At 43.6% G+C, this 71492-nt stretch overlaps 2 protein-coding genes and 1 long non-coding RNA gene across 3 annotated transcripts; all 3 read left to right on the forward strand.

Annotated features, from left to right (window-relative positions):
* The first annotated feature begins 19853 nt into the window (after positions 1 to 19853).
* Positions 19854 to 22132, forward strand: LOC114669925 (uncharacterized). The gene is made up of 3 exons (XR_003719241.2): positions 19854 to 20698; positions 21088 to 21289; positions 21994 to 22132. It is a non-coding gene; the product is annotated as an uncharacterized LOC114669925 (long non-coding RNA).
* A 1382-nt stretch (positions 22133 to 23514) lies between these two features.
* On the forward strand, positions 23515 to 30958 carry LOC144331004 (fatty acyl-CoA reductase 2-like). The gene is made up of 3 exons (XM_077945540.1): positions 23515 to 23712; positions 29287 to 29456; positions 30705 to 30958. Exons 1-3 carry the CDS (start codon positions 23613 to 23615, stop codon positions 30771 to 30773), a joined length of 339 nt encoding a protein of 112 aa, XP_077801666.1. The 5' UTR covers positions 23515 to 23612; the 3' UTR covers positions 30774 to 30958.
* Positions 30959 to 33295: 2337 nt separating this feature from the next.
* Positions 33296 to 44167, forward strand: LOC144331003 (putative inactive fatty acyl-CoA reductase 2-like protein). Its single transcript, XM_077945539.1, has 4 exons — positions 33296 to 35032; positions 35783 to 35850; positions 41645 to 41819; positions 43952 to 44167. The coding sequence occupies exons 2-4, from the start codon at positions 35793 to 35795 to the stop codon at positions 44127 to 44129; spliced, it is 411 nt and encodes a 136-aa protein (XP_077801665.1). The 5' UTR covers positions 33296 to 35032; positions 35783 to 35792; the 3' UTR covers positions 44130 to 44167.
* The last annotated feature ends 27325 nt before the right edge of the window (positions 44168 to 71492 follow it).

Raw genomic sequence — 71492 nt, forward strand, 5'->3', positions numbered from 1 at the left:
AGATGGCACTAGGACCCTACCTCTACGGTAGAAAAACTGAGGTACCCTGAACGGCAGCAAATGAGGTTGGCATCTGTTCCACCTGCTCCTGACACACCCTTGCAGAGGTGGCTGGTTGCTCTTTGAGCCAGCTTGGCCTTGCCTGGCATGCACAAGCCTCAGTGCAACTACCGTGCTATAAATGGAACTATATATAGGAAACGAGCATCAGGCTCAGAAGCAAGGTATGCGTTGCCTTTGGGGTTTCAGTCCATGTCTCAGGGCTCCTATGGAACTGCAGCCTTGTTGGTTGCCAAGAGGCAGAGCACAGGCCGTCTTGAGGAGGACTTTATGTTCAAGTGCAGAAAGCGGGCAGGATTACCACCAGGGGACTCGGCCTTCTGTGGCCCTGGCCAGACATAGACTTGGGAACAAGCTGATTTGGAGCAGCATGTAAGTAGCTGGAGCCTGTGCATGCCAGGCAAGGCCAAGCTGGCTCAAAGAGCAACCAGCCACCTCTGCAAGGGTGCACCTGCAGCAGGTGCACCATCCAGCAACCTCAGCTACTCAAGGATGCAGGAATGGCCAGGTTCCCACAACCTGAGTGGCTGCCACCTAACGACTGATGGAGCAGAGGCCTGAGGAAAAGCAGATGATATTTTGACCCTACCTCTAGGGTAGAAAATCTAACGTACCCTGACTAGTAGCGAGTGAAATTGGTCACTCTTCCACTGGTTCCTGGCACACCCTTGCAGAGGTGGCTGGTTGCTCTTTGAGCCAGCTTGGCCTTGCCTGGCATGCACAAGCCTCAGTGCAACAACCGTGCTACAAATGGAACCATATAGAGGAAACGAGCAGCAGGCTCAGGAGCAGGCTGAGTGCCGCCTTTGGGGTTCCAGTCCATGTCTCAGGGCTCCTATGGAACTGCAGGCTTGTTGGTTGCCAAGAGGCAGAGCACAGGCCATCTTGAGGAGGACTTCATGTTCAAGTGCAGAAAGCAGGCAGGATTACCACCCATGGGACTCGGCCTTCTGTGATCCTGGCCAGACTCGTACTTTGGGACAAGCTAATTCGTAGTAGCATGTAAGTAGCTGGGGCCTGTGCATGCCAGGCAAGGCCAAGCTGGCTCAAAGAGCAATCAGCCACCTCTGCAAGGGTGCATCTGGAGCAGGTGCACCATCCAGCAACCTCAGCTACTCAAAGAAGCAGTGATGGCCAGTTTCCCACAGGCTGAGTGGCTTCTCCTAATGACTGATGGAGAAGAGGCCAGAGGAAACGCAGATGGCACGGTGAACTGTTTAATCCATCTTAAGTTAATTTTTGTATAAAGGAGATGGCACCAGTCCATGCTTCAGGGCTCGTATGGCACTGTAGGCCACAGAAGGCCACGTCCACTGGGTGGTAATTCTGCCTGCTTTCTGCACTTGAACATAAAGTCCTCCTCAAGATGGCCTGTGGTCTGCCTCTCAGCCCTACCTTTAGGGTGGAAGAACTGATGTACCATGTCCATCAGCGAGTGAGGTTGGTGGCTGGTCCACCTGCTCCTGGCACACCCTTGCAGAGGTGGCTGGTTGCTCTTTGAGCCAGCTTGGCCTTGCCTGGCATGCACAAGCCTCAGTGCAACAACCGTGCTTCAAATGGAACCATATAGAGGAAACGAGCAGCAGGCTCAGGAGCAGGGTGTGTGTTGCCTTTGGGGTCCCAGTCCATGTCTCAGGGCTCCTATGGAACTGCAGGCTTGTTGGTTGCCAAGAGGCAGAGCACAGGCCATCTTGAGGAGGACTTTATGTTCAAGTGCAGAAAGCGGGCGGGATTACCACCCAGGGGACTCGGCCTTCTGTGGCCCTTGCCAGACTTAGACTCTGGAAAAGCTGATTTGGAGCAGTGTGTAAGTAGCTGTGGCCTGTGCATGCCAGGCAAGGCCAAGCTGGCTCAAAGAGCAACCAGCCACATCTGCAAGGGTGCACCTGGAGCAGGTGCACCATCCAGCAGCCTCAGCTACTCGAGGACGCAGGAATGGCCTGATTCCCACGACCTGAGTGGACGCCACCTGATGGAGCAGAGGCCTGAGGAAAATCAGATGGCATGTTGAACTGTTTAATCCATCTTAAGTTAATTTTTGTATAAAGGAGATGGCACCAGTCCATGCCTCAGGGCTCATATGGCACTGTAGGCCACAGAAGGCCGAGTCCACTGGGTGGTAATCCTGCCTGCTTTCTGCACTTGAACATAAAGTCCTCCTCAAGACGGCCCGTGGTCTGCCTCTCGGCCCTACCTTTAGGGTAGAACAACTGATGTACCATGTCCATCAGCGAGTGAGGTTGGTGGCTGGTCCACCTGCTCCTGGCACACCCGTGCAGAGGTGGCTGGTTGCTCTTTGAGCCAACTTGGCCTTGCCCGGCATGCGGAAGCCTCAGTGCAACAAACGTGCTGCACATGGAGCCAGGTAAAGGAAATGAGCAGCAGGCTCAGGAGCAGGGTATGTGCTGCCTTTGGGGTTCCAGTCCACGTCTCAGGGCTCCTATGGAAGCGCAGACTTCGTGGTTGCCAAGAGGCAGAGCACAGGCTGTCTTGAGGAGGACTTTATGTTCAAGTGCAGGAAGCAGGCAGTATTACCACCCAGGGGATTCGTCCTTCTGTGACCCTGGCCAGACGTAGAATTTGGGCCAAGGCAGGGCGAGCTGACTGAGCAGCGTGTAGGTAGCTGGAGCCTGTGCATGCCAGGCAAGGCCAAGCTGGCTCAAAGAGCAACCAGCGACCTCTGGAAGAGTGTACCTGGAGCAGGTGGAGCAGCCAGCAACCTCAGCGACTCAAGGAAGCCGGGATGGCCAGGTTCCCACAGCCTGAGTGGCTGCCACCTGACGGCTGATGGAGGTGAGACCTAAGGAAAAGCAGATGGCACTAGGACCCTACCTCTACGGTAGAAAAACTGAGGTACCCTGAACGGCAGCAAATGAGGTTGGCATCTGTTCCACTTGCTCCTGACACACCCTTGCAGAGGTGGCTGGTTGCTCTTTGAGCCAGCTTGGCCTTGCCTGGCATGCACAAGCCTCAGTGCAACTACCGTGCTACAAATGGAACTATATATAGGAAACGAGCATCAGGCTCAGAAGCAAGGTATGCGTTGCCTTTGGGGTTTCAGTCCATGTCTCAGGGCTCCTATGGAACTGCAGCCTTGTTGGTTGCCAAGAGGCAGAGCACAGGCCGTCTTGAGGAGGACTTTATGTTCAAGTGCAGAAAGTGGGCAGGATTACCACCAGGGGACTCGGCCTTCTGTGGCCCTGGCCAGACATAGACTTGGGAACAAGCTGATTTGGAGCAGCATGTAAGTAGCTGGAGCCTGTGCATGCCAGGCAAGGCCAAGCTGGCTCAAAGAGCAACCAGCCACCTCTGCAAGGGTGCACCTGCAGCAGGTGCACCATCCAGCAACCTCAGCTACTCAAGGATGCAGGAATGGCCAGGTTCCCACAACCTGAGTGGCTGCCACCTAACGACTGATGGAGCAGAGGCCTGAGGAAAAGCAGATGATATTTTGACCCTACCTCTAGGGTAGAAAATCTAACGTACCCTGACTAGTAGCGATTGATGTTGCTCACTCTTCCACTGGTTCCTGGCACACCCTTGCAGAGGTGGCTGGTTGCTCTTTGAGCCAGCTTGGCCTTGCCTGGCATGCACAAGCCTCAGTGCAACAACCGTGCTACAAATGGAACCATATAGAGGAAACGAGCAGCAGGCTCAGGAGCAGGCTGAGTGCCGCCTTTGGGGTTCCAGTCCATGTCTCAGGGCTCCTATGGAACTGCAGGCTTGTTGGTTGCCAAGAGGCAGAGCACAGGCCGTCTTGAGGAGGACTTCATGTTCAAGTGCAGAAAGCAGGCAGGATTACCACCCATGGGACTCGGCCTTCTGTGATCCTGACCAGACTCATACTTTGGGACAAGCTAATTCGTAGTAGCATGTAAGTAGCTGGGGCCTGTGCATGCCAGGCAAGGCCAAGCTGGCTCAAAGAGCAATCAGCCACCTCTGCAAGGGTGCATCTGGAGCAGGTGCACCATCCAGCAACCTCAGCTACTCAAAGAAGCAGTGATGGCCAGTTTCCCACAGGCTGAGTGGCTTCTCCTAATGACTGTTGGAGAAGAGGCCAGAGGAAACGCAGATGGCACGTTGAACTGTTCAATCCATCTTAAGTTAATTTTTGTATAAAGGAGATGGCACCAGTCCATGCTTCAGGGCTCGTATGGCACTGTAGGCCACAGAAGGCCACGTCCACTGGGTGGTAATTCTGCCTGCTTTCTGCACTTGAACATAAAGTCCTCCTCAAGATGGCCTGTGGTCTGCCTCTCGGCCCTACCTTTAGGGTGGAAGAACTGATGTACCATGTCCATCAGCGAGTGAGGTTGGTGGCTGGTCCACCTGCTCCTGGCACACCCTTGCAGAGGTGGCTGGTTGCTCTTTGAGCCAGCTTGGCCTTGCCTGGCATGCACAAGCCTCAGTGCAACAACCGTGCTTCAAATGGAACCATATAGAGGAAACGAGCAGCAGGCTCAGGAGCAGGGTGTGTGCTGCCTTTGGGGTCCCAGTCCATGTCTCAGGGCTCCTATGGAACTGCAGGCTTGTTGGTTGCCAAGAGGCAGAGCACAGGCCATCTTGAGGAGGACTTTATGTTCAAGTGCAGAAAGCGGGCGGGATTACCACCTAGGGGACTCGGCCTTCTGTGGCCCTTGCCAGACTTAGACTCTGGAAAAGCTGATTTGGAGCAGTGTGTAAGTAGCTGTGACCTGTGCATGCCAGGCAAGGCCAAGCTGGCTCAAAGAGCAACCAGCCACCTCTGCAAGGGTGCACGTGGAGCAGGTGCACCATCCAGCAGCCTCAGCTACTCGAGGACGCAGGAATGGCCTGATTCCCACGACCTGAGTGGACGCCACCTGATGGAGCAGAGGCCTGAGGAAAATCAGATGGCATGTTGAACTGTTTAATCCATCTTAAGTTAATTTTTGTATAAAGGAGATGGCACCAGTTCATGCCTCAGGGCTCGTGTGGCACTGTAGCCACAGAAGGCCGAGTCCCCTGGGTGGTAATGCTGCCTGCTTTCTGCACTTGAACACAAAGTTCTCCTGAAGACGGCCCGTAGTCTACCTCTTGGCCCTACCTTTAGGGTAGAAGAACTGATGTACCATGTCCATCAGCTAGTGAGGTTGGTGGCTGGTCCACCTGCTCCTGGCACACCCTTGCAGAGGTGGCTGGTTGCTCTTTGAGCCTGCTTGGCCTTGCCTGGCATGCACAAGCCTCAGTGCAACAACCGTGCTACAAATGGAACCATATAGAGGAAACGAGCAGCAGGCTGAGGAGCAGGGTATGTGCTGCCTTAGGGGTTCCAGGCCACGTCTCAGGGCTCCTATCGAAGTGCAGGCTTGTTGATTGCCAAGAGGCAGAGCACAGGCCGTCTTGAGGAGGACTTTATGTTGAAATGCAGAAAGCAGGCAGGATTACCACCCATGGGACTCGGCCTTCTGTGGTCCTGGCCAGACTCAGACTTTGGGAGAAGCTAATTTGGAGTAGCATGTAAGTAGCTGGGGCCTGTGCATGCCAGGCAAGGCCAAGCTGGCTCAAAGAGCAACCAGCCACCTCTGCAAGGGTGCACCTGAAGCAGGTGGGCCAGCCAGCAGCCTCAGCTACTCAAGGAAGCAGTAATGGCCAGGTTCCCACAGGCTAAGTGGCCTCCACCTAATGACTGATGGAACAGAGGGCTGAGGAAACACAGACGGCATGTTGAACTGTTTAATCCATCTTTAATTTTTGTATAAAGGACATGGCACCAGTCCATGCCTCAGGGCTCATATGGCACTGTAGGCCACAGAAGGCCGAGTCCACTGGGTGGTAATCCTGCCTGCTTTCTGCCTTGAACATAAAGTCCTCCTCAAGACGGCCCGTGGTCTGCCTCTCGGCCCTACCTTTAGGGTAGAACAACTGATGTACCATGTCCATCAGCGAGTGAGGTTGGTGGCTGGTCCACCTGTTCCTGGCACACCCGTGCAGAGGTGGCTGGTTGCTCTTTGAGCCAACTTGGCCTTGCCCGGCATGCGGAAGCCTCAGTGCAACAAACGTGCTGCACATGGAGCCACGTAAAGGAAATGAGCAGCAGGCTCAGGAGCAGACTGTGTGCTGCCTTTGGGGCTCCAGTCAGTGCCTCAGGCCTCGAATGGCAATGCGTGCTTGTTGGTTGCCAAGAGGCGGACCACAGGCCATCTTGAGGAGCACTTCATATTCAAGCGTAGGAAGCAGGCAGTATTACCACCCAGGGGACTCGGCCTCTGTGGCCCTGGCCAGACGTAGAATTTGGGCCAAGGCAGGGCGAGCTGACTGAGCAGCGTGTAGGTAGCTGGAGCCTGTGCATGCCAGGCAAGGCCAAGCTGGCTCAAAGAGCAACCAGCGACCTCTGGAAGAGTGTACCTGGAGCAGGTGGAGCAACCAGCAACCTCAGCGACTCAAGGAAGCCGGGATGGCCAGGTTCCCACAGCCTGAGTGGCTGCCACCTGACGGCTGATGGAGGTGAGACCTAAGGAAAAGCAGATGGCACTAGGACCCTACCTCTACGGTAGAAAAACTGAGGTACCCAAAACGGCAGCAAATGAGGTTGGCATCTGTTCCACTTGCTCCTGACACACCCTTGCAGAGGTGGCTGGTTGCTCTTTGAGCCAGCTTGGCCTTGCCTGGCATGCACAAGCCTCAGTGCAACTACCGTGCTACAAATGGAACTATATATAGGAAACAATCTTCAGGCTCAGAAGCAAGGTATGCATTGCCTTTGGGGTTACAGTCCATGTCTCAGGGCTCCTATGGAACTGCAGCCTTGTTGGTTGCCAAGAGGCAGAGCACAGGCCGTCTTGAGGAGGACTTTATGTTCAAGTGCAGAAAGCGGGCAGGATTACCACCAGGGGACTCGGCCTTCTGTGGCCCTGGCCAGACATAGATTTTGGGACTAGCTGATTTGGAGCAGCATGTAAGTAGCTGGAGCCTGTGCATGCCAGGCAAGGCCAAGCTGGCTCAAAGAGCAACCAGCCACCTCTGCAAGGGTGCACCTGCAGCAGGTGCACCATCCAGCAACCTCAGCTACTCAAGGATACAGGAATGGCCAGGTTCCCACAACCTGAGTGGCTGCCACCTAACGACTGATGGAGCAGAGGCCTGAGGAAAAGCAGATGATATTTTGACCCTACCTCTAGGGTAGAAAAACTAACGTACCCTGACTAGTAGCGATTGATGTTGCTCACTCTTCCACTGGTTCCTGGCACACCCTTGCAGAGGTGGCTGGTTGCTCCTTGAGCCAGCTTGGCCTTGCCTGGCATGCACAAGCCTCAGTGCAACAACCGTGCTACAAATGGAACCATATAGAGGAAACGAGCAGCAGGCTCAGGAGCAGGGTGAGTGCCGCCTTTGGGGTTCCAGTCCATGTCTCAGGACTCCTATGGAACTGCAGGCTTGTTGGTTGCCAAGAGGCAGAGCACAGGCCATCTTGAGGAGGACTTCATGTTCAAGTGCAGAAAGCAGGCAGGATTACCACCCATGGGACTCGGCCTTCTGTGATCTTGGCCAGACTCGTACTTTGGGACAAGCTAATTCATACTAGCATGTAAGTAGCTGGGGCCTGTGCATGCCAGGCAAGGCCAAGCTGGCTCAAAGAGCAATCAGCCACCTCTGCAAGGGTGCATCTGGAGCAGGTGCACCATCCAGCAACCTCAGCTACTCAAAGAAGCAGTGATGGCCAGTTTCCCACAGGCTGAGTGGCTTCTCCTAATGACTGATGGAGAAGAGGCCAGAGGAAACGCAGATGGCACGTTGAACTGTTTAATCCATCTTAAGTTAATTTTTGTATAAAGGAGATGGCACCAGTCCATGCTTCAGGGCTCGTATGGCACTGTAGGCCACAGAAGGCCACGTCCACTGGGTGGTAATCCTGCCTGCTTTCTGCACTTGAACATAAAGTCCTCCTCAAGATGGCCTGAGGTCTGCCTCTCGGCCCTACCTTTAGGGTGGAAGAACTGATGTACCATGTCCATCAGCGAGTGAGGTTGGTGGCTGGTCCACCTGCTCCTGGCACACCCTTGCAGAGGTGGCTGGTTGCTCTTTGAGCCAGCTTGGCCTTGCCTGGCATGCACAAGCCTCAGTGCAACAACCGTGCTTCAAATGGAACCATATAGAGGAAACGAGCAGCAGGCTCAGGAGCAGGGTGTGTGCTGCCTTTGGAGTTCCAGTCCATGTCTCAGGGCTCCTATGGAACTGCAGGCTTGTTGGTTGCCAAGAGGCAGAGCACAGGCCATCTTGAGGAGGACTTTATGTTCAAGTGCAGAAAGCGGGCGGGATTACCACCCAGGGGACTCGGCCTTCTGTGGCCCTTGCCAGACTTAGACTCTGGAAAAGCTGATTTGGAGCAGTGTGTAAGTAGCTGTGACCTGTGCATGCCAGGCAAGGCCAAGCTGGCTCAAAGAGCAACCAGCCACCTCTGCAAGGGTGCACGTGGAGCAGGTGCACCATCCAGCAGCCTCAGCTACTCGAGGACGCAGGAATGGCCTGATTCCCACGACCTGAGTGGACGCCACCTGATGGAGCAGAGGCCTGAGGAAAATCAGATGGCATGTTGAACTGTTTAATCCATCTTAAGTTAATTTTTGTATAAAGGAGATGGCACCAGTTCATGCCTCAGGGCTCGTGTGGCACTGTAGCCACAGAAGGCCGAGTCCCCTGGGTGGTAATGCTGCCTGCTTTCTGCACTTGAACACAAAGTTCTCCTGAAGACGGCCCGTAGTCTACCTCTTGGCCCTACCTTTAGGGTAGAAGAACTGATGTACCATGTCCATCAGCTAGTGAGGTTGGTGGCTGGTCCACCTGCTCCTGGCACACCCTTGCAGAGGTGGCTGGTTGCTCTTTGAGCCTGCTTGGCCTTGCCTGGCATGCACAAGCCTCAGTGTAACAACCGTGCTACAAATGGAACCATATAGAGGAAACGAGCAGCAGGCTGAGGAGCAGGGTATGTGCTGCCTTAGGGGTTCCAGGCCACGTCTCAGGGCTCCTATCGAAGTGCAGGCTTGTTGATTGCCAAGAGGCAGAGCACAGGCCGTCTTGAGGAGGACTTTATGTTGAAATGCAGAAAGCAGGCAGGATTACCACCCATGGGACTCGGCCTTCTGTGGTCCTGGCCAGACTCAGACTTTGGGAGAAGCTAATTTGGAGTAGCATGTAAGTAGCTGGGGCCTGTGCATGCCAGGCAAGGCCAAGCCGGCTCAAAGAGCAACCAGCCACCTCTGCAAGGGTGCACCTGAAGCAGGTGGGCCAGCCAGCAGCCTCAGCTACTCAAGGAAGCAGTAATGGCCAGGTTCCCACAGGCTAAGTGGCCTCCACCTAATGACTGATGGAACAGAGGGCTGAGGAAACACAGACGGCATGTTGAACTGTTTAATCCATCTTTAATTTTTGTATAAAGGAGATGGCACCAGTCCATGCCTCAGGGCTCATATGGCACTGTAGGCCACAGAAGGCCGAGTCCACTGGGTGGTAATCCTGCCTGCTTTCTGCCTTGAACATAAAGTCCTCCTCAAGACGGCCCGTGGTCTGCCTCTCGGCCCTACCTTTAGGGTAGAACAACTGATGCACCATGTCCATCAGCGAGTGAGGTTGGTGGCTGGTCCACCTGCTCCTGGCACACCCGTGCAGCGGTGGCTGGTTGCTCTTTGAGCCAACTTGGCCTTGCCCGGCATGCGGAAGCCTCAGTGCAACAAACGTGCTGCACATGGAGCCACGTAAAGGAAATGAGCAGCAGGCTCAGGAGCAGACTGTGTGCTGCCTTTGGGGCTCCAGTCAGTGCCTCAGGCCTCGAATGGCAATGCGTGCTTGTTGGTTGCCAAGAGGCGGACCACAGGCCATCTTGAGGAGCACTTCATATTCAAGCGTAGGAAGCAGGCAGTATTACCACCCAGGGGACTCGGCCTTCTGTGGCCCTGGCCAGACGTAGAATTTGGGCCAAGGCAGGGCGAGCTGACTGAGCAGCGTGTAGGTAGCTGGAGCCTGTGCATGCCAGGCAAGGCCAAGCTGGCTCAAAGAGCAACCAGCGACCTCTGGAAGAGTGTACCTGGAGCAGGTGGAGCAGCCAGCAACCTCAGCGACTCAAGGAAGCCGGGATGGCCAGGTTCCCACAGCCTGAGTGGCTGCCACCTGACGGCTGATGGAGGTGAGACCTAAGGAAAAGCAGATGGCACTAGGACCCTACCTCTACGGTAGAAAAACTGAGGTACCCTGAACGGCAGCAAATGAGGTTGGCATCTGTTCCACCTGCTCCTGACACACCCTTGCAGAGGTGGCTGGTTGCTCTTTGAGCCAGCTTGGCCTTGCCTGGCATGCACAAGCCTCAGTGCAACAACCGTGCTTCAAATGGAACCATATAGAGGAAACGAGCAGCAGGCTCAGGAGCAGGGTGTGTGCTGCCTTTGGAGTTCCAGTCCATGTCTCAGGGCTCCTATGGAACTGCAGGCTTGTTGGTTGTCAAGAGGCAGAGCACAGGCCTTCTTGAGGAGGACTTTATGTTCAAGTGCAGAAAGCGGGCGGGATTACCACCCAGGGGACTCGGCCTTCTGTGGCCCTTGCCAGACTTAGACTCTGGAAAAGCTGATTTGGAGCAGCGTGTAAGTAGCTGTGACCTGTGCATGCCAGGCAAGGCCAAGCTGGCTCAAAGAGCAACCAGCCACCTCTGCAAGGGTGCACCTGCAGCAGGTGCACCATCCAGCAACCTCAGCTACTCAAGGATGCAGGAATGGCCAGGTTCCCACAACCTGATTGGCTGCCACCTAACGACTGATGGAGCAGAGGCCTGAGGAAAAGCAGATGATATTTTGACCCTACCTCTAGGGTAGAAAATCTAACGTACCCTGACTAGTAGCGAGTGATGTTGGTCACTCTTCCACTGGTTCCTGGCACACCCTTGCAGAGGTGGCTGGTTGCTCTTTGAGCCAGCTTGGCCTTGCCTGGCATGCACAAGCCTCAGTGCAACAACCGTGCTACAAATGGAACCATATAGAGGAAACGTGCAGCAGGCTCAGGAGCAGGCTGAGTGCCGCCTTTGGGGTTCCAGTCCATGTCTCAGGGCTCCTATGGAACTGCAGGCTTGTTGGTTGCCAAGAGGCAGAGCACAGGCCGTCTTGAGGAGGACTTCATGTTCAAGTGCAGAAAGCAGGCAGAATTTCCACCCATGGGACTCGGCCTTCTGTGATCCTGGCCAGACTCGTACTTTGGGACAAGCTAATTCGTAGTAGCATGTAAGTAGCTGGGGCCTGTGCATGCCAGGCAAGGCCAAGCTGGCTCAAAGAGCAATCAGCCACCTCTGCAAGGGTGCATCTGGAGCAGGTGCACCATCCAGCAACCTCAGCTACTCAAGGAAGCAGTGATGGCCAGGTTCCCACAGGCTGAGTGGCTTCTCCTAATGACTGTTGGAGAAGAGGCCAGAGGAAACGCAGATGGCACGTTGAACTGTTTAATCCATCTTAAGTTAATTTTTGTATAAAGGAGATGGCACCAATCCATGCTTCAGGGCTCGTATGGCACTGTAGGCCACAGAAGGCCACGTCCACTGGGTGGTAATTCTGCCTGCTTTCTGCACTTGAACATAAAGTCCTCCTCAAGATGACCTGTGGTCTGCCTCTCGGCCCTACCTTTAGGGTGGAAGAACTGATGTTCCATGTTCATCAGCGAGTGAGTTTGGTGGCTGGTCCACCTGCTCTTGGCACACCCTTGCAGAGGTGGCTGGTTGCTCTTTGAGCTTGCTTGGCCTTGCCTGACATGCACAAGCCTCAGTGCAACAACCGTGCTACAAATGGAACCATATAGAGGAAATGAGCAGCAGGCTGTGGAGCAGGGTATGTGCTGCCTTTGGGTTTCCAGTCAATGTCTCGAGACTCCTATGGAAGTGCAGGCTTCTTTGTTGCCAAGAGGCAGACCACAGGCCGTCTTTAGTTGGACTTTATGTTCAAGTGCATAAAGCAGGCAGGATTACCACCCAGCGGCTCGGCCTTCTGTGGCCCTGGCCAGACTTAGACTCTGGGAAAAGCTGATTTGTAGCCGCATGTAAGTAGCTGGGGCCTGTGCATGTCAGGCAAGGCCAAGCTGGCTCTAAGAGCAACCAGTCACCTCTTCAAGGGAGCACCTGGAGCAGGTGCACCATCCAGCAACCTCAGCTACACAAGGAAGCAGGGATGGCCAGGTTCTCACAACCTGAGTGTCTGCCACCTAATGGCTGTTGGAGCAGAGGCCTGAGGAAAAGCAGATTGCATGTTGAACCGTTTATTCCATCTTAAGTTAATTTTTGTGTAAAGGAGATGGCACCAGTCCATGCCTCCGGGCTCGTGTGGCACTGTAGGCCACAGAAGGCCGAGTCCACTGGTTGGTAATCCTGCCTGCTTTCTGCACTTGAACATAAAGTCCTCCTCAAAATGGCCTGTGGTCTGCCTTTCGGCCCTAGTTTTAGGGTGGAAGAACTGATGTACCATGTCCATCAGCGAGTGAGGTTGGTGGCTGTTCCACGTGCTTCTGACAGACCCTTGCAGAGGTGGCTGGTTGCTCTTTGAGCTTGCTTGGCCTTGCCTGACACTCACAAGCCTCAGTGCAACTACCTTGCTACAAATGGAACCATATAGAGGAAACAAGCAGCAGGCTGAGGAGCAGGGTATGCGCTGCCTTTGGGGCTCCAGTCAGTGCCTCAGGCCTTGTATAGTAATGCGTGCTTGTTGGTTGCCAAGAGGTGGACCACAGACCGTCTTGAGGAGGGCTTTATGTTCAAGTGCAGAAAGCAGGTGGGATTACCACCCAGGGACTCAGCCTTCTGTTCTGTGGTCCTGGCCAGACTCAGACTTTGGGACAAGCTAATTCAGAATAGCATGTAAGTAGGTGGGGACTGTGCATGTCAGGCAAGGCCAAGCTGGCTCAAAGAGCAACCAGCCACCTCTGCAAGCGTGCACCTGGAGCAGGTGCACCATCCAGCAGCCTCAGCTACTCAAGGACGCAGGAATGGCCTGGTTCCCACAACCTGAGTGGCTGCCACCTAATGTCTGATGGAACAGAGACCTGAGGAAAAGCAGATTGCATGTTGAACTGTTTAATCCATCTTAAGTTAATTTTTGTATAAAGGAGATGGCACCAGTCCATGCCTCAGGGTTCGTGTGGCACTGTAGGCTACAGAAGGCCGAGTCCACTGGGTGGTAATCCTGCCTGCTTTCTGCACTTGAACATAAAGTCCTCCTCAAGATGGCCTGAGGTCTGCCTCTCGGCCCTACCTTTAGGGTGGAAGAACTGATGTACCATGTCCATCAGCGAGTGAGGTTGGTGGCTGGTCCACCTGCTCCTGGCACACCCTTGCAGAGGTGGCTGGTTGCTCTTTGAGCCAGCTTGGCCTTGCCTGGCATGCACAAGCCTCAGTGCAACAACCGTGCTTCAAATGGAACCATATAGAGGAAACGAGCAGCAGGCTCAGGAGCAGGGTGTGTGCTGCCTTTCGTGCTCCGGTCCATGCCTCAGGGCTCCTATGGCACTGCGGCCTCAGGGCTCCTATGGCACTGAGGTCTTGTTGGTTGCCAAAAGGCAGACCACAGGCCGTCTTCAGGAGGACTTTATGTTCAAGTGCAGAAAGCAGGCAGGATTACCACCCATGGGCCTCGGCCTTTTGTGGCCCTGGACTGACTTAGAATTTGGTACAAGGCAGGACAAGCTCACTCGGAGCAGTGTGTCGGTGGCTGGGGCCTGTGCATTGCAGGCAAAGCCATTTTGGCTCAAGGAGCAACCAGCCACTTCTGCTAGGGTGGGCCTGGGGTCCGGAGGGTGGTGGACCTCTGTGGGGCCTGCAAGCCTGTATTTTCCTTCTGCAGTGCCTGAGCAGAGGTTTCCCGAGAGGCTCTGCCTCTGCAGCATGCTTCTTCCTGGAAACAGTGGGAAGTGGTTTTCCAGGATGGAAGCCTCACCAGTGGTTAAGCACTGTCTTCTTGATGCTGACCTCGTGATAGTGAGTTCTCATGAGATCTGGTTTTATAGCAGGGTGTGGCACCTTCTTCCTCTGAGTCTGCTCCTTCTCCTGCCACGTGAAACATCTCCTTGCCCCTTGGCCTTCTGGTGTGATCAGGAGGCACCTGAGTCCTCCCGGAAGCAGAAGCCACTGTGTTTCCTTTGCAGCCTGCAGAACCGTGAGCCAATTAAACTTTCTTTATGGTCATACAGACAGTACTGTGAACTCAAGCCATGAAATGCCTTCAAGGCCTTTTCCCCATTGTCTTGGCAATCAGTGCTCAGCTTCTTTTCATGCAAATATCTGAAGCCTGCGTGAATTTTTTCCCTGAAATTGGACTTTTCTTTTACCACATTGCCAGGCTGTGACAAACATAGCTGACAGTGTAGAAGCAGGTTCAGAAGTGGATAAAAGACAAAGGTCGGGAGAGTTGGGAGAGCTTAGAAGACAGCAAGGTGAGGAAAAGTTTGGAGCACTGTAGAGAATTGTGAAATGCTTGTGATGAGAAGGCTGGCAGAAGGATGGACAGTGAAGGCCAGACTTAAAAGGTCTCAGATGAAAATGAGGAATTTCCTGTGAACAAGAGCCAAGGTTCCATTTGATTGGCCTAACAGAGAACGTGGCTGCACAGTGACCCTGCCCTGGAGATCTGTGAAACTATGAACTTGGGGGTGATGATTTAGGATGTATCTTGTGGAATTAACATCTAGGCAGCATAGCTCAAGAGGTGTCCTGTCTGCGATGAGCAGCCTGTATTATGTGTGAGCCTAAGGAATGACCTTAAGTTGGAACTTCTATTTAAACGAGAAGCAGAGCTCAAAAGTTTGGAACATTTGCATCCTGGCCAAGTGGTCAAAAAGAAATCCTATTTTCTTTTTGAAAATAGGATAGCTAACAGCTAATAGCTAATAAAATAGAAAATAGCTAATGGGGAAAATTCAAGAAGGCTCAGGGTATTTGCATAAAAAGGAGCTTAGTGCAAGCAGCCAAGACAAAGGGTAAAAGGCCTTGAAGGCATTTCAGAGACCTTTGCAGTGGCCCTTGCTGTCACAGGTCCTGGGGCCTAGCAGAGATGAATGGTTTCCTGGGCCAGCTGCATGGCCCCGCTTCTGTGTGCATCCTCAGGACACTGCTGCCTTAATCCCTGCAGCTCGAGCTCCAGCCATGACTGAAGGATGCACAGATAGAGCTTGGGTCACTGCTTCAGAGGTGGCTCCAAGCCTTGATGGCTTCCACATAGTGTTAAGCCATTAGGTGCACAGAGCAAGAGACCAGAGGCTCGGGAGCCTCCGTCTAGACTCCAGAGGATGTACAGAAAAACCTGGGTGTGCAGGCAGGAGCCTTTCCAAGAGCCAGAGCCTCATGGAAAACCTCTACTAGGGCAGCAAAGAAGGGACATAGAGGGTTGAAGCCCCCACACAGGGAGGCTGCATTCTCCAAACCCCAGATTCATAGACCCACCGACAGCTTGCACCCTGAGTGTGGAAAAGCCACAGGCACTCAACATCAGCCCTGTCCATGAGAGGCAGCCTTGGGTGCTGAACGCTGCAAAGCCACAGGCGCAGATCTGCCCAAGGCCTTGGGAGCCCAGCCCCCATGCCCCTGTGCCCCGGATGTGGGACAAAGATTCAAAAAGGATGATTTTGGAGCTGTTGGATTGAGTGACTGGCCTCCTGGGTAATGGATGTTCATGTATCCTGTGAGTCCCATCTGTGTTTTGTTTTTCTTTCTGGCAATTTCTTTTTTCTGTTGCCTGGAATGTTTACCCGTTGGCTGTACAATCATTGTACCTTGGAAGTAGTTAACTTGCTTTATAATTCAGAAACTCAGGGGCAGAAAGGACTGTAGCCTTGTCTCAGATGAGACTTTGGGGTTTGGACATTTGAGTAAATGCTGGAATTATTTAAGATTTGGGGGACTGTAGGGAAGGCATCATTGTATTTTGCAGTGTGAGAAAGATAGGAGATTTGGGAGACCGGGGACAGAATAATATGATTTGGCTCTGTGTCCCTACCAAAACTCCTGTGCAATTGTAACGGGAAAAGTTAAATGTGGGGACTGGTGGATGGTGATTCAATCATGGTGGACAGTGGAGGTTGGAAGGTGGGGGTAGTGAGGAGCATTGCAGGGATTGTGGTGGGGTTCGGGGGAAAGGCAGGGGTGGGAGGCAGATCCTTCACAAATGGTTAAACACCATCTTTTTAATGCTGTCCTTCTGATAGTTTGCTTCATGATTTAGGGGCTTTGAGATTCAATGAATACTGGCCTGCTGGGTTTTGGATGTGCATTGGGCCTGTGGTCCCATTTGTATTATTTTTCTGGGAAATTTCTTCCCTTTGGATTGAGAAAGCTTACACAATGTCTGTACCATCATTGTACCTTAAAAGAACTCCATTTGAAATTCAGGGACTCATAGGCAGAAGAGACTGTAACCTTGTATTAGATAAGACTTTGAACTTTTTACATTTGAGTTAATGCTGGAATGAGTTAAGGCTTTTGGAAACATTTGAAGAGGCATGACTGTATTTTACTCCGTGAGAGTGACATGAGATTCAGCGGGAGGGGGTCAAGGGCAGAATAATATGGTTTGGCTATATTTCCCTAGAAAAACTCATGTGGAATTGCAATCCCGAATGTTGGAGGTGGAGCCTGGTGGGAGGTGATTTTATCATGGATGGGAGGGGGGTGGGGTTGGAGGGAAAAGGGGTGGGTAGGGTGGTGAGGAGTAAGCTGGCTGTAGTGTGGTGGGAGGGTGGGGGTAGTAGGAAGGAGGAGTAGCCTGCTGCAGAGGCAGAGGCTGGTGGAAAACCTCTACTAGGACAGTGCACCTGTGGCTTTGCAGGGTGTAGCCCCACGGCTGCTCTCATGGGCTGGGCTGATGTTGAGTGCCAGTAGCTTTTCCATACTGAAGGAGCGAGCTGTTGGTGGGGCTATGAACCTGGGGTTTGGAGGATGGTGGCTTCCTGCATAGGGGTTCCAAGCCCATGTTTTTCTTCTGCACTGGCATGGTACAGGTTTTCCAAGAGGCTCTGCCTCTGCCTCAGGCTTCTGCCTGGAAACAGTAGGGGGTGGAGGTGGGTTGGGGGGTGGATCCTTCACCAGTGATTAAGCACCATCTTCTTGATGCTGACCTCGTGATAGTGAGTTGTCATGAACTTCCTCATAGTGTTAAGCCACTGGTTGGATGGAGCATGAGACTAGAGGCTTGGGAGCCTCTGTATAGATTTTGGAGGATGCATGGAAATGTGTGGGTGTCCAGGCAAAAGCCTTCCAAAAAGGCAGCACCTCATAAGAAACCTCTACCAGGGAAGTGCAGAAGGAAAATACGGAGTTGGAGCCCCCACACTGGAGGCCACCATCATGCAGACCCCAGATTCATAGACCCCACAACAGCTTGTACTGTCAGTGGGGAAAAGCTACACGCACTCAACACCAGCCCAGCCCATGAAGGCAGCCCTGGGGCATAAACCCTGCAAAGCCACAGGTGCAGAGCTGCCCAAGGCCTTGGGAGCCCAGCCCTTACATCCGTGTGCCCTGGATGTGGGACAAGGTTTCAAAAAGGGTAATTTTGGAGTTGTAGGATTGAATGACTGGCCTTCCGGGTTTGGAGTTTCATGGGGCCTGTAAGTCCTTTCTGTGTTTTGTTCTTACTGGCAAAATTACTCCTTTTGGCTGGGAATGCTTACCTATTGCCTGTATAAGCATTGTACCTTGGAAGTAGTTAACTTGCTTTATATTTCAGAGGTTCATGAGTCTAAGGGTCTGCAGCCTTGTGTTGGATGAGACTTTAAGCTTTGAACATTTGTATAAATGATGAAATGATGTAAGACTTTGGGGGATTGTAGGGAAGGTATCATTGTCGTTGGCAATGTGAGAAGGACATGAGATTTGGGCCAAGGACAGAATAATAAAATTTAGCTTTGTGTCCCTACCAAAACTCATGTGGAATTGTAATGGGGAATGTTAAAGGTGGGGCCTGGTGGAAGATGATTTAATCATGGTGGAGAGTGGGGGTTGGAAGGTGGGAGATAGGGAGAATGGGGCGATTATGTTGGGGGTGAGGGGTGAAAAATGATGGTGGCAGGTGGATCCTTCACAAATGATTAATCTCCTTATTTCTGTCCTGACAGCAGTCCCCCAGGGAGTGGCCACATCACACATCCAGGGTCGGGGGAGCCTGGCCTGAGACATGCCCAGTGCACTGAAGGTGCACCTGAAGCCCACTCCACCTGATGCCTCCACAGCCCTCACAGGGTCTGACCTCCCAGCATGTTCTTGCCTCTTCCTGCACCCCAGCTGCCCACCTTGCCTGTTCCCTGAGTTCCTCCATCCTGTCCAGCAGGATGGGATGGACAGGGGGACAGCCTGTGTGCACATTTCATGGCAAGTGGGAGTGGCACACCATCTCTGGGAGGCACCATGGTTCCTGCCAAATCTGACCCCAGGACTCTGTCCTTGAGGTGGTTTTACCAAACCCCAAACCCAGAACTGTGGTTGTGGCTCAGGGGTAAGCACCTGCTAGTGCCAGGACACTACTGGGAGGCTGGGACCTGACCAAAGCCCATGGTGTCTCTGACCTGAGGACAGGGTGTCTTGGGACTATAAGGCCAGGCAACCAATGGCCATTGGGTCATAGGGGTTCGGCCCCAATATTTGTCCTTCCCTGGCTCCTTCTGATTCAGGGCCATCAGGGCCCTGGAGCCCAAGACTCAGCATCCAAGGTCTCCTCCAGGAATCCAGGCAGCTCAGCATACTTTATCGCGTGTCATCTGAGAGCAAACATGTAAAATCAGATGCACAGAAAAATGACTCAAAGTGCTTACTGACTAGAAGAAATCTAGGAGCAGCAAGAAGGTAATGCGGAAAGGGAGGGACCTCCATGACTAGTGTCTGCAGAGCCAGGGGTACAGGCGCCCAGTGCTGTGGCCTGGCACCAGCTGACTCTCAGAGGGTGGGTGGCACACTGTCCTTACCCAGAGGACAGCAGGCCTGGTCACCAGCTTTTCTACCTGTCCCTGTAAGCATCACATTGCTGGAGGAGAATTTCATCCCAGAGCTTGGACCATCCTTAGCTGAGGGGCTAGGGCTTGTCTCTTGGTGACGTAAATGAAAAAACAGGTCCAGATCAGAGTTCCTGACATTGAACACTCATCCGTTCTTTGAATCATGGGAGGGGAGGCCTGGTACTAGGTGGACCTAACCTCTTTGAGGAACCACAGAGCCCAAGGCTGGAAACCTCCAGAATCCTCCACCCCCGATCCTCCCTGGGACCCCTGTGTCCTGTCTCACTGAGCTCTCTCCCCGGGGACCCTTGTGGCCTGTCTCACCGAGCTCTCTCCCCGGGGACCTCTGTGGCCTGTCTCACCGAGCACTCTTCCCTCTGTAGATGTCTCGGCTGCTCTGTGAGGGAGTTCCCTTTCAGGTGTGGGGCAGGGCATGGCCACTCCTGCTGGATGTCTAGATGGTGGAAACCAAGGGCCTAGGGAAATACCAGGTACAGCCTTTCCACGCTCATCCAGTGCAGGACAAACAGGCCAGGCGGTGTCAGGAGCCCAGATCTCCAGCTGGAGGAAACATCAACCCTGCAGTGGGAACAGGGGCCCATTGTACATCCTAGGCACAGACACCACAGGTAAGCTGGGCTTGGTACCTACCCCTCCCCGGATACAGAAAGAAGCCAAACGAGGAGTTTTGTGCAGAATGAAGCCTCCTTCCTTCCAGAAGCACTGCTGACTGTTTGGCGGTTGCCATTTGTGGCAGTGGGCCTTTTGTTTATTCTGAGGTTGGGCTGGTTTCTCCTCTTGGCCCTGACCTACAGATTTTAAAGGAGAACAGCGAGAGGTCCCCAGGAAACATCCACAGATGGCATTGGAAATAAGTCACCTTCTGAGAAGCATGTCATGTTCTGGGAGGGCTAAGGCATCGAGTAAGGCCTATGGGGTTGGAGGATCCCTGGGCAGGTGGGGCAATCCACAGCCTTGGGTTCTTCCCATGGGAATCGGGAGGTCCTGAGGCAGAGGCAGTGGTCCCACAGGAGGAGTCACAGAGCCACCAAGGGCTCTTCTGGCCCAGGGAGCAGTCAACACCATGGACTGAACACCTGCTGGGTTCAAAGTCCTGGTCCAGACTGGGGCATGTGGGGCCAGGAGGGAACTCGGAGTGGAAGACAGAGAGACAAGTGTGCTCAGAGGGCAGCCGTTTCTGGAAGTAGTGTGGTCCAGAGATTTTGGCTGGGAAGGGCTTCCAGGGTTTCATATGTGTTGTGGAGCTGCTTCCTCTCCCCAGCCTCACCCTGCAGAAATGCCAGTGAATACGTTGCCGCCATCTTGGAGCTCAGTGCCCTCATAGTGTAACGGCAGCAGCAGATCTGCCTGTGCACGGACTTCCTGTACTACCTCATTCCTGAGGAGCAATGCTTCTGCAGGGCCTCTGACTTGGTGCACAACTTCAGACACCATCATCCTGGAGCAGTACTGCACCCTCACTAGCCAGGGTGTTGATGACTTCCTCAAGGCCAAGGCCACGTTCAAGGCTTCTGACTTCATTGAGGCACTTGTGCTGAGAGAGGCGGGCTTCTCCGGGATCTTAATTCAGGAGGTAGAATGGAGCTTGGGATCAAGCATCTGATGAAAGAACTTGCACTTCATCTGGAAGGCTCTGGGGAGCCATGGAAGATGCTGGATAAAGGTGTGACAGTCAGATTCATCTTAGAGATGACTGTAGAAGGCTGCCTAGGAATGAACAAGAGCCAGGAGACCAGGGAGGGAGCTTGTGGGGCAGGCCTGGAGATAGCAAGGGAGGGATCCTGCTTGGATGAAAGGTCTTCAGGCACTGTCTCAGGTTACACTCAGGTGCCCTCAGAGCTAGTACGTTCAGAGTCTTGCCTCCAGGATGAAAATGGGAAGGAGTTGTCAGACGAGGACATAGAAATGGAGGCTGGCATATTCATGAATGCCGGTGGTGGTCTCGGTGTGGGACTACTGTGGGAACAGGGGTCCTTCCATTCAGGGATGTGGTGGATGGACCTACATCACTCCATTCTGCCCTTCTTTTCCCTCTTCTCATTCTCCCAAAAGCCTCAGTGCATAAGTGCTGTTCATCCTCTGGTGCTGAAGCAGCCAAGAGTCACAAGCCTGTCTGGCTGCCTCTGGGTATGACAGCAGAGCCAGTGGCCTCTACTGGATCCTGTACAACTTCACAAGACACCCAGACACCGGGAGTGCTGCCAGCATGTGGTGCAACAATCCTGAGGGGCCACAGTCCTGAAGACATTGAATGGTGGGTGCAGGGCCTCATGGCCTGTTCCCCAGCCCCTCTCATTGGCTCTGGTCCAGGTGGTGAAGGGGGAAAATGTTTTTGTCAGTTCTGCTATGATTGCCTAGCAAGAAAAGGAGCAGAGCCCAGGAGCAGTAAAATCAGTTAGTAAAGTCAGTTTTCTTTTCTGAACTACATTTCTGCCATCTGTAAGTTGAGGGGAATTCCTTCTACCCTACGAGGCTGCTTGGGGAATGACTGACAGTGTGTGTAGAGCAGGTACCACCAGCAGGCATTTGGTGTCCAGACCGCTCCTCTTCCCTCTTGATTTTCTGACTGCATTTGCATTTTGTTCCCAAGACCTTCACTCCCCTTAATTTTGCTCTTCCCTCTGATTCCCACCTTATCTTCTATCCCATGGATTCACCAGGATCTGAGTGGGTAACAGTCATGTATGCATGTGTGTGTATGTACATATACCCTGTGTTGGTGTTGGAGTGTGGTGTGTGTGTGTGTGTGTCAGAGGGAGAGAGAGAGAGAGAGAGAAAGAATGTGTGTGAGAGAGAAGAGGGAGAGAAAGAATGTGTGTGTGCATGAGAGAGAGAGAGGGGGAGAGAGCAATAGAGAGAGAGAGAGAGGGAATGTGTGTGTGTGTGTGTGTGTGTGTGTGTGTGTGTGTGTGTGTGTGTGTGTTGGGGTCACTGAGGGACTGAAATTCTCCACCCCAGGCTGTGCTCATTGCTGGAAGTGCTGTCAGGGCCCTTGCCGTTGACCCTCCAGGTCTCATTCTTGCAGTGCAGGCAGGGCATTCTGGAGGAATCATGCCCTTGGAAGAAGCCCTGAGAAGTGACTGGTAGGTAAGAGTGGATAAATACCCAAACTCCCTTGCTCTGAGTAGGATGACTCTGAGACACATGTTCTATGCTGTGTCTCAGAGGTACCCGGCAGGGCTGAGTCCTGACTGACCACAGTGGAAACTTTCTTGATGAAGGTCCCTTTAACTGCTGCATTCCATTCCTGTTTCAGTTCTCCACTCCTGTACTAGTGTTTCCTGCAATTAGTACCCTAAGGAAGAACTGGCAGCATAATTGCTGTCCTAGAGTCATCTCCAGATAAAATTTTTATACTTGAATCTTTGCCTCAGGATCTACTTCCAGGAAACTCAAACTAAGACACACATTTTTATTTCAGCTCCTCCAATCTTCATAGACCTGTCACTGTGCTGTTTTTACCAAAAATGATCATGAGGATCAGAGAGGGAAAGTCACTTGCCTAAAGTCACACAGCTGAACAGTGGTGGAGTTCAACTTTGACCATGGGCTGTCTGATCCCAAGGTGTATACTTGTTCCTCTCCCAAGAGACTCCTCTCTTATCAGGCTCAAATGAATGAAAAGAGGATGTTAAAGGTAGGATCTCTGAAGCCTGTGCCAGAGGAACCCCAGCTCATTGCTGGCGCCTGTGTTCTCATTCTTACCTCATTAAGAGTAAAGTTTATTGAGTTTATTAAGTATCTTTAGTGAGAACTGGGACCAAACAGATTTTCTGACTCTAAAAGAGATATTTTTACAGGAACAGATATATACCTATAAGTATACAGACACGCATACACGTATTTCTTTACTGATCATAATTCATGTCAATTAGTCCTTATTAGAATGTGGGATGTATAAATGTAAGATAATTTTCATGTTAAAATTGACAGATACATATTTAAATAGTCCTAAAGGAATTTAGTTATTTTTCTTTTAGAATTTTCCATTTTTAATGTTATTTTTATGAGAAACTATGTAACTTTATTGATAATACATGCAATAACCCTTCGTTTTTCACATTGAAAATACAATGTTTTCTGCAAATAATTAAAGCCTAATTTTGTATTAGCATTTTAAATTTTCAATCTTTTTTATTATTATTATACTTTTAAGTTCTGGGACATATGTGGAGAATGTGCAGGTTTGTTACATAGGTATACACAGGACAGGGTAGTTTGCTGCACCCATCAACCTGTCATCGACATTCGGTGCTACATTAGGATGTGGAGAAATAGGAACGCTTTCACGCTGTTGGTGGGAGTGTGAATGAGTTCAACCGTTGTGCAAGACAGTGTGGCGATTCCTCAAGGATCTAGAACCAGAAATACAATTTGACCCAGCAATCCCATTACTGGGTATATACCCAAAGGATTATAAATCATTCTACTAAAAGACACATGTGCACGTATGTTTATTGCAGCACTGTTCCCAATAGCAAAGACTTGGAACCAACCCAAATCCCCATCAGTGATAGACTGGGTAAAGAAAATGTGGCACATATATACCATGGAATACTCTGCAGCCATACAAAAGCATGAGTTCATGTCCTTTGCAGGACATGGATGAAGCTGGAAGCCATCATTCTCAGCAAACTAACACAGGAACAGAAAACCAAACACCACATGTTCTCACTGGTAAGTGGGAGTTGAACAATGAGAACAAATGGGCACAGGGAGGGGAACATCACACACTGGAACCTGTCAGTGGGTGGGGCGCTAGGGGAGGGATAGCATTAGGGGGTTTAATAATTTTAAAATTCAATTCTAGTGAAATTTTTACTCCAAGAAGCCATGTGTTTTTGAGAGCTAATCCTGATATATTCAAATCTTAATGACTTAAGTTGATGGAGCGAACTTCTTTTAAATTAGTGATTCCCTAATTTCCCTGACTGTTGGAATTTCCAGGGCATGTTGAAAACACAGATTATCCAGACTCTTACCTCTGCAGATGTATTTAGTGGTTCTAAAATGGCACCAAGGGACCTGGATTTTTCCCAGGGTCCCTGTGTAATTCACACTCATGAACAGGCAAGTTTGGGAAATAGTGCCTTAAGGAGATTTTTCACTGAGCAGTCTTCATTTGAAATGAAGATCATTTATCTTCTAATAACCATGCTTCCTCTTTCTCCTGCTCTCTTTATCTCCTGCTGTCTTTCAGTTCCTAGAAGCTTTAATTGAATGACAGATCCTAGTATATCTGTACCTACTAAAAACCACACTTCTGAAGCGACATGGCCACCAGAAGCCACAGCTAGTCTGCCATGTAAAAAAGGAAAGGTTCATGTGCCCTGAGGGTACAGGGGTGAGAGGCAGGGGAATGAAGACCCCCACAGCCAGCAGCAGTGGCCCTCATCACAGCCCTCTGGGAGATATGAAAGGAGGTCAGACGGTGGACAGTAGTCTTGCCTTCGTGCTATAGAACACGTTGTTAACACCAAAAAAGCTGATCTCTTCTAGGGGAATGGTGAAAGCTGATGCTAGCACTTGTGCTTTTTGTTTGTTTGTTTGAGATTGAGTCTTGCTCTTGTTGCCCAGGCTGGAGTGCAATGCATGATCTCAGCTCACTGCAACCTCTGCCTCCTCCTGGGTTCAAGCGATTCTCCTGCATCAGCCTCCTGAGTAGCTGGGATTACAGGTGCCCACCACCATGCCTGACTAATTTTTTATTTTTAGTAGAGATAGGATTTCGCCATGTTGGCGAGGCTGGTCTCCAACTCCTGACCTCGGCCAAAGTGTTGGGATTACAGGCGTGAGCCATTGTGCCCAGCCTGTGATTTAATTTAATTTAATAATTGCACCGCTTCAAAATGACAGCTAAGTAGCTGACATAAAAATGAAAATTCTGTGTACTTTGATGTTAGCAGGCTTAATATACAAACCAGAATATGATGAAATTTTTCTTAATCAAACTGAATAGTTTTCACATAGGCAGGCCATTGGCAGGCCATTCAGCATCTGGCTTATGTTTGGGCCAGGCTGGGTGCTTTATAAAAGTCTGGAGGGAAATACAGAGGCCAATTCTCCATAAGCATTAGACTCAGAAATACCTTGCTTCCCAGTGAAAAGTTTAAATTGACTTTCCCGCCACCTTCATCAAACTGAGGTTGGTCAACACTTATCACCACTGCCACTGGACACTTTGACTTCCAATTTTGCTACCTGCTCTACAAAGATACCCCCTTCCTTCCTTTCCTGCATTCTCCCTACAACCTCATCTTCTTTTGAGTTCATCCACTCTGTCTCATCATTGTCCATCTCTGCTTCCCAAAACCTTATATAGTACAGAAATTGACCAATCAAGATTACAGTGTCGAAGAGCATCCGTTTACTGAATAAGGCAGCTGGCTCCTGGGGGCAGAAAAATGATTAGACACAGAGATAAAAATCATAATCCCTACTCTCCTGGATTCACTGTCCAATGGGGAGACAGACACATAAGCAAATGCAACTTGATAACTACAACAGTCAAGTGAATTATATAATCCCGACTGGAGAAAGAGAGCAAATGTTATCATAAGACAGTGTGTCCAGTACTTACTCTCTAACAGATTTCCTGATGAACGTCTAGGCTTGCCAACTTGTTGCATAAGAAAATTGGAACATGGGGGAGGGGAAGTACGTATGCTTCTTGGTATTTCAATCCATAAATGCATAAATAATGTAACTATTAATGATATCATCATGTTGATTCAATAAGTTTGAAACCAAAATTGAGAGTCATCTTTAGAAGAAACTGTGTATGTGTCTATGTGTGTACACATGTAAATATACACATATTGCTTTCTGAAATTTTCAATGACTTTGTGCTTCTTCTGAAGCAATTCAAGTTTAGCATTTGAGATCCATGGGTCAAAATATCTTCCTGAGTGTACTGAAGAACATTTAGATTAATTTCAGACATGTATTTTGGTTTACATAGTGTTTTTTATCCATACTAACTTATTTACTGTGTTTAAAATAAATTGAGAATAACAGCAGCAACCCTGAGTTGAGTGAAAGTCCTGAGAAGGGCATTGCCCAACCAGTGCATGTGCATGTTTACACTAATCTCCTGTCTGAACCTTGGAAGTGGCTCAATGAGCTAGCAGATGATCTCTTTGGCTGTATTACAAATGATACTTTATTTTTATTTGTTTCATTCATTCATTCATTCATTCATTCACTCATTCATTTTGAGACAGGGTCTCACTCTGTCACCCAGGCTGGAGTATGGTGATGCAATTATAGCTCCCTGCAGCCTTCAACTCCCAGGCTCAAGCAATCCTCCTGCCTCAGCCTCCTGAGTAGCTGGGACTACAGGTGCACACCACCATGCCCAACTAATCTTTAAAACTTTTTTTGTAGAGACTGGGTCTTATTATGTTGCCCAGGCTGGTCTCAAACTCTTGGACTCAAGCGATCCTCCTTCCTTGGCCTCTCAAACTGCTGGGATTACAGGTTTGAGCTACTACATGTGGCCAGAAATGACATTTTAAAACCAACTATTACCTATGCAGACATATGATGCTCTCCGGTTGTTTTATTTAAAAATGGGAACGCCTTAGGTTTATTGGCTCATTTTGTTTTATCAAAGAGCTTAAATGCAGTTGTGAATATTTCTGTTTACCCTCATAATAGCCTGAAAATTTACAATGAATATAATTATTGCCATTTTCACAAGTAGAATTAGAATAAGATAAAACAGTGGAATACAGGTGTAGCTAAGAGTAGCAGAGGTAAGCCATCTATAGAATATTAAAATTTCTTCCATGTGCATTGTTAGAAATCTATGAAACCAAAATTTTTTCATGCCTGTAATCCCAGCACTTTGGGAGGCCAAGGCGGGCAGCTTACCTAAGGTCAGGAGTTCGAGACTAGCCTGGCCAACATGGTGAAACCCCGTCTCTACTAAAAGTACAAAAATTAGCCGGGTGTGCTGGTGGGCGCCTGTAATCCCAGCTACTCAGGAGGCTGAGGCAGGAGAATTGCTTGAACCTGGGAAGTGGAGATTGCAGTGAGATGAGATTTCACCACTGCACTCCAGCCTGGGTGACAAGAGTGAGGCCTCGTTTCAAAACAGCAACAACAACAACAAACAACAAACAACAAACAACAAACAACAAGAACAACAACAAAAAAACCCCAACATTTTCTAATACCAGCAAACTCACTAAGCTTTATGAGGCTCCCATTCCTGCAAGTATTATCCTTTCCATGTACCCCAACATTAATGACAGCAACCGATACTAGCCATGTGACATACAATCCCAGCACATTGTTGGGCTCTGATGTTTTCTAGGAATTTTTTCTTTACAGCTGTATTGAAATGAAGCTGTATTCCCTCAAGACCTGGTTTTTATAAACTCTCTATTCTTGCAGTTGAGGGAAAATAGTCTTAGGTCAGTCAATCCACTGTTGACCCAGAAATGGAATGAGGTAGGATTATTGTGAAGATGGAGAGGTGTCTGCAGCATCCTACACTCTTTCCCAGCCGCTAGGTGACCATATAATTAAAATATCCTTGATATTTCTGTGTAGTTTAAGTTGTTTTTAATTCTAGAACCTCTCAATCTTTCTCTATTCAATTTAAATGAAAAGGCATTTGAGTATCCAGAACACACTCAACACTCAGAAGCAAAGCAAGAAAAATGGAAACATAATGGTCAATGCCCAAGTTCTCCCCCAGGATCAAATGAGGATTAATACTGAGAATTGTGATTCTGAATAAGTCTTAACCTCATGAACATGTTAGTTGTTCAAAAATTTGTCATGTCAGCAAGGTGGTAACACTGAAGATTTTCTACAATCGAAATAGTATAGTTATGTTCTGTTGTATAAAATAGAAATAAATGTACCACATTCATCAGCAAAATCACACTAGCATATTCCAACAGCTTAATTTTTAAAAAGCTATGTTATATTAATAATTTAACCACATAGATCTGAGCTAGAATAAATGTTACATATTTAATTGACTAATTTTTTTGCTCTCTTAGAGAGCTGTAAATAGATTTTGGGGTTATCAATCAAATGGTTCTGACTTTTTTTTTTGAGATGGAGTCTTGCTCTGTCACCAGGCTGGAGTGCAGTGGCACAATCTCAGCTCACTGCAACCTCTGCTCCCTGGTTCAAGTGATTCTCCTGCCTCAGCCTCCTGAATAGCTGGGATTATGGGCACACACCACCATGCCCAGCTAATTTTTGTATTTTTAGTAGAGACGGGGTTTCACCACGTTGGCTAGAATGGTCTCAATCTCCCGACCTCATGATCTGCCCGCCGTGGCCTCCCAAAGTGCTGGGATTACAGGTGTGAGCCACTGTGCCCGGCTGGTTCTGACATATTTTTAAGAGAGATTAGGCTGATGCTATGGTAACTCAGTTATTCATGATACATGTCATCTTGAAAGTAGGAGTATTCAATATTCATGATTTTGAAGCTGTTTCAGAGTGCTATAATCACCCCACTTGGCAGACTTCAGAATTCGTTGAAAATCTCTGGAAATAATTACCAAGTTATTATCACAGGCTCTAAACAGACCTTCAAAATGCATTACATAGTATTGGTAAAACAGATCGTCAGTCTGCCAAAAGTAGTCACTTTGATTTGATTTGCCTTGAATGAAATTTTTAAAATGTAAAGCTAAAGTCTTCAGGATCACTGCACTGGGTTTCTATGGGACAACACTGAACAGGGCTGCCACTGAAACACCTTGGATGAGAGGCTCAAACTCCCTGAACACAGCATCCAGCACACTACTGGGAGAATGACTGGGACTCAAAAATGTGTGCAATGAATGTACTTATGAGCTTGTTGGAGAGGAAGTAAAGAGGTTGTATGTAATTACCTCAAATTAGTACTACTACAGAATAATCACTACTGGTAAAGTAAAAGTAGCACTAAAGTAGTACTAATAAAGTAGTACTAATAGCCCTACACTAGTAGTAGTAATAAAGTGGCATTGCTATTGATTCTATCCATCTATCTACCTACCTGTCTGGATGGGAGGGCACAGGATTTGACTGATAAGATTGGGCTTAGCAGTGAAAAGAGCTCATGTATGCTTTAAGCAGGTATGCACTCAAACTTGGTATCATGTGACTGTTCTGAATTCCAGAACCATGGCTAAAGGGTGGAAGTTTTGTTTGACTGTGTCTCACATTTTCCTTTTGGTCTATTGTCTAACACATGTTGCTAGAATTCATTTTACTCTGACTACCTTTTATGTACAGACAACGCTGTTATTGACGAGATCACACCCAAGCGGATCGGAGATTGGCCCAATACTTACACCTACACCAAGGCCTTGGGAGAAATGGTGGTGCAGCAGGAGAGCAGGAGCCTAACCATCGCCATCATAAGGCCCTCCATTGTGGGAGCAACGTGGCATAAGCCTTTCCCAGTAAGCCCACTTACCTGGATTCTGTGTTTTGCTTTCAAACTAAGGTTTTTCTAGCCCAATTATTTTCTGATGTCTTTCTTCTTCTCCTCAGGATTTATAGCTAAATGCAGCCAATCAAATATGAACCCATTATACTAGGGCAAAATCCCACTTTGGGATCATGAGGCTCTTTCTGGCAGTTACCCTGACTATCTTAGAGTTGGATGGAGATCTTAAATTAGCTTCTAACTACTCTAGTCTCAAAATTCCCATGGGTGATGTTTTTATATCTTGGCTTTCCCACTATAGCTTAAACAGACCAGAATGTTCTTGATGGCCAACTTGATAGTATTGCAACTAACTGCCAGGGTAAACAAGAGTTACAAAGCTCACAGAAGGATCTCAGTTTGGGAATAGTAATTTTTTTTAACCTCAGTATACTGCTGTGTCCTTCTGAAAGTACTTTGAATTATACTGTCTTCTTCAAAGCAGGTCTGTGAAGCTTTGGGGGCAGATAAATTCCAGTTCCACCACTTACTGGCAATGCGACATTTTTGAGTTGTTCTTTCCATAAAACAGGACAGATACTACTTTGGAGAGTTGGTTTAATGAGACAATGTATGAGGAGAGGAGTGCTCAGACTCTAGTAAAAGGCGGGTCCCTACTGAAAAGGCTCAATTAATATTAGTCCCTTCATCTTCTCCTCCCATATCTCTTGTCTCCCATTATACACATTTCAACTTTTATACTGTAAGGTAAAGAGACATAATAAGGTCAGCTGAATGGCTTGGGGCTTAGGAAACAAACTCAAAAAGACATTTCCCTCTAACTACTCTTAAGCATAATCTTTCCTGTAACATCTTTAAGCAAGTCAACACACATTATTACCAATCATGTTTTCAATGTTCTCCTAAGGAGGCTAAAATCAGGACTGAGGTGGAGAAGTATGGTTGGCGAATTGCTTAGCAGATCATGATATAAGGACAAGGTCCACCGTAGCCCTTAAGATGTCACAAAACGCTGCAAAACCATTCATGGCTCCTGCTATGAACAACAATCCTGGCCAAATTTTAATTATTGGACAAAGTGCACAAAATAGCCAATGCTTTGCCATTGATCTTTGGGATCTTAATAATACTGAATTAGATAGTTCTATTAGCTGGGGTCTCAGTGCCCTTGTTTGAAATTTATTGAGATTAGACTGCAGATGTTCCAAGATAACAACAATTTTCTAAAATGTGTAACCAATGGAAATCTTCTTTCTTTTAGGGTTGGGTTGATAATCTAAATGGACCTAGCCGACTCACTATTACGGTATGTATAGGGATGAAGAAATAACTCTGAAATGTAGTGGAGGAATAGTAACAGAATTCTTAGTGCTGGCTTAGCTTCATTGATCCAAAAACGTAAATGCTACTTTACTATCAATTGAAGCATATTATTTCAACTATTCTGGTTATAATATGAAGGCAGGATGAAATTATTTTTATTCTTTTAGAATTTTTTTATCAGGAAAACAGGTAAAGCGCTATCAATTACTATTTAAGAGTTCTATTTTGAAAAGTCTTTGAGAATTAAGGATTTTTCTTTTTTCTTTTTTAAAAAAAAAAAAACTTTTGCCGGGCGCGGTGGCTCAAGCCTGTAATCCCAGCACTTTGGGAGGCCGAGACGGGCGGATCACGAGGTCAGGAGATCGAGACCATCCTGGCTAACATGGTGAAACCCCGTCTCTACTAAAAAATACAAAAAACTAGCCGGGCGAGGTGGCGGGCGCCTGTAGTCCCAGCTACTCGGGAGGCTGAGGCAGGAGAATGGCGTGAACCCGGGAGGCGGAGCTTGCAGTGAGCTGAGATCTGGCCACTGCACTCCAGCCTGGGCGACAAAACAAGATTCCGTCTCAAAAAAAAAAAAAACAAAACAAAAAAACTTTTTTAAACTTAAAAATAAAACCAGCAAAAGTCTTATAAAAATGAAGCAAGTAGCCCAAAAAATGCCCACCTGCCGCTCTATATACAGTAATGCAATATTTGTCACAGTTTTGTACAATATTATAAAAAATGTCACAGACAGTACCAGTTAAGGCCCTTATTTCTCATAGGACATCAAGCCTTATGACCTGGTGGGGTGGGAGGGAAGATGCCACTTAATTATTGCACCATTTTGAGAAACAGAACTCGTCAAGGCAAATAGTGGTCTTTTCCCACCTGGCCTTAAGTCACAGATGGGGGCTGGGGCGGTGGCGTCGTCTTCAGACCCTCTGTAGCCACACTGTGCCCTGCCCGCTTCTCTGGGTGCAATAAATACCGGTCACAGTTTGGGAGGGGGCCTTGCGCAGGTGGGCGGGGGCGTCTGGGCTGCATGTGCCGCTTCCTGTACAGGGCAAGGTGGGCGGAGCGCGAGAAGGCGCGGTGGCACCAGTGGCCCTGAAATGGCCAGTGGCCCCTGTGCTTGGGGTGGCAGAGCCATAGCTTGTCTGAGTGAGCAGCTTCCCGCTGCATCCATCCCAGTGGCAGTGGTTCGGCTTGTCACTTGTGTGCTGCGCGGATGTGCCTTCGGGTGAGATCTCTTGCTGTGGGGCTTGCCCTAGCCTCACAGGCATACATGGTGGTGCCTTTCCCAGGCCAGGAGCGGCCGCCACTCTTGGGCTTGGCCTCCAGCAGCTCCAGCCGGGACGCCAGCGCCACCACGAGGAGACCGCGGGCGACTGGGGGTGCCAGGCCTAGGCCCAGGGCTGTGGCGGCGGCGCCAAAGCTACCGAAAACGGGCAGGGGTGGGGGTTGGGGAGCCGGGAGCTGGGGAGCGCCTCATAAAGGCCGGGTTGGGTGTCCTAAGCCAGCGCCACGGAAGGGCAGCGGGCAGGAGGGGCGCGGGCCAGTAGGGGCTGAGGGGCGGGTGTCGGGGGCGGCAGGGGGGACCCGGGACTTCGCATGCATGAAGCCGCCGGCCCGGGGCGCCCTCGTGTTTGAGGCCGCGAGGTCCATGGGTGAACCCGGGTGCGCCGTCCTGGCCGCCGCTGTCCGCTTCAGGGGGCCGGGCCTTGAACAGGCAGCTCGGCAGCGCCAGTAGAAAGCGGTTTAGCAGGCCAGGCGCGGTGGCTCAGGCCTGTAATCCTAGCACTTTGGGAGGCTGAGGCGGGCGGATCACGGGGTCGGGAGATCGAGACCATCCTGGCTAACGCGGTGAAACCGTAAAAAAAAAAAAAAAAAAAAAAACACGCACACACACCGTAAAAACACAAACACACACACACCGTAAACACACACACACACACACACACACACACACACACACACACACACTAGCCGGGTGAGGTGGCGGGCGCCTGTAGTCCAAGCTACTTGGGAGGCTGAGGCAGGCGAATGGCGTGAACCCAGGAGGCGGAGCTTGCAGTGAGCGGAGATCACGCCACTGCACTCCAGCCTGGGCGACAGAGCAAGGTTCCATCAAAAAAGAAAAGAAAAGAAACCGGCGGGCCATCCGCGGCGGGTCCAGCTCCGGTCGCAGCAGCTGGGACCCACACCAGGCCATTCACTGGGGTGCCATAGGGCAGCTGCGTGCAGTGTTTGGATAGCAGGACGCAGACGGCGGGGTCGCGGGGCTTCGGGGTGTCCTCGGCCCCAGGCCGTCCAGCCATGTGGACCAAATGAAGTCCCGCACGCCACGTGCTGAGGTACTAGTGGGTGCCCCTCGTGCGGGGTCAGCCCTCCTGCAGGCGGTGCTCACGGTACGGGCTGGCGAAAGTGGAGACGGACGGCAGGATGGATTCACTTGGCCACATGGCCGGGAGCTAGGACGACTCACACCGGTGAGTGGCTGCCCAGGTGGGCTGGTCGGGGCGCGGGCAGGGGGGCATGGTTCTGCCAAGGATTTTGCTTTGTTTATCGCAAGATGGGGGTATTTCCTCCTTTCTGCAGTTTATAATTGCGTGAATTAGTGCAGTGAATTGAGGATGCAGTAAAAATAATATCTTCAAAGATTATTAAATTCGTTATTATAAAACACATACGAGTTTACGTGTGTGTATGGAAAGCAGGTATACATCAAAAATTCTTAATGAATACAAGAAAGAGAACTACCAATATTGGAGCAAATTTTTCAAATACAAACACCAGTGAATATAGGCAAGGCCTTTTCTTTTATTATTATTACTATAAGTTCTAGGGTACATGTGTACAACGTGCAGGTTTGTTACATGGGTACACATGTGCCAGCAAGGCCTTTTCAATAATGTCTTACAAGGAGAAACGTGGCTCCTCTAGGTAAACAGCCCTTAGTGCGCATCTCCCTGAAGTCCAGATGGATCCGGTAGAGCTGTGGGGTTCACAGCTCACACTGAGGCATTTAGGGCCTAAATGCCACTTTACTTTTTTGTACAGTGAGTAGGAAATCAGTGATCTAAATGAGTTTAAATCTTATTAGGGATTTGAACTGCGCTTCAGACTCTGTCTCTATTCCTCCCAGAGCTAGATTCAACATGAATTAAAATACAAATATAAAACGATGAATTATGATAGTGACAAAGACCTTCCTTCGAACTTCAGATTTTTCCAGCAGCCCCTTTCTTTCTGTTTCCCACCTGCCTTCAACTCTTTCTCCTAAAAAAGTTCAGTTGGGGTGAACGTTTGGTGACTTAGAACATCATTATTTTAACATGATCCCAAAGCGGTTTTCATTATATGCAAAGATGCATATTTATTTACATTTTAAAAAATGTTCTAAATTGGTTTCTTACGTCCAAAAGAAGGGGAGCTAGTTATAAGAAAAGAGAATTGAGTAAGGTAAGAAAGTGCTAATCATTTCAAATCAAAGTGGGAAACATGCAAAGCAGAAAGAATCAACTCCATAAACTCAACAAATTATTAATGTAAATAATTCCCAACTCCTGTATCTATATAACATTAGTGATCTGTGAGGTGAACTGAGATTCTGAATAAAAAGTAAATAATAAGACCATTTTTCTAAGCCAAAAAAGTTTTTGTCTTATTAATTGTGGAATTTCACCAATTAATTTTTTTTCAAATAAAATTTCTTAAACTTTCAGTGCCTACTATTGCTTGTGGGTTAATAAACCCTAGCAGAAAACAAAATCATCAAGGAAATGGTAAACATTAATGGGAAATTTGTGTAACCTTAATTCTTAACGTCTTATTAATTAATTTTTAAAATGTGAAGGTGTATTCTTGGTGTTTGGTAATTAACTAAGTTTATTAACCTCTCACAAATATGAGGAATTTTATTCCCTAAAGGAACATGAGGAACACTAGTAGTTCAAGAAAATGCTGAAGGTGACCTTGGCTGAGAAGCTAGGATAGGCTGACGAAGTCAGACTTAGTGTAGGAACCTGGTACGCGATGGATCGATGTTAGCTGTCTTCACTTATTGCACTAGTATAATCAGTTTGATGATACATACTTTAGCCCCAGTTGTTACTTAAGACCTGGTTTCACATTTTATGTTCTTTTTCCTGTGCAGGCTGGGAAAGGGTTTCTTCTGGCCATAAAAACTACTCCAATGGCTGTGGCAGACTAAATTCCAATTCCGGTTGATACAGCCATCAATCTCCCGCTAGCTGGAGGATGGTGTGCTGCAGTTCACAGGTGTGGATGCTCAAGTGGGCTTTCAAAGATTTCATGAGAGGGAGGGTTCATCTATTAGGCACATTTTCCAAATATAGGCATTTCATTGTATAAGACCCCAAATGTGAGAGGGTGTTCATTTCAATATTTTATAGAGTTCCTAATATGCCATCATATATATGTTGAGTTGTTTTCAAAATACAGTTTAGTACTTGGCTATTCACAAAGTAATAAAACATTTAAATCACTTAACCAAAAAATTCTTGATAACCAAAAGGCTTTTCTTTCTATTGGTAGTTTAACATTCAGCCTTCTTTTTTAGGGCAAAGGAGATAGAACTGGATGAAATGAGAGAATATTTTTTTTTAGTTGAACTCTGGTTAATGCCAAAAGTGTTCAATCACTATGTGTGGGGAAGTTTCCTGGTACAAAGGAAAAAAAGAAAAACAGGTTGTTCATACATTTGGCTGCGTTAGTAAGTGGTAAACAGAATTAAATTTTTCTTATGTGAACTCACACATATGTGCTTCATAATATGTCACTCCTATTTAACACATGTCTTTCACACACACACGCACCCCCCCACACACAGCCTTTTGCTACTCTTCTTCCAGTTTGCTTATTAACCCAAAGAAAGAAAAAAAATACAGAAGCCTTCTTGCATAGGTTGCCTTAATCAGATGAATTATGGAAACAACTCTGTCTCCCTTATTTTTCTTTCATTAGTTTTCCATTCTGTTGTATTTATTTAATTTTTATTTCATTTTCCAGACCTAAGTCAATGTTAGTCTACCACTGTTCATCTGGTAACCTCAATCCCTGCAATTGGGGCAAAATGGGTAAGTACTTTAGCCATGTATCTGCATAATTACTAGTGTCTGACACAGAGAAAAAATAGACAAAGTGTGTCATGGAGCTTAGAGCCTACATGGGGAGAAAGACAGAAAGTACATAAAGAGACAAAATAATGAGAAATTGTAAATCTGTGGTAATTAACTAGAAGGTACTGTGGTTACCAAGGAAAGGAGTCATTGGGAACACATACATGATTGTAAGCAGTAGGGGGTCCATTGGTTATAAAGATTTTAAAAAACAGTGATGAAATAAAGCAAAAGTTGGCAGTTATAAAGAATCTCAGTGATAAAATGCTGAAATACTCCTCCCTGCTGGGGCAGTGGGTCCTGTACACACCCCTTCCCTTCTTGATACATCACTGAGAATGTGACATGATCAGTGACCAATGGGACTTAGAAAAGTCGAGTGATCTTATTCCTTCCTGATTGCGTCTGTAATACTGACCATTAATTTATGCAACTTGCCTCTCTTGGGTGTGCATTAACTACTCTACTGGTGATTTGTAAAAGTGAATAGGAATCACTATGGGAGAATAAAACAACATCCAGATTCCTTAGACCCTGGGACCAAGGTCTTGGGTGATGCTGAGGAAACTATATTTTTAATAAGCATCTAGATGATTCTTGATACTTGGGGAAATGCTCTTTGAGAAACCCTGTACTATACAAATGATTAATTTGTCTGAAGGTAAGGGATTTAATCTGTTCAATGTACAAAAACCATGGAAATCAATTTGAGTACAACTTAAACATCTAATGATGGCAGAAGATAAAAATAGGGAATTTTGCTATTCTGTAGGATTTCTTAGTACCTGCGAACACACCCCTTCTGTCCCTGTTACATAGATGACACTGGCTCTTCATATTCCAATGGGAAGCCATGGTACCACACTGAGAGTTCTATTGCAGGACAGCTGGACACTGTGGCTCTACAGTTTCTCACACCTATAGCAAACATTGTAGGCTGATATGACATTGGTTATCCCTGTGCCAAGGCTCTGTTCTGGATTCCCTTCTAACACAGCATTTCTGGAAGCTATTACTAATTAATTTGATGTTGCATTCAAATTAAACTCATTTGTGTTTCCTATCGGGGACTCTTAGGAGGGATAAAAATGCTTCCTACTAGGAGCAGTAGCCATGTTAACAGGAGGTTGAGCATATATAGTCTCAGTGATATTACAAGGAGTGATAGCTGGGTGGGTGAACATGGGCTATCTCTCCATAGAATTGTCTCCTTTAGTGTCCCTTAAGAAGAGTTTTTAATCTCCTGCATATAGGTCTTAAGCATCTTTTATCAGATTTATACCTAGGGCCTAGGTAATTGATGCTTTTTTTTTTTTTTTTTTTTTTTTTTTTACTAATTTAAATGTCTTTTGTAAAAATATATTTTTTAATTGTTTGTGGATGATGTCAAATGCAATTGATTTTTGTATATTGACCTTATATTCAGCTATCTTGCTAAACTTATTGCTAGAAATTGTATAAAATTTCCTCTTGATTTCCTATGTAGACAGTTACTTAATCTGCAAAAATACCAGTATTATCCCCATTTTTTCAAGCCTTAGGTCTTTATTTTTCTTGTTGATGGCACCATCTCGGCTCAATGCAAGCTCTGCCTCCTGGGTTCATTCACGCCATTCTCCTGCCTCAGCCTCCTGAGTAGCTGGGACTACAGGCGTCTGCCACCACACCTGGCTAATTTTTTGTATTTTTAGTAGAGACAGGGTTTCACCATGTTAGCCAGGATGGTCTCGATCTCCTGATCTCATGATCTGCCTGCCTTGGCCTCTCAAAGTGCTGGGATTACAGGCATGAGCCACCACGCCCAGCCTTCTTGTTGAACTTCTACTATAATGGTGAATACAAATGGCAATAGTGCATATTGTTGTCTTGCTGCTAATTTTAAGCAGAAGACTTCAAATATTAAACTCTCCTTCCATTTTTAGGATAAACCCAACTTGGTCATGCCGTATTATCTTTTTTTATATTTTGTTTAATTCAATTTGCTAATCATATAGTTCCCTTGTTTTTTCTATTCTCTGAAAATGCTTAGTGGAGTGAAAGTGTAATAGTGGAGTAATCTGTTTCTCCAAAACTTGGGAAAAGCACCTTTAAATTATCTGGATTTATAATTTTTGGTGAGAACATTTTTTATTGCTTCAGTCTTTAATAGTTAAAGAATTTTGCAGGCTTCATTTTCTGCTGGAATCAGTTTTAGTTATATTTGTCTCTTTTTCTAAGATTTTATCTGTTTTAAAATGTATTTACATTGTTTTCATATTATATTAATATTTTTGTCCTAAACTATATCTGTAATTATGCTTCTGTTTTAATTCATAATATTTGTGTGTCTTTTCTTAGCTAGTCTCTAAAGGGTCTACTTTATTTCTTTTTTTCAAAGGACCAACTACTTCTGGCTTTATTGACTTCTCTTCTCTTCTCTTCTCTTCTCTTCTCTTCTCTTCTCTTCTCTTCTCTTCTCTTCTCTTCTTTTCTCTTTTCTTCTCTTTCTTTTCTTTTTTGATGGAGTCTCACTCTTGTTGCCCAGGTTGGAGTACAATGGCATGATCTTGGCTCACCACAACCTTGCCTCCTGGGTTCAAGCAGTTCGCCTGCCTCAACCTCCTGAGTAGAGTAGCTGGGATTACAGACATGCGCCACCACGCCTGGCTAATTTTGTGTTTTTAGTAGAGATGGGGTTTCTCCATGTTGGTCAGGCTGGTCTCGAACTCCCGACCTCAGGTGATCCACCCACCTCGGTCTCCAAAAGTGCTGGGATTACAGGCATGAGCCACTGAGCCCAGCCTATTGACTCTTTATTACGCTGCTGTGTTTTCTGTTGCATAGATGTATTGCCTTATCTCTTTTTTCCCCTTCCTCCTGTTTTCTTTGATTATGTTTTTCTTCTCTTTAACTTAGAAATATAGCCCACAAATATTCGGCTTGTCTAATACATGCATTCATGGCTTGTATTTCCCTCAAATGCCACTTTGGCTGTATCCCACACATTTTATTGTATAATGTTTATGTTATCATTATTCTCTAATCCTTAAAAAGTTTTCATTTGAATTTCTTCTTTGACCTATGAGGATGTAGAGTGCAGTTTTCAATTGCCAAATTACATTTTCTACATGTGCATGAGTTTCTACTTGTCCATCACATCAGAAAGACCGTAGCTTCATGGTTAAAAGTCTTGGGCTTTGGGATCTGATAGACTTGGATTCAAATCCTAGCTCATTCACTCACTCCTGTATTCATTAAATAGGCATTATTCTTGGTGCTGAGGATGTATCACTAAACAGAAATCCGTGCTCACATAGCTGTTATATGCTGGGATGCGTCCCACCATTCAGTAGATTCCACTGCTTATTAGTTGTATCAGTTTGAAAAAGTCTCTCAGTTTCTCCCTGTATATCAATTTTTTTATCTGTGAATGAGAATAATAATTATTCTATTCTAGGGAGCTCTTCGGAGAATGTAGGGAGATAAAGTGCTTCATACAGTGGTTAGAACAGTGAACATTTTAGTAAACGCCTGCGATCACCATATGGACAGCTTTCTCAGAAAGCCTTCCTAACCCAGCCCCACCCCTCCCCTTCCTGGCACCCAGACAGAGCTAGATGCTTCTTTTGTATTCCTCCAGAGCTTACTGTCCTGGCCTCTAGCAGAATACTCAGGCAAAGTATTGTAATCATGAATTGTCCACATCTCCCACCAGATTGCCAATTCTTTAAAGACAAGGAATATGTCATATGTAATTTTTTTTACCTCAGCATCTACCACAGTGCCTGGCAAGTGTTAAATGCTAAATAAATATATTTGAAATGACTAAAGGAAGGATTGACATAGATTTAGGAAAAGGAAAGTAATTGTATGTTGCTGAGATATTTATTCGTTCATTTAGTCAAAAACTGTTTATTAGTCACTGAGTCAGCCACTCTTTAAGGTACCGTATAAGTTCAAACAATGCACACAAAATTTCATTCTGGTATTTAAATCTTAGGAGAAATATACATCAGATATGGTTGAGTGCAGAAAAATAAAGGAGATTAAAGAAGTAAATAGTGTTGTGGGAAGGCTGCTATTTGATATGTGATGGCCAAAGAAAGTCTCTCCGATAAGGTGTCTTCTTAGTAGAGACCTGAAATAAATGAGAGGGCAAATCAGAAGGACATGTGGATGAAATATTCCAAGTTGAAGAAACAGTAAGTGCTAAAGTTCTTTAATCATATTCAAGGACAGCAAGGAGGCCAGTATGGCCGCAGCAGAAGCACTGAGAGGGAGAGCGGTAAGAGATGAAGTCAGAGTGGTGGGCAGAGAGAGAGGATGCAGAGAGTGCAAGGCCTTGCAGACCATGGCTTTGCCTCTAAATGAGAAGAGATTCCATTGAAGGGCTCTGAATGGAGAAGTTCCTGTAATATACTCTTGAGTTACATTTTAGAAGAATCACTCTGGCGGCTACATGGAGGTCCGACTGGGGATACAGGGGTAGTGGCAGAGACCACTTTGGACAGTATTGCAACATTCCAGGCTACAGTAGTGGTTTTGATCAGAGAGATAGCAGGTGGAAATTATGATTCTGGGTATTTTTCAAACAGAGAGCTGATAGATTTTGTTCAATTGTGTGTGGGTTGTTAAAGAGAAGAATCAAGGATAACCCCAAAGTTTTTGGCTGAACTACTAAACAAATTGAATTACCATTTGGTCAGAGGTAGAAGATTGGTGAAACAGCAAGTTTGTGTACGCATTGGGAAGGGGGTCATTAGTAGTGGGTGTATCAGAAGGCCCACTTTAGAGCTGTTAAATGTGAATGTCTATTACACCTCCAATTGGAAACGTTGAACAAGTATATGGATATATAGATCAGAATGTCAGTGTGGAGATCAGAATCTCTTATGCTATCAACCTGTACATAACTTTTTAATTTACCACCATCTTTTTAAAGTATAAATCCCTATGGACCAGATGATTCTTGAGAATCTTCTCTGAAGAGGAGCTATATTTTTCAGATAGATTTTTAGCTGGCATTTTTAAAGTAGGGCAATAATCATATTACTGTAATAACTGACATCATAATTGAATAATGAGCTTAGGCATATGCTTTGCAAAAACCTACATACCTTAAATAAAATTGAATTCAAATGAATATCTTTTTGAAAGAACTACTGAATTCACAAATGTATGTAAAAAGTTCTTAATTAAGCTTACTCTATAAAAAGACACTATTATGAATAAAACCCTGGATAGCAGAGTGGACAACTGAGTCTGCCATATTCCCAGAGAAATATTGAAAGTAAACTAACACAAGAAAATATTGCCTTTAGAATTTTTTAGTTAAACTTTTAATAAAGATTGAAATAAAATGTTAAGAAACTTTCTAAATGGTTCTGAAAGTAATGGTCCAGCCAGGGAAATAAAGTTTCTAGCCTCTGCCTTGGGGCTTTCAGAATAGACTAGATAACCTTAGAATTAAATGCAGATTTATGTTTTTTCTGAACAGTACTCCCTTATATGACTACGTGCATTTCCCCAGGAATTTGTTTTAGAGTAGATGTTTCAAATAAAGGATCCAATTCTTAACCCATTCACATTGTTTCATTTTGCAGATAACCACTTGCTTAGCATAAAAATGTTTATATTGTTCTCAGAAATTGATTCTTGACTCTACACAGCAAATCCTTTGTCTTTATTGCTGTGACCCATTACAAATACCTTCCACTATGATGGTTTATATCCTCCTATTCTCCTCTAACACTCTCTCTCTTTTTTTCCCCAGGATTCCAGGTCTTGCCAACCTTTGAAATTCCAATTCCATTTGAGAGAGCTTTTAGGAGGCCATATGCTGATTTCACCACCAGCAACTTCACAACCCAGTACTGGAATGCCATCAGCCACCAGGCCCCTACCATCATCTATGACTTCTATCTGTGGCTTACTGGAAGGAAACTCAGGTGAGAAGCTGAGTCAATGGCTTTGAGAGTGTCACTGCATATGGGAGATTGAGGCCCCAAAGTCTTTAGTGCTTCCTTCAGCCAAGGATTAAAGGAGACAACTGAATCTGACCCATATATACAAATTGAACACACCTACTCTGAAAATCCAAAATCTGAAATTCTCCAAAATCCAAAATGTTCTGAGTGCTGACATGATGCCACAAGTGGAAAATTCCACACATCTTACCTCATGTGATGGGTCACAGTCAAAACACATTCAAAACTTAGTTTCATGCATAAAAGTATTTAAAATATTGTTTAAAGATTACCTTCAGGTTACATGTATATGGCTAAGTGTGTATGAAACGTAAATGAATTTTGTGTTTAGATGTGGGTCCCATTCCCAAGATATCTCATTACATATAAGCAAATATTCCAAAATCTGAAAACAGTTGAAACTCAAAACACTTCTGACCCAAGCATTTCAGATAAAGGATACTCAGCCTGTATAAGTTTTGAACAAACAAAGCAGTCATAGTGAGAAGCCACAAAAGCCTCCTACATTAGAAATGCTCCAGCATAATAAAGGAAGGTAAATGTTAAAGAGCTTGCTTGATGAACTCAGCAAGTGATCATTCACCCAAAAAGAAAAGCAACTGAGGCTCTGTGACTAGGGTTTTTCAAATGGGTAGATCACCTTAAATATACAATAATGATGGCAACCTCACTTACTGGGAGCTTACTCATGGGGCTAAGGAGGATGCGTGATGATCCCATTTTTATTGTCAAAGCTACTGAAGGAAGATATCCTCATCAACCCAATTTTACAAATGGAGAAATAGAAGCTAAGGGAAGAATCTGAAGTAGTCTCAAAGGAAGTGACAGGAAGGATGTGGATAAAGCAGAGTGTCAAAGTCAGTATTCAGGACCAGATTTACTGCCACCTAGAGATGAATGAAGAAATTAGAGGGAACACAGTGTGCTGATGCTACGTCAGCTGTCACCACCTGGCTGTGTGACATAGGACATATTCTTTCTCTGTCTCACTTGAATAATAATATGTGTCAGAGGAGACATTATTGTAATTGCCTAAAGCAATTCTTGTGATCAAGAATCAGAAGCATGAACAGTATTGCCCTCTGTGTTAGCCCCTTTATGAAGGAGGAAGTTGTCTTCAGCATGTTGAATTGTCATCTTTATTAGCAGTGCAAATGACTAAAACTTAGCCAATGTAGAGTTTATCCAAATTTTTTCAGACCTCATTTGGAGCTCATAACTCAGTTCTTGAGCAAAGGGAAAAGAAAACATTGTGATTATGGGGAAAATATTTGTGTGGGACTTATTAAGTAAAGATAGGAAAAGAAGAACACCCGAATATTATAGGCAGAAATGCTAAAGGTTTTAAAATGTGTCAGGATTGGAAGAAGGCCTGGATAAAGAACAAAGTTCAGTTAGGAAAGAGAAACACGGAAGGAAGAGACACAATAAAAGTCATTATGTATTCTGCGAGAAGTCAGACAATAAGATTTGTGGGAAATGAGTTGGTTTGTTGTATGGTATGTATTTTAGCAATAATCTTTATGGCAGAGAAAGCTAAAATCCTTAACTTGTGTGAATTATCACTTGCTGAATTCCTCAAGGTAGGCATGGTGAAGGAGGGTGTAGAGGAGACACAGGTACAATGGACTGACCTAGATATAAAGCCTTAGTATACACTAAGCTAGAAATAATGATTCTGAGGACATACTGTGACATGATTATGTCATTATGTGTATGGTAGTGATGGGGATGATAGAAGGAAGAACTGATGGCATATTTTCAGTCCCCCTCAAAATCAGTTAAATATTGGGACACTAACTATCCAGGTCTAGAAGAGTCACACGCCATAGCCATGGTATGACGCATCATTCATCTTGCTTTCTTTGAGAATAAGAAGATCAGTAAATAGTCCAGAAGTGAGAAGCTTTGTCCAGGCCTGTGTGTGAACCCAATGTTTTGTTTAGAAATAGAACAAGTAAGTTCACTGCTATAGCATAACACAAAATTTGCTTAAGTGGTGGTCAGCAAATCCTTGAATGCTGCTTAATGTGACAAAGTTGGTAAAATCTTTTGTGCAACACTCTTATTCCCTGAATGTTTTGCTGTGCCAGGGCCTGTGCATGCCAGACAAGTCCAAGCCAGCTCAAAGAACAACCAGCCACTTCTGCCACCTGCCACCTCTGCAAACTGCCACTTCCTGCTGGCAGGATTTGTTTTGCATCCTGTGAAGGGCCAAGGAGGCACCAGGGCATAAGTCTACTCACTTATATCTGTTTGTCTGGAATGTAACCCATGTTTGTTTGTACAATAAATAAAATTGATCTTGAATGAAAACTGAGTGGTCATTGTCATTGATCTTTGAACCCAGATTAACCTTTTGGTCATGCCTAGTCTAAGAGAAAGGAGATATTCTTATCAATAAATACAGAGCCCAGCTATGTCAGTGAAGATCTCAAGTGCACAGATAGTAGTATAGGGAAGAGTCAGAGGCCAAAAAGACAGGGATGGCAGACATTGAACAGAGGAGAGTGTGGTGTTTGCCTTTGCATCAACTGAGATTATGGAATGACACCTGAGGCTTGGGGACAGCACCTGCAAGATACCAATAAAGCATTCTAAGAACATCTGTGAAGTGAAAAAATTTGAATTACTGTTGTTCTTGTGGTTATGATTGTATTTATGGTTGTTACTTCATTCATATTAATCACCTATGTGCCCAAGTGTAATCATGGAGTTAGATTTTTCCCAGACTTTTTTTATTAGACTCAAGAATTCTCATAGACAAAGGCAATATCACTATCCTATTTATACATTTCTTCTCTCAGTTCTGCAGAGCCAAAATGTAGAGTCCAATATTTTAGATAAGTTATGTAATAAGGGCTGGTTTGGATTATCTAACTGGTACATGAGGCCCAGTGTGCTAGTTTACTCCAGAGGAAATTGGCACCTGTATATAATTGTAGTTAGGTTGATCCCTTGATATCAGAAAAGTTTCTGCTATGCAGTCCTTTTTGGTGATTTCTTAATATATATCCTCATTTTAGACAGTACTAGTGGCATAGATGTACTTGGCAGCAGAATATTACAGATGGTAAACCTTGAGTCTATGTTTTAGTAGCAAGAGCCTGTGGAGTCTTGTGCTTCCCTTGTAGACATCTTCTTAACATCTACATTCTATCTTTTGTCTACTATTGTTACTGCTACTCGTTCCATAGAAATTCTAATTTTCATTTGGGATATACATTTTTGTTATTTGTAAGCTCCCCCTTCTTTTTCATTTTTTCCCCCCATTTTCAGACTGTTCTAAAATCAGAAAGGAAATTCTCCTTCATGAGCATGTATATATTTTTGGCTCTTGGAACTTGAGATGGTGCAAGTAAGTACAAGCACATTTTCCAGATAAGGCATGTGAAGTGATTTATGTTTCATAATATGATCATTTCGGATTGACCTTATGTATTATGACCAGCCATAGAGATGGCTGTAAAGAATTAACAACATCAAACAATGTGAAGTTGTTCATTGCATGTATATCAGAACATTGCCGAGATAAAGCCAGATGGAGTCATTAATTTCACCAGCTAGTTATTTCCTTGCTGCAGTACCAAAGATTGTCATTTTTGAATTAAAGCCTCTGGTTTTTCTAACTCATCTTTCATTGTTGATCATGGCAAGTGAATAATTAATGAATGTATATGTTTAGGTTATGAGGAATTTAAAACACACCCTAAGAATTGTAATGTTGATTGCTTTTAAATGTTGTAATGGTTTTGAGTCTGCTAATGATTCCTTAATTACATACTTGCTTTTCTTAGAAAATCAACTCATTTCATTATTAGTGATTAATTTTCTCTTAAAATTTAATTTAATATTTTAATAAATCACTATGCCTGGGATTCCATTAGATATTTGAAAAGATTAATTTAGTTTTTTTACCCAGGTAACATATACAATGGCTCAAGATGTGTGTTGTTTGACCTCACAATTGAAAAAAATACACATTAAGCACCATGGAAATCCCAAGAACTTCGGCAAGAAAGAGTATTTGTTTGATAGTTTCTTTGCTTGATAAATATGTGGACTAAATTAAATGGAATATCTTAATTCAAGTTTTGCTTCATGAGACTGATTAAGTGAACGTAGGCCTAGTGCTTTGAAAATTGGCCTATTGTAGAAGATTGATATTCTAATAGCCTAAAGAGAAACCATTTCTTATAAAATATATATATTTTGGAAAATGTGGTATTTCTCAGAAAACTGCTGAAATGAATTATTTATCTTTCCATCTTTATCTTTAATTCTATTACTTTCAAAGATCTAAAGCTTTCACTTGAAAATTAGGCTTTTGGAAAAAAGACATTGAAACTAGTATTATATTTCATTGACGGACTGAATATGAAGATTCATTTGCATAATCTTGTGATTTTTTTTAAGTGAAAAATATTTATTAAGATCATAGGAATCTGATACAATTAAAATGAATCATTGAGAAAAGACATATTTCCCAATAAGAATATGATGGTCTAATACAGATTGAAAATATATAAAGCAAAAACTATTAGAACTGTAAGAAAATAACAAAAAAAATTTAGTGATTTTCATATACTAGTCAATTTTTTCTCAGATCAATTAAATAATAATAATTATGAATAGAGGATTTGAATGCATTTACTTATATGATTTAATTAATAGTTAATAAGCTTTTTTCTCTCTAAACCTAAGAATATATATATATATATATATATTTATTATACTTTAAGTTCTAGGGTACATGTGCACAATGTGCAGGTTTCTTACATGTGTACATATGTGCCATGTTGGTGTGCTGCACACATTAACTCGTCATTTACATTAGGTATATCTCCTAAAGCTATCCCTATCCCCTACCCCCTCCCCACAATAGGACCCAGTGTGTGATGCTCCCCTTCCTGTGTCCAAGTGATCTCATTGTTCAATTCCCACCTATGAGTGAGAACATGTGGTATTTGGTTTTCTGCTCTTGCGATAGTTTGCTGAGAATGATGGTTGCCAGCTGCATCCATGTCCCTACAAAGGACAGGAACTCATCCTTTTTTATGGCTGCATAGTATTCCATGGTGTATATGTGCCACATTTTCTTAATCCAGTCTGTCACTGATGGACATTTGGGTTAATTCCAAGTCTTTGCTATTGTGAATAGTGCCGCAATAAACATACATGTGCATGTGTCTTTATAGCAGCATGACTTATAATCCTTTGGGTATATACCCAGTAATGGGATGGCTGGGTCGAATACTATTTCTAGTTCTACATCCTTGAGGAATCGCCACACTGTTTTCCACAATGGTTGAGCTAGTTTACAGTCCCACCAACAGTGTAAAAGTGTTCCTATTTCTCCACATCCTCTCCAGTACCTGTTGTTTCCTGATTTTTTAATGATTGCCATTCTAACTGGTGTGAGATGGTATCTCATTGTGGGTTTGATTTGCATTTCTCTGATGGCGAGTGATGATGAGCATTTTTTCATATGTCAGTTGGCTGCATAAATGTCTTCTTTTGAGAAGTGTCTGTTCATATCCTTCGCCCACTTTTTGATGGGGTTGTTTATTTCTTGTAAATTTGCTTGAGTTCTTCATAGGTTCTGGATATTAGCCCTTTGTCAGATGAGTAGATTGCAAAAATTTTCTCCCATTCTGTAGGTTGGCTGTTCACTCTGATGGTAGTTTCTTTGACTGTGTAGAAGCTCTTTAGTTTAATCAGATCCCATTTGTCAATTTTGGCTTTTGTTGCCATTGCTTTTGGTGTTTTAGACATGAAGTCCTTGCACATGCCTATGTCCTGAATGGTATTAACTAGATTTTCTTCTAGCATTTTTATGGTATTAGGTCTAACATTTAAGTGTCTAATCCATCTTGAATTAATTTTCGTATAAGGAGTAAGGAAAGGATCCAGTTTCAGCTTTCTACTTATGGCTATCCAATTTTCCCAGCACCATTTATTAAATAGGGAATCCTTTCCCCATTTCTTGTTTTTGTCAGGTTTGTCAAAGATCAGATGGCTATAGATGTGTGGTATTATTTCTGAGGGCTCTGTTCTGTTCCATTGGTCTATATATCTGTTTTGGTACCAGTACCATGCTGTTTTGGTTACTGTAGCCTTGTAGTAGAGTTTGAAGTCAGGTAGCATGATGCCTCCAGCTTTGTTCTTTTGACTTAGGATTGTCTTGGCAATACAGGGTCTTTTTTGGTTCCATATGAACTTTAAAGCAGTTTTTTTCTAATTCTGTGAAGAAACTCATTGGTAGCTTAATGGGGATGGCATTGAATCTATAAATTACCTTGGGCAGTATGGTCATTTCACAATATTGATTCTTCCTATCCATGAGCATGGTATGTTCTTCCATTTGTTTGTGTCCTCTTTTATTTCACTGAGCAGTGGTTTGTAGTTCTTCTTGAAGAAGTTGTTTACATCCTTGTAAGTTGGATCCTAGGTATTTTATTCTCTTTGAAGCTATTGTGAATGGGAGTTCATTCATGATTTGATTCTCTGTTTGTCTGTTACTGGTGTATAGGAATGCTTGTGATTTTTGCACATTGATTTTGTATCCTGAGACTTTGCTGAAGTTTCTTATCAGCTTAAGGAGATTTTGGGCTGAGGCGATGGGGTTTTCTAAATATACAATCATGTCATCTGCAAACAGGGACAATTTGACTTCTTCTTTTCCTAATTGAATACCCTTTATTTCTTTCTCTTGCCTGACTGCCCTAGCCAGAACTTCCAACACTATGTTGAATAGGAGTGGTGAGAGAGGGCACCCCTGTCTTGTGCCAGTTTTCAAAGGGAATGCTTCCAGTTTTTGCCCATTCAGTATGATATTGTCTGTGGGTTTGTCATAAATAGCTCTTATTATTTTGAGATACATTCCATCAATACCGAATTTATTGAGAGTTTTTAGCATGAAGGGCTGTTGAATTTTGTCAAAGGCCTTTTCTGCATCTATTGAGATAATCATGTGGTTTTTGTCTTTGGTTCTGTTTATATGCTGGATTACATTTATTGATTTGCATATGTTGAACCAGCCTTGCATCCCAGGGATGAAGCCCACTTGATCATGGTGGATAAGCTTTTTGATGTGCTGCTGGATTTGGTTTGCCAGTATTTTATTGAGGGTTTTTTCATCGATGTTCATCAGGGATATTGTTCTAAAATCCTCTTTTTTGGTTGTATCTCTGTCAGGCTTTGGTATCAGGATGATGTTGGCCTCATAAAATGAGTTAGGGAGGATTCCCTCTTTTTCTATTGATTGGAATAGTTTCAGAAGGAATGGTACCAACTCCTCCTTGTACCTCTGGTAGACTTCGGCTGTGAATCTGTCTGGTCCTGGACTTTTTTTGGTTGGTAGACTCTTAATTATTGCCTCAATTTCAGAGCCTGCTATTGGTCTATTCAGGGATTCGACTTCTTCCTTGCTTAGTCTTGGGAGAGTGTAAGTGTCCAGGAAATTATCCATTTCTTCTAGTTTTTCTAGTTTATTAGCATAGAGGTGTTTATAGTATTCTCTGATGGTAGTTTGTATTTCTGTGGGGTTGGTGGTGATATACCCTTTATCATTTTTTATTGTGTCTATTTGATTCTTCTCTCTTTTCTTCTTTATTAGTCTTGCTAGTGGTTTATCAATTTTGTTGATCTTTTCAAAAAACCAGCTTCTGGATTCATTGATTTTTTGGAGGGTTTTCTGTGTCTCTATCTCCTTCAGTTCTGCTCTGATCTTAGTTATTTCTTGCCTTCTGCTAGCTTTTGAATGTGTTTGCTCTTGCTTCTCTAGTTCTTTTAATTGTGATGTTAGGGTGTCAATTTTAGATCTTTCCTGCTTTCTCTTGTGGGCATTTAGTGCTATAAATTTCCCTCTACACATTGCTTTAAATGTGTCCCAGAGATTCTGGTATGTTGTATCTTTGTTCTCATTGGTTTCAAAGAACATCTTTATTATCTTTATTTCTGCCTTCACTTTGTTATGTATTCAGGAGCAGGTTGTTCAGTTTCCATGTAGTTGAGCGGTTTTGATTGAGTTTCTTAGTACTGAGTTCTAGTATAATTGCACTGTGGTCTGAAAGACAATTTGTTATAATTTCTGTTCTTTTACATTTGCTGAGGAGTGCTTTACTTCCAACTATGTGGTCAATTTTAGAATAAGTGCAATGTGGTGCTGAGAAGAATGTATATTCTGTTGATTTGGGGTGGAGAGTTCTGTAGATGTCTGTTAGGTCCTCTTGGTGCAGAGTTGAGTTCAATTCCTGGATATCCTTGTTAACTTTCTGTCTCGTTGATCTGTCTAATGCTGACAGTGGGGTGTTAGAGTCTCCCATTATTATTGTATGGGAGTCTAAGTCTCTTTGTAAGTCTCTAAGGCCTTGCTTTATGAATCTGGGTGCTCCTGTATTGGGTGCATATATATTTAGGATAGTTAGCTCTTCCTGATGAATTGATCCCTTTACCATTATGTAATGGCCTTCTTTGTCTCTTTTGATCTTTGATGGTTTAAAGTCTGTTTTATCAGAGACTAGGATTGCAACCCCTGCTTTTTTTGGTTTTCCATTTGCTTGGTAGATCTTCCTCCATCCCTTTATTTTGAGCCTATGTGTGTCTCTGCATGTGAGATGGGTCTCCTGAATATAGCAAACTGATGGGTCTTGCTTGACTCTTTATCCAGTTTGCCAGTCTGTGTCTTTTAATTGGACCATTTAGTCCATTTGCATTTAAGGTTAATATTGTTTTGTGTGAACTTGGTCCTGTCATTATGATATTAGCTGGTTATTTTGCTCGCTTGTTGATGCAGTTTCTTCCTAGCATCGATGGACTTTACATTTTGACATGTTTTTTGAATGGCTGTTACCATGTTGTTCCTTTCCATGTTTAGTGCTTCCTTCAGGATCTCTTGTACTACAGGCCTGGTGGTGACAAAATCTCTAAGCATTTGCTTATCTGTAAAGGATTTTATTTCTCCTTCACTTATGAAACTTAGTTTGGCTGGATATGAAATTCTGGGTTGAAAATTCTTTTCTTTAAGAATGTTGAATATTGGCCCCTACTCTCTTCTGCCTTGGAGAGTTTCTGCTGAGAGATCTGCTGTTAGTCTAATGGGCTTCCCTTTGTGGGTAACCCGACCTTTCTCTCCGGCTGCCCTTAATTTTCCTTCATTTCAACTTTGGTGAATCTGACAATTATGTGTCTTGGAGTTGCTCTTCTCGAGGAGTATCTTTGTGGCGTTCTCTGTATTTCTTGAATTTGGATGTTGGCCTGCCTTGCTAGGTTGGGGAAGTTCTCCTGGATGATATCTTGCAGAGTGTTTTCCAACTTGGTTCCATTTTCCCTGTCACTTTCAGGCACCCCAATCAGACGTAGATTTGGTCTTTTCACATAATCCCATACTTCTTGGAGGCTTTGTTCATTTCTTTTTACTCTTTTTTCTCCACACTTCTCTTCTCACTTCATTTCATTCATTTGATCTTCAATCGCTGATACTCTTTCTTCCAGTTGATTGAGTCGGTTACTGAAGCTTGTGCATTTGTCACGTAGTTCTCCTGTTATGGTTTTCATCTCTATCAGTTCTTTTAAGGTCTTCTCTGCATTGATTATTCTAGTTATCCATTCATCCATTCTTTTTTCAAGGTTTTTAGTTTCTTTGCACTGGTTATGTAGTTCCTCCTTTAGCTCTGAGAAGTTTGATCGACTGAAGCCTTCTTCTCTCAACTCGTCAAAGTCATTTTCCGTCCAGCTTTGTTCTGTTGCTGGCAATGAGCTGAGTTCCTTTGGAGGGGGAGATGCACTCAGATTCTTTGAATTTCCAGCTTTTCTGCACTGCTTTTTCCCCATCTTTGTGGTTTTATCTGCCTTTGGTCTTTGGTGATGGTGATGTACTGAGGGGGTTTTGGTGTGGGTGTCCTTTCTGTTTGTTAGTTTTCCTTCTAACAGTCAGGACCCTCAGCTGTAGTTCTGTCGGAGTTTTCTTGAGGTCCACTCCAGACCCTGTTTACCTGGGTATCAGCAGCAGGGGCTGCAGAAGATAGAATATTGCTGAACAGCGAGTGTTGCTGCCTGATTCTTGATCTGGAAGCTTCGTCTCAGGGGTGTACCCTGCTGTGTGAGCTGTGAGATGTTGGTCTGCACCTAGTGGGGGATGTCTCCCAGTTAGGCTACTCAGGGGTCAGGGACCCACTTGAGCAGGCAGTCTGTCCATTCTCAGATCTCAACCTCTGTGCTGGGAGATACACTGCTCTCTCTTCAAAGCTGTCAGACAGGGGCATTTACCTCTGCCGAGGTTTCTGCTGCTTTTTGTTTAGCTATGCCCTGTTCCCAGAGAAGGAGTCTACAGAGGCAGGCTGGCTTCCTTGAGCTGCGGTGGGCTCCACCCAATTCGAGCTTCCTGGTGGCTTTGTTTACCCACTAAAGCCTCAACAATGGCGGCACCCCTCCCCAGCCTCACTGCTGCCTTGCAGTTAGATCTCAGAGTCCTGTGCTAGCAATGAAGGAGGCTCTGTGGGCATGGGACCCTCTGGCCCAGGTGTGGGATGTAATCTCCTGGTGTACTGTTTGCTAAGACCCTTGGTAAAGCGCAGTATTAGGGTGGGAGTTACCTGATTTTCCAGGTGCTGTGTGTCTCAGGTTCCCTTGGCTAGGAAAAGGGATTCCCTTCCCCCTTGCGCTTCCCAGGTGAGGTGATGCCTCGCCCTGCTTCAGCTCTCACTGGTCGGGCTACACCCGTGGACCAGTGCCAATGGTCCGACACACCCCAGTGAGATGAACCCAGTACCTCAGTTGAAAATGCAGAAATCACCCATCTTCTGTGTCGCTTGCACTGGGAGCTGGAGGCTGGAGCTGTTCCTATTCGGCCATCTTGGGCACGCCCCAAGAATATAAATCAATTTTGTGATCTTTTAAAGTAGTTTTTTGTGCTTTTAAAAATAACTCTATAATGGTCTGTGTGTATATCGGTTTTTACAATAATTTGTCAAAACTTTGACTGATACCAGTGTGCGTGAAGAATCTAGTGCCGTCTGAATTAGCACAATGCAAATAGAAAACCGACCTTTTATTTTTCTCACAAAATTATATCTAATAGAAACCTTATGTAAAATAAAGAATTTTTAAGTACTCATAAATTAATAACAAAATCATACATAACGTCAGTGGAGAAGAAAAATTAAGGATTTTATATCACAGTAAAATGCATTTCTAAATTGACTTAGTATTGTTATAAAACATATTCTTGAATATTGTATCAGAATTTATCACCACTATTGAAGTCAAAATAAAGATGGATCTCTAAATTATACAATTTATTTGGGAATCACCGAGTTGTAGTTTAAAAAAAAAACTGAAAACCACGGTGGTCTTCTGTATTTGTGAAGGAAAAAGAGAAGATTGGGGGTTTACTAGCAAGAGAAATGCTACACATTGTTTTGAAAGAAAGCTTACAGATCCTAGAGAATATTTTGGGAGCTGGTCAAACAAGCCTAATGTGAGACACATCTTTTGAGACTTCCCAGGATCCCAACTAGAAAATCCCTTAGTCAATTTTAGGTTAAAAAGAGTTAAATTTGAATTTGATTCTGGGGAAGTTTTTCATTTTTTGGGGTGCAAAAAGCCTAAAAATATTTAATTAAAGTAAAATTACATATCCTTGAGAGATAATGGTCACTTATTTAACCAGAGTAATAATGGAAAGACTTCAAAGTAAATTCAAAAGTTACATAATCAAGAGAAAAAAAATACTTAGACCTGCATTAGAGATGAGTTAGTTTGTTCAGATGGTCAAAACCCGAATAAAGACAGCCCAAACCACAAAGGCTATCTTAAAACATAAAATATCTGCTTGTTAGGTGGATTACTTAGAGAGAGAGCGAGAGAGAGAGAGTGAGAGAGAGAGAGAGAGAGAGAAACCTTTTGTAGCATGACCATTTCTCTTTGTATATGCCCTTTTGAGTAAGCTGGAAATTAAACCCCATGAAAAACTACTTTAATTCAATTAGAGGCTGGAAGAGTGTGTGTCTAATATTATAAGTAACCCATATTATGGAATAATAATACACGCACACACACACACGCACACACACACACACAAGTAGTACCTCTACCAGGTGGAATGGATGGCTTTTAGAAAAAGTAAGAGCATGTGAAATTTCCTGGTTACAAAGAACAATTTGGATACATCAGAAAAGCCAAGAGTACAGAATTAATCTATACTGGAAAAACACTCTTTTTCCAGGTTTTTTTGAGACAAACATTCTCAGTGTCAGGATATAATACTAGAGTGTGAAGTGGGGGAAAATGCAATAGGAACTGACAGAAAAAAAAAAATGAGAGTCACCACTTTAGTTAAGCAAAAAGATGTACTGTTTTGAGAAGAAAGAAGAGCAGAAGGCATTGATGTATTAACTGCAAATTACACGTAGTGAGATGCACAAAAAGCCAAACCGTTGAGATAAAAATCTGAAAAACTTTAAGAGGAAAACTCTACCTCCTGAAATGAAGCGATCATTTATTTTTCTTTATTTCTTCTTCTTCTAAAAAGAAGATATATGTACAGAATGTGCAGGTTTGTTGCACAGGTATACGTGTGCCATGGTGGATTGCTGCAGCTATTGATCCATCCCCTAAGTTCCCTCCCCTCACCCCATCCCCTAACAGACCCTGGTGTATGTTGTTCCCCTCTCTGTGTCCATGTGTTCTCAATGTTCAACTCCCACTGAATGAGAACATGCTTGTCTAGTTTTCTGTTCTTGTGTTAGTTTGCTGAGGTTGATGGCTTCCAGCTTCATCCATGTCCCTGCAAAGGACATGCTCTCATTCATTTTTCATGGCTGCATAGTATTCCATGGTGTACATGTAACATATTTTCTTTATTCAGTCTCTCATTGATGGGCATTTGGGTTGGTTCCATGTCTTTGCTATTGTAAATTGTGCTGCAATAAGTAGAATGATTTATATTCCTTTGGGTATATACCCAGTAATGGGATTGCAGGGTCAAATGGTATTTCTGGTTTCAGATACTTGGGGAATCACCATGCTGTCTTCCACGATGATTAAACGAATGTACAGCCCCACCAACAATATAAAAGCATTCCTGTTTCTCCACAGCCTCGCCAGCATCTATTGTATCCTGACTTTATCACCATTCTGACTGGCATGAGATGGTATCTCATTGTGGTTTTGATTTGCATTTCTCTGATGATCAGTGATGTTGAGCTTTCTTTCGTGTTTGTCGGCCAACTTCTTTTGAGAAGTGTCTGTTCATATCCGTTGCCCACTTTTTAATGATATTGTTGCTCATATTAACTTTGAAATTGAAAATTCAAAATAAAGACAAGAAACATAAAATTATATTTTTTAAGTTATAGGTATGAACTACTTTTGAAAGGAAAGAAACCTCTAGATTATATACATATACATACGTGTGTGTATATATTTATATGTATGTGTGTATATATGTGTGTGTATATATAATATATATTGCTTTCAACAAGAAAATTATTAGAGTCAAAACAGTACCATCTCCAGATGTTTTTATTTAGCTTGGTATCTAAAATCATTTAGGTGACCCATTCCCATGTTTGGAACATTTTTTAAATTTGTTGTCTACATCTATGGTATTCAGTATAGTAGCCACTAGCTGTATATGGTTCTTTAACTTTTAATCAGTTATAATTAAATGAAATTTAAAATTCAGTTCTTCCATCATACTAGCTACATTTCAAGTGCTCATTACACACACTTGGCTAGTGGCTACTTTATCGGACAGGGCAGGTACAGAACATTTCCATTATTACGGAATATTTAACCAGAAAGCATTGATCTAAATAGTTAAGGTTTTTGGGGTTTTTTTGTTTTTTGGTTTTTTTGTTTGTTTTTTACTGGAGTGCAGTGGTGTAATCTCAGCTCACTGCAACCTCTGCCTCCCAGGTTCAAGCAATTTTCTACTCAGCCTCCCAAGTAGCTGGGATTATAGGCGCCCGCCACCACACCCCGCTAATTGTTTTATTTTTAGTAGAGACAGGGTTTCACCATCTTGGCCAGGCTGGTCCTGAACTCCTGACCTCATGATCCACCAGCCTCAGCCTCCCAAAGTGCTGGGATCATAGGCATGAGCCACTGCGCCAGGCTAAGTATCTTGTAGAGAAAGTTTATATTATGATTCAGGTTTCCATGTTGCCCACCCTTTTTATTAATCTTATAGACACTTATTGGAGCGCTTATTATGTCTTAAGTGCATGAGAAGTGCAGAGAGTGTAAAGACAAAAATGATGTAGCTGCATCAAGTGGTGAAGACAGACGTTTAAAACATGATTGCAACCAAACATGAATTCTCCAGGGAGAGAAGAGCAAAGGACAATGAAGGCAGAAGGAATCACGCTTGCAAATCCATGAATGGTGTGATGTGTTTGGGAAACTCTGGGTAATTTATTTAGCCCTAGACAAGTAAAAATAAGGACTAGAAAGGTATGCTGAGGCCAGATCTTGAAAGATTTCAAATAACTACAGTCAGGTTACATTCCATTGAATGAAAACTCAGTTGAAACTGGTCTAAAACACAAAGGTGGAGTATTGATTATACAATGCAAAAAATCCAGCACTAGAGTGGTGAGCAGCTGTGATTCAACTAGAGCTCTGGCTGCCTTGGTCTTTGAGTCTCTCAACTCTGCCACTTTGTTCTGGTTTTATCCTCATGATGAGTAAGATGTTTCTGTAGCTTCAAGCTTTACACGCATATATGGCAATCTTTGGATGAAGAGAGGCTGGCCCTCTCCAAGATTTTCTCCCAAGATTGATGAAACTTGTTTTCTAAAAACCCTCAGCAAATTTCCCTCCCATCACATCAGCCTAGTTAAGGTTACCTGTCCATTTCTGGCCAGCCCCTGTGACCTGAGGTTATGCCATGTACTAATTTGTTGAGAAACCTCAGACGTAAGCCAATCACTGTCTAGAGGATAAGAGTGCATGGAGATCAATCAGCTTTTCTCTGAAGCTGGGGTGAGAGTATGTGTTTCTGAGGCAAGGAGGCTACTGGAGAAGGGCGAATACCTGAGTGATAATTCAGAACTCATCAAGAGATAGAAGAATGGGTGTTAGGGGGTTAGCATCCTGAGTGGAACATGGTTTCTGGAGTCAGAGAGACAGAGATGGTGCCCTTTATCCACCACTGGGTGGTGTAACTTTATGTAGCTGAGCCTCAGTTTCCAAATGGAGATGATAGTGGTCATTGTCTTTGGTACCGTTGTGAGATGTAAAGGAGTTAACATAGGAAAGGCACTTAGAATAGTGCCTGAACCACGGTAAATGCTCAGCAAATACTAGCTTTAAATTCATACTCAAATATGTGAGGGAGTTTGAGCTTTATCTTTTAGAGCCTGACACTCTAGAGCTTTATCTTTTAGAGCCTGACATTGAAGGTCTTTTGTGTCTTGACAGCTGGATGATTTCCTGCTACTTAAATCATAATAACAAATTAGAACTTCAGTGATGCTGATGTTGACAAGAAATGTCAATTAGTTGAGTAGTTGGGACAGAAATCGCATGGCCAGCAAAGCTGAGAATATTATCTAGCCCTTTACAGAAGTTTGCCAACTCCTGAAATAGAGGACCAGAAAAATGCCTTCTGATATAAAACACTTAAGCATGTTAAGCCCAGGTGCAGCGGCTCACCCCTGTAATCCCAGCACTTTGGGAGGCCAAGGTAGCTGAATCCTCCCACCTCAACCTCCCAAGTAGTTCAGTATCAGCCTGGCCAACATGGTGAAACCCTGTCTCTACCAAAAATACAAAAATTAGCTGAGAATGGTGGTAGTTGCCTGTAATCCCAGCTACTTGGGGGGCTGAGGCAGGAGAATGGTTTGAAGCCAGGAGGCAGAGGCTGCAGTGAGCCGAGATCATACCACTGCACTCCAGCCTGGGCAACAGAGTGAAACTCTGTCTCAAAAAAAAAAAAAAAAAAAAATCAATAAAACATGTTTTTATAAAATAGTTTTAATGCATAGCTGAAATTGAGGCAAAATAAGGAAATTCCTAAGTGTCCCCGAAATGACAAGAAAGTACACACCTACACACAGAGTGAGATAAGTTGAACAAGCACACTCACAAATAGGACAAATGTGTATCGAGAGCCAAATATATGTCAGGTACACATTGCTCTGTGCCTGGGGAACAGGGGCAATAAGTAGAAAATAAAACAGACATGGGATTAACCTCACAGATCTTAAAGTCCAGTGAGGTAAACAACTTTTATAAGAAATAAATGTATATTAAATATTTTGAAAAGTACTGTGAAGAAAAAGAGCAAGATGCTTTGAAATAGAATAACAAGTGACACCTGCTTTAGGATCATGTGCCTCAAAAAGGACTCCAGAAATAGTGCCACTGGAACTCGGGAAGAGTTAATATATACACGAAAATGTGAGAGACCATTTCTTTTAGGCAGACGCCTAGGCTCTGCCAACTTTGCTTGATTCTATCTGACTATATAAGACAACAAGTTATAGAAGTATAATAATGTCTTTGCTGCAAAACCAGAAATGGATGCTTAAGAAGAAATTTTCACATCTCATGAAATGTGCATTTTGATGCTGTAGTAATTGTTCCAATTTAAAACATGCATTTATACATATATTCTTCTTCTTTTCTTTTCTTCTTCTTCTTTTTTTTTTCTTTTGAAACAGTTTCTCCCTCTGGTTCCCAGGTTGGAGTGCAATTCGTAATCAGCTCACTGTAACCTCTTAAATTCCTGGGTTCAAGGGATTCTCTTGTCTCAGCCTCCTGAATTGCTGGGAATACAGGCACACCCAGCCTCAGCTGGCTAGTTTTCATATTTTTTGTAGAGACGGGGTCTCACTATCTTGCTTAGACTGGTCTCAAACTTGCTTAGGCTGGTCTCAAGCAATCCTCCTGCCTCAGCCTCTTAAAAGTGCTGGGATTACAAATGTGAGCCACCACACCTGGTTTATACATATTTCAATAGTTTTAATATAACAGCAAAGTCCCTTTGAGGCAGAGGACAGCCTTTTTTTTTTTTTTTTTTTTTTTTTTTAATTATTGAAACATCTGTCTTGCTCTTATCACCAACGCTGAAGGGTAGTACATGACCATGGTTCACTGCATTCACTGCAGCCTCAACCTCTTGGGCTCATATGATCCTCACACCTCAGCCTCCCAAGTAGCTGGGACCACAGGTGTGTGACACCATGCCCAGCTACTTTTTTTTTTTTTTTTTCCTTTTTGTAGACATGGTGTTCTCACTACATTGTACAGGCTAGTCTCGAACTCTTGGTTTTAAGCAATTTTCTAGTGTCAGCCTCACAAAGTGCTGGGATTACAGGTATGAGCCACCACACCTGGCTAGACAACAGACTTTTAATAATAAAAGAAAAGTTATTTTTATTCTAAGGTTGACTTTAGGAGCCTGTCTAAAGTAAAGGTGGGTAGATGAGACTGATTGCTTACAGAAAGCTAGCTTTGTGTGCTGAACTTGATACTATTAGAGGTTTCTTGAAAGATCTGGGAAAAAAAGTTTAAAATTGCAACTGGAAGATATTTGCTAGACTAGAAATGGAGAGTCCTAAGCACTCAGGAATTCAGCAAATTGCTGCTGGTTGGGTTTTTATTTTTATTTTTTGGATTTAAGATACCCTCAAACTCTAGTTATTTCTGAATTTATATTCCACATTAACAAAACCCATAAAGAAATTCTAGTTTGCCTTTGTAACCCATAGGTCAGCTTGGGTATCCCTGCCCTTTAATAAAATGTAATTAATGACATTCCCCAAGGATAGTTGAGGATTCTCAAGTGGCTAATTGTTCATGGTCATCTCTGCTGTTGCTGGGGATGAATCAGTTTTGTTTATGAATCATTTTCATTTTGCATGGGCTCCATAACAAGTTGATCCAGACCAGGTCAAGGCCCTGTTCTTCATTTGTCATAAATTTAGAATTAAACAACAAAAAGAACACATGCCTAGGCCTGCCTAACACTCATAGGACCTGCCTTTACCTCCCACACATGGACTCCCAATCTTTCAATAGGTCATCCTCTACCCTGTTAACTGAAGTTTTCTGTGTTTATTTTTCTCATCTTTTAAATCTTCCATTTATTGTAATTTGGGAGAAAATGAAGTCACTGAGTTAATTCATTTTGCTGAGTTTAGTACACAAATTCTAGGCAACATTTCACAGACCTGGCTCTTTCATGATGTAATAAATATGGGCTTTTGTAAACTGTTTTCCTCTTTTTGGTCTCACGGCTATGTTTTGGATGATTAAAGTTGCTGAAGGTCTAAACACTCAATAGCAGGTTACTAGAAGGTTTTGTTCTTATATCTGCACTGGGCGGTAGCATAGGGCAGTAGAAAGAACACTGAAGCTCTAGATATTACTATCTTCTCAAGCAGAGAAGTAGAGCTTGGTGGAGAGACCATAGCCTAGTTAGCTAACCCATATGAGTCTTGTTCTTATTATGCATAAACTGGATCTGATAATAATAGCTGTTTCACAGGGATTTGTAAAGATCAAATGTGATCCTAGGTATAAAATAATGTTTTACATTGTGCAATATAAATATTAGTTTTGTTATGAGTAACCTCACATTTCTTTTACCCAGGTATGTTCTTTTGTTCATTGCCCCTAAGCAAGACTCTCTACATTGCCTGCATCAGTTTCACACTCTTTGCAAGGATGTATACATTCCTACATTTTCTTTTCTACAGTTAGTCATCATTTCATTAGAAAGACATTTAAGTATTCACATTTATATTATAACATTTAATTTTTGTTGTTTTGCCCATTTCAAAACAAACATTAAGTTAATAATGTTAAAAACTCAGCTTATAAAATTGAAAGTTGCTAGGAGTGGTGACTCATGCCTATAATCCAATTATATATATATACATATAGATATAATCTCTTCTATAATTGGTTTCCATTGTCATATATGCCTATTTTAAATTTTATTTTATTTTTTTTAAGACATAGGTCTTACTATGTTGCCCAGGCTGGCCTTGAGCACCCATGCTCAAGTGATCCTCTTGCCTCAGCCTCCCAAGTAGCTGGGACTACAGGTGTGCCACTGCACTGGACGAACATATGTCTATTTGTCTATACGTATAAACTTACCCATCCATTAATATTAGTGCATAGAATTCTATTACATAGATGTGCTTTAATGTATTTAAGAAACCCCCCTTCTGAGGGACTTTTAAGTCTCTACTTTTTTACCATTATAAGCGATACAGCAATGAACACGAATTTCATGTATTTGTCCCACTTTGGTATTTGTTCCCTTAGAAAAAAATTCCAAGATCTGGAATTTGAAGATTAAAGAATGAATATTTTGGCTAGGTGTGGGGGCTCACGCCTATAATTCCAGCACTTTGGGAGGCTGAGGCTGGTGGATCACTTGAGGTCAGGAATTTGAGACCAGCCTGGCCAACATGGTGAAACCCTATCTCCACTAAAAATACAAAAAAAAAAAAAAAAAAATTAGCTGGGCGTGGTAGCAGGCACCTGTAATCCCAGCTACTCAGGAGGCTGAGGCAAAAGAATCATTTGAATCCGGGAAGCGGAGGTTGCAGTGAGCCGAGATCACAGCACTGCACTTTAGCCTGGGTGACAGAGCAAGACTCTATCTAAAAAAAAAAAAAAAAAAAAGAATGAACTTTTAATTATGATACATATCACCATATTGCCTTCAAAACTGTGGGACTAATTTATGCTTCTAAGCGAAGAATACAATAGTGCCCATTTCCCCACAATCTCACCAGCTTTCTAATGGGCTGTCTGTCCTTTTATTACCTTTTTATAGGCACTCCTTGTTTTTTCTGATCTTCAGTACTTTGTCATTTAGATGTTTTGCAAATATCCTCTCATGGTCTTTTTACTCTGTTGGGCCTTTTGATAAACAGAAGTTTATGAAGGTAGTCACTTTTATTCATTTATTTGTATTAAAGTTATATTATTTTACAGTATCTTCTAACAGTTTTAGAATTTTTTTTCTTTCATATTTAAGTTTTCAATCTACCTAGAGCTTATTTTTTGTAAGAGAGAGGTTTCCAACTTTACCTTTTCCATCTGGATGCCCAATTATCCCAGAACTGTTTATTGAGACATTCAGTCTTCATTGATGTGCCCTATCTTTACTTACATGTATAGATCTGTTTCTCAACACTATTCTGTTCCATCGGCCTGTTTATCCTTGGGCTAACAAAACACTGTCTTAATAGCAGCAGCTTTACAATCATTGCTATCTGATAAATCTTGTCCTCTTATCTTGGGCAACAGAATTGCCTTTTCCTACACCTTTGCATGTTCTATGCATCGTCCCATGCTACAAAAATGAAAAATAAAGCTGTTGAACATTGACATATTGTCATTATTTTGTTTCCCTTAAGGTCTAGAAAGCATCATATAATTCTATTATTTAGTCTTCTGAACAATGAAATGATCTGTCTCCATTTATTTAGATCTCCTTTAATATATCTATAATTTTAAGAGGTTTTACACATTGTTGTTAGATTAATTTCCAGTTACTTCTACCTTGAGGTGCTATTATAAATGACTTTTTTAAAAAGATGGGGTCTTGCTATGTTGCCTAGGTTGGTGTCAAACTCCTGGGCTCAAGCGATTCATCTGTGTCAGTCTCCCAAAGTGCTAGAATTACAGGCCTGAGCCACTGCACCAACTTTTTTTTTTTTTTTTTTTTTTTTCCGATATGGCATCTAGTTCTGTCACGCAGGCTGGAGTTCAGTGGCATGATCTCGGTTCACTTTTTTTCAATTTCTAATTGTTTGATGGTAGTTTTTATGAATACAGTCAATTTTTCATATTGACCTTATACCCAGCAACCTTGCTAAATAAATTTATTAATTCTAATAGTTTGTAGATTATTTTCAGTTTTTCAGGTGTAAAACTGTCCAGAAATACAGTTTTCTTTCTTTCAATTGTGAATGCCTTTTATTTATGTTTCTTCCCTTATTCTACTGGCTAGAACTTCCACCAGTGCTGACTAGAAGTGTGCCCTGTTCTTGACCTCAAAGGAGAACTTTCAACATTTTGCATCGTGTTTATTCTAGAGTTTTGTAGGTCTCCTCTATCAAAATTAGGAAGTTCCACTGTATTTCTAACTTTGCTGAGAACTTTTATTAAAAATGGATGTTGGATGTGGACAGAGGTGGCCCACACCTGTAATCCCAGCACTTTGGGAGGCTGAGGCGGGAGAATCGGTTGAAGCCAGGAGTTCAAGACCAGCCTGGGCAACAAAACAAGACACTGTCTCTACAAAAACAAACAAACAAACAAAGAAACTAGCCAGGCATGGTGGTGCATGCCTGTGACCATCCCAGCTACTTGGGAGGCTGAGGTGGGAGGATAAGTTTAGCCAGGAGTTAGAGGCTGCAGTGAACTATAATTGTAGCTGTACACTCCACTGTAGGTGACAGAGTGAGACCCCCATCTCTGAGGGGGTGGAGAAAGAACGGATATTGGAATTTATCAAATGCCACTTCTGCATTTATGAAGATATTCATATGATCTTTCTCCTTTAATCTGTTCTTACATATATTGTTTTTAAAGTTCGTTATAAATAAAAGTCATCCAAATGAGACTTATTTATATACAGATGAGACTGTAGCAAGCCATTCACTTCCATTGGGTCTTTTTTTTTGCACTTCGTTTTAGGCAGTTGAATTTGAATGACGATATAAGCAGGTGTTTATCATGAGTGTGGACGAGGCTCCTTCCTGAGCACTTTGTATGTATTATCCTATAAATTATCTCAACACTCAGTGAGATAGCTACTGCCATTCCTGTTTTTCAGATGAGAAAACTGATTTGGAGAGATACTGAGTGATTTGTCCAGGTCACAGCTGGTGGGTAGCCACGCTAGGATTTCAATCTGGTCTATCTTCAAAACATTTGATCTGAAGCCATACCAGTGCTTTTTACTCCATCTACCCATCAGAATCACATGAGAAACAGTCCTATAATACTGTGCCCCAGAGAGTAGCCAGACTAGCTCTCAGGGAATAGTGTACCGTCCAAAACACATGTATTATAAAATAAGAAAGAAGAAAAATAAACAATCCAAGATAAGCCAGAGAAAAGCAGCAAAATAAACCCAATGAAAGTAGTGGAAGATACAATTTGATAGACAGTTTGATTGCAGAGTGCCTTCCCTGATGCTGCAGCCAGAAGTGATCCTTCCCTCCACCTGGCCCCTGGGACACTGTGCTGTGTAGTGTGCAGAGTCTGATGGCACTGCTAGATTGCTTTTTCAGCTCAGGGTCACAGCTTACACGGCTTTACCGTTCCCCTCAGCCCCTGTCCCACTACTTTGCACACAGGTGCTCTAACCATGTTTATTGAACAAAGAAGGGAAACTGATTTCACTTTCACTTGTTCATTATCATTCCTGGGAGGCAGAGCTTGCAGTGAGCAGAGATTATGTCACTTCACTCCAGTCTGGGCAACAGAGCAAGACTCCGTCTCAAAAAAACAAAACAAACAAACAAAAATAGCCAAACATGGAAAAGGTACAGTAAAAATGTGGTGTTCTAATCCTATGGAACCAGTGTCATATGTGCTGTCTGTCATTGATCAAAATGCCAATATGCAGGCAAGCCTGTATAAAATCCTATCATCTTATTTGGGGTATTATCATGGCTTAGATGCAAAGGGGGATCTAATGAGCAAATGGTGCAGATCATTCCTTTCACAGACCTATAAACATCTCAGCGAGGTAAAGTAACTTGCCCATTATCACACAGAGAGGCATGATTCTGGGCCTCGTGTTTCCCACCTCCCCCATCACCCAGGAATTTAGTAGTAAGTCTGTGAAGTAACAAAGTTAAAAATGGGGACATCTTGGCTTTGTGTGGTAGTCACGGTGGTGATATGGGAGAAGCAGCTTTATGTTGATTTTGGACAAGAAAAGGCCAGAGGCATCTTGCTGGAAGCAAACATGGAAAGAAACCAGGCTACACTGTTTTCTTACCCACCCTCAGGTTTCCAAAGCACATAGAGTTGGGAGAAATAAAAAAGAAAGAACAACAAAAAAAACAAAACAACCCCCCCCCCAAAAAAAACAAACTAATGACCTCAGAACTTAATAGCAGACCCAATTTATAAACTGACAGTGTTTCCTACATTCAACATGTTTATGACTCCATGCAGTCTAAGCATGGTTTATAAGCCACAGTGTTAACATAAGCCTGGGTTAGGTTTCAGAGTTATATTCCAGATGTGTAAAGAGGTTTTTTAGCAAAACAACTTGCCATCTCAGAGAGCCCTTATATCCTTACACTGGGGGTCTGAGAACATGAAAGAGAAGTCAGGGAACCTGCAATTGAGGTCAGAGAGCACACTGCAATCACATTTTTATCTTGCTAGGGCCCTTTCTGGAGTCTCATTAATTAAAGCTCTTAGTTTAGCAACCTGGGTTGCGAATATTCTTCCTTCCCTTTCTTGTCAGCACAGTGAAAAAAATGCTAGTAAGGTAGCTGTGTAATACACTTTAAGACCATGGACACATTCTCTCTGCCAGGCTCTTTGTCCACAACAAATTGTGAATTACATTTCCATTTTCATCCACACTGGACAATAAGAGTCTTTAATGTTCACAGTTCTCTTCTTGAAGAGATTTGTGCTCTAATTCCACAGTAAACATTTAAAAATCCTACTCAAAATACTGTATTTCCAATTTCTGTGAAGCATTTTAAGATGGCCTCTAAGCTTTTACAAAGGATTAAGTACACCAATTATCTCATTTCTATTTGTAATAAGTCATAATGCTGGATTAAGAGACATACTTTTGGTATACAACGAATACTGTTCAGTTACACCGGTGTTGGAGGAAATGGAAAAGTAATATTTAAAAGTAAGAAAGAAACAAAAATGCTGTTCAGGGAAATATTCATTAATGAACTTTTACTTACTTTTTCCTTGTATTAATACATTGCACAGGGTGAAATTGATGAAATCTTAACATTGTTATAAATGAGAGGAATGGCATCTGTCATAGAAGGTAGGGAAGAGTTATCTAAATCTCAAGCACATAGGGGCCACCTCCACGACTGTAATCATGTCTACAATACATCTGAATTTATTATTTATGATTTAAAGCAATTCACTTTTTTTCTTGTTTTTTAGACTGAGTCTCACGCCGTTGCCCAGGCTGGAGTGCAGTGGTACGATCTTGGCTCGCTGCAATCTCCACCTCCAAGATTCAAGCGATTCTCCTGCCTCAGCCTCCTAAATAGCTGGGATTACAGGCACCCACCACCATGTCTGGCTAATTTTTGTATTTTTAGTAGAGACGGGGTTTCACCGTGTTGGCCAGGCTGGTCTCAAACTCCTGACCGCAAATGAGCCGCCTGCCTTAGCCTCACAAAGTGCTGGAATTACAGGAACGAGCCACCACACCTGGCCAGCAATTCACTTTAAAAAAAAAATTCCTAAACAAGAATAATTATGAAATTCCAGACTTGGTTTGTTCATTATATTTTTTTCTAATGCATATGAAAAGAAAGGACAATTATTACCTAAAATCACCACGCATACTAGTGATACATTTGATACACTTAGAAATCAGAAAGTATTACCCTACTAGTTGAGATTGAAGCATGGGATTTAACCTGGAGCTCTAGCCACAGCATTTTAGACAAGTTTTTCACCTTTCTGGACCTTGATTTCATCATTAAATAATTGAAATACCACCCCAAACCTGTTAGAACTAATACACAAATTCAGTAAAGTTGAAAGATACAAAGTCAAAATGCAAAAATCAGTAGCATTTTCATACACTAACAACAAGATATCAAAAAAAAAAAAAAAAAAAACCAAGCAAGTAAGCAATCCCATTTATAGTAGTTAAAAAGAAGTTAAATACCTAGGAGTATATTTAACCAAGGAAGTGAAAGATCTCTACACTGAAAACTCTAAAACATTGATGAAAGGAACTGAGGACACAGATAAATGGAAAGACATGCCATGTTCATGTATTGAAAGATTTAACACGTACATTAAAATAGGACACAGCATTCCCCCATCTATCGGTTAAAAAATAAATAAATAAATACATATATGCACTTCGGAAACTTATATGCCACTTCAGTATTTTCACAATTAATTGATATCACTTTTGTTATTCTAAAAAAGTTGAAAAACAAAGTGAGTCAAAAAACAGTACAAGAAAAATATTGCAAATATGTGTATGATATTATGGGTAGGAGAAACCTAAGTAACATCTCAGAGGCAGGAGTTTAAAATGAAGACTAAACAGTTTATCTAGATAAGAATTTTAAAATGTTCTGTACATTAAAAAATGCATGAAACAATTAAAAGGCAAAGAAAAATCAAAGAAAAATAATTTCCAAATAAATGCCACAACACTGTCACCTATGGTCAAGATTAATATCAGTTCTACTGTGAAGTCTAGACAGATTCTTGGGTGTCTGGAGTAATACTGGGTCAGTATACCCCCAGAAAATTCAAGGCTAGTACAGGCACACAAACTTACAACACAGAAGCATATCATCCCATAAGGGTCTTGTGAAGTTTGCTAAAATGTAATATAGCACCTATCCCAGACAGAGCATTTAAGTGATGTTGGGTGTGGTGTAGCATAGTAGTAAATAACATTAGAATTAGCCCACAATGTTCTTAAGGACATTGCATAACCTATTTTTATTGTCATTTAATTAAAATATATACATATTTACTTTAATTATGCAATTACTTGCCACTGTATCTGTCTCAGAACACTAATCCAAGTACAACAAAAATAGTAGGAATGATACTCTCTGCTAATTAAGCAAATTTCCTTTATTTCTTTGTGAAATCAATTGACTAAATTATTCATTTTTTGATATTTAGGAATAATTTCTACTACTAATTAATTTTCAGTGGAGTTTTGCAGATTTCTCAAATAAAGAACTAACAATGATCAATTTAATTGGGAAAGTACTAAATTTAACAAACTTTATTTTTCGATCAACGAAGACTAATTTTTAAATTATACTTAAACTTTTTAGATTTAGCCTTGGACAATAAAATTAATATAGTGAATGTTTACTAACATATATAAACTCAAATGAATTGGTAGTTTAGAATGTCAATTTAATGTTAATCAAAGTTGCCTAAAATTATCAGGAAAGAAAACTTTAGGTGAGCTCAAGACAAGTTTGATTGCATTCTGTTTATAATCTTGTACCTCTGTTTTCATTCTGATTTGGCATTCTGCGTAGTTCATTTTTTTTAATTTCAGCTGGTTTGTGGCCATTCCTTTCCTTTTTCTCTCTCTCCCCCCCCCCCTTTTTTTTTTTTTTTTTTTTTTTGAGACAGAGTTTCGCTCTTGTCCCCCAGGCTGGAGTGCAATGGCGCAATCTGCGCTCACCGCAACCTCCACGTCCCAGTTTCAAGCTCTTTTCTCTCTTAAGTCTCATTTACATGTTCTTCCAGAAACAATTTTAAAATTTGCAGAGATGCATCTGAATCAAGCAGTTTGGTTGGAGGAATTTAAGCCTTTAGATCACAAAAGAGCTTATTTTCAATTGCCAGAGCTGGCATTGAGCGTATGCCTAATGATGTAAGCAATGTAATATTGGAATGTCTCTGAGTTTTGCACTCATGAATTCACTAGCCAAATAATTGATGTACTCATCTGTTGATATTCGACATGAAGAATGAGTAAAAGCCATGTAAAAATCTTCCAGAAAACTGAATTTATCTTGGAATTCTTTGTAGAAATAAATTCTGTGAGATTAAACTTGAGGAAAGATTTTCTGTAATTTCTTGAAATCAAATTTGATATTACATTGTAGTCTGATAATTCTGTATTCTTCATTCTGATTTTCCAGCAACTTGTATTTTTTTCCAACGGCTCAAAAGTTGTGTTTCTCAATAAAATAATTACAACAGAACAGTCTCCTTTCTATAAAATGAACATCAACATTTCAAATCCAAGGCCAGAGAGCCCCATTGACATGACTTGTTGAGAATTCTTCAGAATCAAGCATGATTCAAGATACTGATGGATATGGGGTATTTGAAGAATTGGTGTTCCTCTGGTGGATAATGTTTTTTCAGCTGTCATCCAAGATTCAAGACTCGCCAGTTAATTGATTGTCCAGTGAGACCACAATTCCTTTGACAGTAGCAGAAGATATCTAGCGAGGAGTTAGCAGCAATATAGTTGGCTTGTGTTGCATTTTTAATTAAATCAGAAACTGTTGAATAGCACTCAAAGTAATCAAGTTCCTGCCTTCTTGACAAAAGGTGAAAATATACTGCTCCAGCTACTTTGGGGCTTAACACTTTCTCCAATCGAGAAGAGATGTTGACAACTTCTAGGGGCCCATCATCCAAGACACTGGCATTAAAGAAATACACCTAAGATTTTGCTCTGGAAAGGTATTTTATTAAACGCACTGCCTTTTTCATGGTTTCATTTATCATGGGTTTATTATTACTTTTCTGTGCATTAAGGAGATCACAAAAACACCATCCAAATGATAAGCCAAAGTGCACTGACTGAATTTTCTAATAAAAATAAGACACAAGAAACTAGTTACAATTTGCCTATTTATTTTTGTTGAAACAAGTATTTTATAATTTTTGTAATCTTTTCAAGAGACAGGGTCACACCATGTTGCCCAGGCTGTAGTACTAGAGTGCAGTGGCTATTCACAAGCACCAGCATTTTATGCTACAACTTTGAACTCCTGGGCTTAAGTGATCTTCCTGCATCAGCATCTGGAGTAGCTGGGACTTCATTTGTGTCCCACTGCACCTGGCTTTTGTAATTTTCCCTTAGTTTAAAAATGGTCAAACCTTAGGAAAATTTCTTAAAATTAATCAAGCATAGTTGCACTATTTTTTTCTTTACCAACTCTATAATTGATACACCTTGTCATTATTGGATTCATTTTGGGATCCCCAGAAATGGACTCCTACCATGAGGGAAATCACATGTTGATACTATGGATCTCGGTGATCCAGAGTGTTCCTGGTTGTCTTCTTAGAGAAAGAATTCACCAAAAAGACCAATTAGTAAAGCAGGCAAAAGTTTTATTGGGGGAAGTAAAAGTGAACTTCAAGACAGGAGTGCACTGACCCTGCTGGAAACAGCCCCAGGACATTCTGCATTGTGGTCTTCTGTGGTCTTCTTCTCCTTAATTAATTAATTAAATTTTTGAGATGGGGTTTCACTCTTGTTGCCCAGGCTGGTGTGCAGTGGCACAATCTCAGCTCATTGCAACCTCCGCCTCCTAGGTTCAAGCAAGTCTCCTGCTTCAGTCTCCCAAGTAGTTGGGATTACAGGCATGCGCCACCACACCTGGCTAATTTTTTCTATTTTAGTAGAAACCAGGCTTCACCATGTTGGCCAGGCTGGTTTTGAACTCCTGACCTCAGGTGATCCACCCACCTCAGCCCCCAAAGTGCTGGAATTACAGGCGTGAGCCACCATGCCTGACTGGTCTTGCTTCTCCTTTACTGTTCGTAATGCATGTGTACTGGACCTAGAGATCAATATAAATCTTACCCAATAGTGACATTGCTCATTACTGCCACCCAGAAAGGTCATATAGCAGTCAAATTTGTACTCATTGCACCAGCGCAGCTCTCAGGAATTCTACTTTTGCCTTTTTCCTTCCTTATCAGGATCTAGTTAACCACATTTTGAGTTTGACCATAGAGTGAGTACTGGTCATCTGAAGAGGTATTCTGGGCTGTTCCTTCCAACATGGATACCTCCCCTCCTGCCTGCTCATATCTGACCAACTGCCTACTCTTACATTTATCCCTCAAGGAGTTGGGACCCAGACATCTTTTGGGAAATGAGATGGGGGGCATTCTGTAGATACTTTCTGCTAAAAAGGAGTATCGAGGGTCTTCATGGTCCCTGCCTTCCTTGCTGTCATGGTGACAAGGTTTCAGAGATTGTTGCTGTATCTCTAAAGGTTTGAACCACAGTGTCCAGTGGAGACGTGCAAGGATTTGATTGTCCTCAAGGGTAGGAAAGAGGTTGATAAACCTAGTTAGCAGGTTCAAGAAGCAAGGCCCAGAAAGGAGAAGAAGGAAGGAGAAGGAAGGTAGAGGCCAGGGGTCCTAGGAAGGGGATGAACCGTAAGAGTCAGAATCAGGAGAGCCAACCCTCAGTAGTCCTTTCCCAAAGACGAGAGGCCTGGTTTATGAGATCTCTAATGTGCTCCTGGGTCTGCCCTGGTTTCTTAACCCAGATTAACACTTTTCTCCAAGCATAGACTAATTTTTCCTAAATTACAATCAGCATGTCAAGACCTCAGCCACTTTTGAGAACTAGAGCTGCAAGAGAATTGACTTGCCACTGTAACTCTGTTACAGTTCAAGCAGTGGTTCCTATCTCTTGAGTCAATTCTAGAGACAGGCTGTGGTAGATTGAGGAATCTGTGCCAATGCTGGCTATTCCTATCATGGCATCTGTGGTGATGCCAAGTCTGATGAGAAAGGGAATTAATTGTATTGTTTGGTGGGCCCAGTGTGAGGTAATAAATAAGGGAAAAGGCAGAGAAGCATCACTGGCAGCAATGGTGATGTTAGCAGTGAGATAAGCCAGAGAGCAATCTCCAGTCCAGTTTGCAGGGAGACAGAGGTGGGCCT

This window comes from Macaca mulatta, chromosome 9 (genome assembly GCF_049350105.2).
Source record: "Macaca mulatta isolate MMU2019108-1 chromosome 9, T2T-MMU8v2.0, whole genome shotgun sequence".
Lineage (NCBI taxonomy): Eukaryota > Metazoa > Chordata > Mammalia > Primates > Cercopithecidae > Macaca > Macaca mulatta.

Excerpts from the sequence above, each read along its gene's own strand:
- LOC144331004 (XM_077945540.1), top strand. The coding sequence starts at position 23,613 with ATGAGTTCATGTCCTTTGCAGGACATGGATGAAGCTGGAAGCCATCAT. Across the intron at positions 23,713-29,286 it reads AACACCACATGTTCTCACTG|ACAACGCTGTTATTGACGAG; the intron begins GTAAGTGGGAGT and ends TTTTATGTACAG. Across the intron at positions 29,457-30,704 it reads CGTGGCATAAGCCTTTCCCA|GGTTGGGTTGATAATCTAAA; the intron begins GTAAGCCCACTT and ends TCTTTCTTTTAG.
- LOC144331003 (XM_077945539.1), top strand. The coding sequence starts at position 35,793 with ATGTTAGTCTACCACTGTTCATCTGGTAACCTCAATCCCTGCAATTGG. Across the intron at positions 35,851-41,644 it reads CTGCAATTGGGGCAAAATGG|GATTCCAGGTCTTGCCAACC; the intron begins GTAAGTACTTTA and ends TTTTTTCCCCAG. Across the intron at positions 41,820-43,951 it reads CTTACTGGAAGGAAACTCAG|GGCCTGTGCATGCCAGACAA; the intron begins GTGAGAAGCTGA and ends TTGCTGTGCCAG.